This window comes from Solanum dulcamara, chromosome 12 (genome assembly GCF_947179165.1).
Source record: "Solanum dulcamara chromosome 12, daSolDulc1.2, whole genome shotgun sequence".
NCBI lineage: Eukaryota > Viridiplantae > Streptophyta > Magnoliopsida > Solanales > Solanaceae > Solanum > Solanum dulcamara.
Genome location: NC_077248.1, coordinates 14,124,598 through 14,196,686, shown reverse-complemented (window position 1 = coordinate 14,196,686; position 72,089 = coordinate 14,124,598). Strand labels below are relative to the sequence as shown.

Genomic DNA, 72,089 nt, shown 5'->3' with positions numbered 1-72,089 from the left:
TGACCTTTAAGTTCTTGGATTTTGAAATCACTTCAACACTAGAGGAATTTAGTGATTTTCTTGAATTACCGATAAGAGGAAAAATATCGATATGTCCATCAACCATAAGTACAGAAGGTTTCCTTGGCTGTTAGGGCTGCATATTTTGCCATCACTAAGGAATGCAGAAAATGGGAAGGTAAAGTTGGATTATCTTTTCCAAAGATTTGGTCGTCTCGAGAGCTTCGATAAACACCGAGATGAATTTGCCTGCACTCGTAGGCAATGGATACATATGCGACCAAGGGTATTTGTGATGGCCTTCTTGGGGGATATGGTCTTCCCAATGAGGTTCCATTCAATAAATATCAATATTTTGCCAATTGTAATGGAACTTTTTACGGTGCCGCACAACTATTCCTTAGTACATATGATTCTCGCCGAAGTATTTCGATCATTGTCAGCATGCACGAGGGGGCATAACTTCTTTGGAGGCTGTAATTTGTTATTACAGATTTGGGCAATAGAGCACTTCTATTGCCGAGAACCACAAAGGGACTACACTATAGACGCTCGTAATATGATCCAAAGCCACAATGATCGTCTTAGGTATTGGGACGCACCTATGGGAGAGGAAGAGTGGCGTTTGTTTTTGACCAACCTCACAGGGGATTCCATCCATTGGAAGTATTATTGGACGGGAGGATCGGTTTTTGTCAGGACGCAACACCTCTATTTCATTGATCTGATCAGGTTAGGAGTTATCCAGCCATATGCTCCTCTCCGAGTTTTACGACAATTCGGAGTTGTCCAAGACATACTATTATGGACAAATATGGCATTACATGAGGATGATCTCATTTTGGTCCCAACAGCACGTATAAGGAATTTACAATTAGAATGGGATCACATGATTACGATGAAGGCAGGAAATGAAAAATGGTGCACGCCAGAATATTATGTGTGGCGTACCACCGTGAGCCATTTGGCTCGGCCAAGTACAAAGGGGATTGTAGGTGTTGCAGACAACCAATGGGTTAATTGGGTTAAGCAGGGGGTACTCCCTCACATCGAATTCACAACACCAATGTACAATCAAATAATTCCAGGATCAGTAGATCATTTAATACCAATGATCGAAGAAGATCCAGAGGAATACCCTGAAGAGGATCCACGTGAATATCTTGAGGAGCCGGAAGAGGAAGATCCGGAAGAAGATCCGAAAGAGGACCCAGAGAAAGAAGCTCAGTCTGAGTATGGATCGATAGGGTTCGACGAAGAGGTAGGATCGAACCAGATTGACGAATTCTCGGAGTACTATCCAGGGCCCTATTATGATTATGATGATGATAACGACGCTCCAACATGGCCTTAGATTTTCATTCTTATCATGTGCCTTGTCATCCTTTTGTTCGCCTTATGACCTCCATGTACTTTTCTTTTTTTAGGTTTCTGCCCGTGTACTTCATTGCAAAGATCCAAGGCATCTTTGATTAATAAAATTATGTTATTCCAAATCCAAAATGTGTTTAATGGATCATTTATCATCAAATTGATTGCAACATAGGTCGTCCTCTAGCAAAAAGAGGCTCCGTATAGGACACATTTGAATGTCGTTAACTTGGCATGTATGTGTATTATATACTTGTTGTACTTTTAAATCTTTCCTAAACTAACATACTTTCCTTTTTCTTTCTTTTTATTTTGTTTTATTAATCCCTAAAAGAACGTTGATTTGTGTCGACTTATGAACTGGCTGACTCACGATATAACCTTCGATCAAGGGGAAAGATGACAGGTGAAGAAGAATTTAACATTGCTGCAAACATAATGATACCAGTAGAATATCCTGAAAGTTCTCAAAATATGGCCAACATCCAAAATGATGAGAAGATGGCTCACATGGCACAAGAGCTTGAGATTTTGATAGAGGAACTACGTCAAGTGCGAGACTTGGCCAAGCTTTAGGCTACTACCTTTCCAAGTTTCAAGATGCCCAGCTACTTCCCTAGAGCTGACCTGCCTCCTGCAGATTCTCTAAACATGCCTAAACGTGCTCCTGTTCATGGTCAAGCGTCATTAGCTCATCCATTTGCATTCAGGACTGCTCCTGACCTTCCCACTCAAGACCCCGTCACACTTACATACCCAGTGACAAACCAGATATTTAGAGCACACACCGTCGCTCCTTATGATTCACAGATCCCGCCTGTATATGCTGTTGAGGCCCCTACTTTCACGACACCGGCTAGGGTCAAAGTCCCGTATGAGGTTGACCAATATGCAGAAATGGAGAAGGATGCTCGATTGAAAGAAGATAAGTCAATAGACGCTCAACTTCGAGGTCTAAGAAAGGCATTAAAAAACCTACAAGTCACTAGGAGAACAGAGAGCCTAGATTATGATGACTTATGCATCCACCCAGATATTGACATGCCGGTAGGATACAAGCCCCCAAAGTTTGACGTATTTGATGGAAAGAGCGATCCTCATGCATATCTGAGGGCATACTGTGACAAGTTAGTCGGTGTAGGGAGAAATAAGAAGCTAAGAATGAAGTTGTTCATTCGAAGTCTATCTGGAGAAGCGTTGACTTGGTATACACGCCAGGATCCTCGCAAATGGTATAACTGGCAGGAAATGGCTGAGGATTTCATGAATCGTTTCAGATTTAATACCGAAATCACTGCGGACAGGTTCTCATTAGCCAACATACAAAAGAAACCATCGGAGGACTTCCAGGAGTATGCACGACATAGGAGAACTGAGGCTGCAAGGGTTCAACCACCGCTCGATGAGAGTGAGCTCTCAAAATACTTTATTCGAGCCCAAGAAGGTATCTACTTTGACAAGATGATGTCAATGATGGGCCAAAAGTTTGCAGAATTGGTCAAGATGGGAGATTTTATAGAGGAAGGCATCAAATCGGGTCAAGATGGCTGCATTGCAAGCTGCAAGTAAGGCCATACAATCAGGATCCATTGGTGGCATCAAGAAGAAAAAGGAGGATGTTTCAGTCGTCAATTACCAACATGTAGGACAATCCCACCAATACCCCAATAATCCCCAAATTATTGCACATACTTCATACACCTCGTACCCGGTATATAATACCCAACCACACTATAATCCACCCTGAGCACCAACATACCAAAGTCCAACAAGACCACATGTCCTACTCCAAGCACCAACCCACCAAAACAGACCAGCATATATGCCAAGACCACGTCCAAATCTCGAAGCCAGAAATACTCGCACCTACACACCCATTGCCGAACCTTATGCTCAATTGTTTAAAAGGTTGAGGATAGCAGGAGTACTACAGCCAGTTGAGGGAAAACTCCCCGACCCAATCCCTTACAATTTTGATGGAAACAAGCGATGCGCTTACCACTCGGGAATCCAAGGGCATGACTCAGAAGATTGTTATGGCTTAAAAACCCAGGTTGAGACGTTGATCAAAAGAGGAATAATAAAATGCACTCCAACACCTCCGAATGTGAACAACAACCCTTTGCCAAATCATGAGAATCGAGAAGTCAACATGATTTCTCTAGAAGAAGAGTACAACTTGGGAGAAACCATCGCGCCTGTCTGGAACGCCGAAGAAGCTGCCACTGCATCTCCAGTGCAACCTATTATCACTGTTCAGCTAAGGGAACCTCTTACTGTCCAAACATATCTCCCGAGAGTTGTAGTAACCACTACAGTTGCTAGAAAGGCTGAGTTTGACACCAAAGGAGTCCCATGGGATTATAAAACAGAAGCCAAGGGCAAGATGATTGACGCCGCTGTGGCTCATGGAATGACTAGGTTGGGAAGGTGCTATGCTCCAGAGGATCTGAATCGAGGAGTTCTTGGGAAGGAACCGAATCCCAAGAAGAATGTTACCGATGCTGAAGTCACGGAATTTTGGAGAAGATGCAGCCAAAAGACTATTCAGTCGAAGAGCAACTGAAGAAGACATCGGCTCATATATCCATAATGTCTTTACTAATGAGTTCTGAGGTACATAGGAATGCTTTGATGGAGGTGTTAAATGGGGTTTGCATTCCAAAAGAGACCACAAGTGAAACCTTAGCTGCAACAATTGGATGAGTAGTGGAATCTAACAAAATCTCTTTCCATGATAATGAGCTACCAACAGAAGGGATTGGACACAACCAAGCACTTCATATTGCGGTCAAATGTCGTGATAAGATTGTGACCCGAGTTCTGATTGATGGCGGTTCTGGATGTAATATCTACCCTTTCACAACTCTGAGAGTTTTAGGTTTAAATATGGGAGATATAGAGGAAAGTCGTGTAAAGGTTAGAGCTTTTGATGGAGCATAGAGAAGCGTCATTGGAGAAATCCATCTCACATTGCAAGTGGGACCAGCAGCATTCCCTGTCTTATTTCAAGTGATGGATGTGTCATCAAACTATAACCTGCTGTTGGGAAGACCATGGGTCCATATGGCAAAAGCAGTTCCTTCAACTCTTCATCAATGTTTAAAGTTTGAGTGGGGTCATGCAGAAGTTACTGTTCATGGGGAGCTTAATCACCCCATTTATTCTGTCAATTCTGTTGCAGTAACTGAGGAATTAGATGGAGCCATTTTTTACACTTTAGAAATCATGCAAGCTGTGAAGGTTGACTAGAAGTTAGAGTCGGTTGGTGTGAAATTGTCAGGGGCAGCGAAGATGGTCGCAGCAGAGATGTTGAAATACGGGTATCAGCCTAAGACAGGACTTGGACCCAGGGCCAATGGCATAGTTGAACCCATCCAGCTAAAGCATCAGAAAGGTACCACTGGACTCGGATATGGATCTACATCGGGATGAGTCCACAATAGGGGATCCATCAAGACAACGTTTGTACCAGAGCAAGTTCCGATTCTAGATCACGCATCTGACAATGACATAGTAGAAGGAATAGGAAATTTGTTCGTGGCCATGATTGGAGAAGAGGAAGAGATCGATCTCCGCAAATTGAGCATCCGTGATTCCAAGCCTGGAGAAAGCTTGCAGAATTGGACCATCAGTCCGTCCCTATTTCGACAAGAGTCCTGGTAGTGTGGAACGTAGTTTTGTATTTTTAAATTTGAATGATCAAAGTTGAGGCTTGTATCATGCTTGATCTTTGTTTTTGGTTGCTTTTTCTAAAAAATCTAGAACGTTTTTAAATAAAAGTCTTTGATTTCTTTAAAACTGTCTCATTATTTTACCTACTTATTTATTTTACTTGCCTTTTTATACTTTTCAGCATTCGTATTAAAAAACCTAATTCAACGGTTATGACATGTAATGAATCCATCGAGCAAAGTGAAAATAATGAACCCGATCACGAAGAATATGATGAAAGCATTATGCCTGAAAACCTACCACAAGAGGTCGAGCAGTTCGAGAGACAGGAGAAGCCTAATATGGATGAAACAGAGGTTGTCAACTTAGGAGATAAGGAAACTGTGAAGGAAACACGAATTAGCATACATTTGGAGGCCGAAAGAAAGAAGGAGTTAATAGAATTACTTAGGCAACATATCGACATATTTGCTTGGTCTTATGACGATATGCCGGGGTTATGCACCAATATCGTCTCACACAGACTACCAATTGATCCCAACTTCCTACATGTTAAACAAAAGACAAGAAAGTTCAAACTAGACTTGAGTCTAAGGATTAAAGAGGAGGTAACCAAGCAAATTGAGGCAAACGTTGTGAGGGTCACAAATTACCCCACTTGGCTGGCCAATATAGTACCAGTGCCAAAAAAGGATGGGAAGATCAGAATATGTGTAGACTATCGAGATCTCAATAGAGCTAGTCCTAAGGATGATTTCCCTCTCCCAAATATTCATATACTCATCGATAATTGTGCAAAACATGAATTGTAATCATTTGTCGATTGTTTTGCGGGATATCACCAGATACTGATGAATGAAAATGATGCAGAAAAGACAGTATTTATCACTCCATGGGGGGTGTATTGCTATAGAGTAATGCCATTTAGCCTAAAAAATGCTGGTGCAACCTATATGAGGGCCATGACCACCCTCTTTCATGATATGATCCACAAAGAGATTGAAGTATATGTGGACGATATCATTATTAAATCCAAAAGGAGTTTGGACCACCTATATGATTTGCGAAAATTCTTTGAGAGGTTGCGAAAGTATAATCTAAAATTGAATCCAGCAAAGTGTGCATTTGGAGTACCTGCAGGAAAACTGTTAGGGTTCATTATTAGCAGGAGAGGCATAGAGTGGGATCCTTCTAAGATTAAGGCAATTCAAGAATTACCTCCCCCGAAGATCAGGAAGGATGTGATGAGTTTCTTGGGAAGGCTTAACTACATCAGTCGATTCATAGCACAATCCACCATAATTTGTGAACCCATTTTTAAATTACTAAAGAAGGATGCTGCCACAAAATGGACGTAGGAATGTCAAAGGGCTTTTGATAAAATCAAAGAATATTTATCCAACCCGCCAGTATTGGTCCCACCTGAGCCTGGGAGGCCGTTGCTATTATAATTATTTGTCATGGACAATACATTTGGATGAGTATTGGGACAACATGATGAGACAGGTAGAAGAGAGCAAGCCATTTACTACTTGAGTAAGAAGTTCACACCGTATGAGGCAAGATATACCTTATTGGAACGAACATGTTGCGCTTTGACTTGGATCACGCAAAAATTTAGGCATTACTTGTCTGCATACACCACGTACTTGATCTCAAGAATGGATCCACTAAAGTACATATTTCAGAAGCCAATGCCTACAGGTAAATTGGCAAAATGGCAAATTTTGTTGAGCGAGTTCGACATTGTGTACGTGACACAGAAGGCCATCAAAGGACAAGCCTTGGCTGACCACCTCGCAGAAAATCCAGTGGATCAAGATTATGAGCCACTCAAAACTTACTTCCCTGATGAAGAAGTATTGTTTATAGGAGAAGACGTATCAAAACGATACGATAGTTGGAGGATGTTTTTCGATGGAGCATCAAATTCCAAAGGAGTTGGAATATGAGCGGTTTTAATTTCAGAAAAGGGTCAATATTACCCAATTTCAGCCAAGATTAGGTTTGATTGCACTAATAACATGGCAGAGTATGAAGCTTGTATTCTCGGACTTAGAATGGCCATAGACATGAATGTCAAAGAGCTTTTGGTCATAGGTGATTCTGATTTATTGGTTCATCAGGTGCTAGGAGAATGGGCTACTAAGAATGTGAAAATCCTTCCTTATTTGCATTGCATAAAGGAGTTGAGTAGGAAATTCACAAGTATTGAATTCAAACATGTCCCTCGAGCTCAAAATGAATTTGCCGATGCTTTAGCGACAATATCCTCTATGATTCAACATCCGGACAAGAATTACATCGACCCTATCGAAGTAAAATTACATGATAGACATGCGTATTATTTTCATGTTGTTGAGGAAATGGATGGAAGACCATGGTACTATGACATCAAGAGAATGATAGAGGCAATGAATACCCTGAAGATGCCACGAGCAAGTTGAAACGGACTTTAAAAAGAATGTCCAATCATTTTTTTCTTAATGGAGAAATCTTGTATAGGAGGACTCCGGATTTAGGGTTGCTGAGATGTGTTGACGCCAAAGAAGCGACGAGGCTTTTAGAAGAAATACATGCAAGAACATGTGGACCTTATATGAATGGATTCACTCTGGCTAAGAAGATCTTAAGAACTGGATATTCTTGGATGACCATGGAGAAGATAGCATTCGATACGTGCAGAAGTGTCATCAATGCCAAGTGCATGGAGATTTTATACGAGTTCCACCAAATGAGCTCAATGTTATGGGTTCCCCATGGCCATTTTCCGCTTGGGGCATGGATGTAATTGGACCCATAGAGCCTCCTACATCAAATGGACATCGTTTCATCCTTGTGGCTATCGATTATTTTACAAAATGGGTCGAAGCTTCGACATATAAGGCAGTAACTAAGAAAGTCGTGGCAAATTTTGTTCGTAACAATATCATTTGTCGATTCGGGATTCCAGAATCAATTATAACAGATAATGCGGAAAATCTCAACAGCGATCTTATGAAGGAAATTTGTGAGCGATTCAAGATTACTCATCGAAATTCCACAACTTATCGGCCACAGATGAATGGAGCAGTTGAAGCAGCAAACAAGAACATCAAGAAGATTTTGAGGAAAATAGTGGATGGTCACAGACAATGGCATGAGAAGTTACCATATGCTCTGCTCGGTTATCGTACCACAATCAGAACTTCCACTAGGGCAACTCCTTATATGTTGGTTTATGGTTCAGAAGCAGTAATACCTGCTGAAGTGGAAATACCATCTTTAAGGATTATTCAAGAGGTCGGTTTAGATGATGCAGAATGGATTCGTAGCAGGATTGAACAGTTGATGCTCATTGATGAAAAAAGAATGGATGCAGTTTGTCATGGTCAACTTTACCAAAACAGGATGGCCAAAGCATTTAACAAGAAAGTCAAGCCTCGACAGTTCACACCAGGACAATTAGTATTGAAGAAGATATTTCCTCACCAAGGAGAAGCTAAGGGGAAATTTGCACCAAACTGGCAAGGTCCTTACATGGTTCATAGAGTATTATCCGGAGGAGCAGTAATCTTAGAAGAAATGGATGGCACAGTGAGCACGAAGCCAATCAACTCAGACTCCATCAAGAAGTACTACATCTGAAGACATCAAGACTAGCTTTCATTTTTTATTTTATTTTTACTCTTAAATTCCATGTAAACAAAACTACGTATCGACCTGACTTCCCACGGTGGGGTACATAGGCAGCCCACGTCGGGTTCGGTTCTTTTTTAGAAAATCCAAAAACATCATTTCCATGTATTTAGAACTACGCTCGACCTGACTTCCCTCGGCGGGATACGTAGGCAATCCTTGCCGGATTCGGTCCCTTTATAGTTTCACTTTTCAATTGTAATTGAACTACGTCCTAACCCGATTCCACTTGGATACGTAGACAGCCTGAGTCAGGCTCGGTCATTGTATTGCATAATATTCATTTCTTATCCTCGAACTACGTGCAGACCTGATTCCCATTTGGGGATACGTAGGCAACCTTAAGGGTTCGGTCATACCTTAGAAAACTCTCCTTTAGTTAGGTATCATTAGAACGTGAAGGATCTCGTGAATAAGTCAAGAGAAGCATCATCAAAGAACAAGACTACAAGAAAGATTACATTTGGATACGGAGAAGCACGATGGATTCCAAATCATGTCATAACCTTAAGATGATCAAGGATTACTCTCTCTCTCTCTCTCTCTATATATATATATATATATATATATATATGATATACTCTTTTGTCAAAAAACAAACTATTATTTTTATTTATTTATTTTTATTCATTTATTTACTTATTTTTTAAAATAAATGCTTCTCTACTATTCCACCTACTAAGTCTCTATGTTAAGATACTACGGACGGACTATAGAGGTATTGGATGTTTCCGGTGACGAGGCCTGAATCAGCGAGTCGATACAAGTCAACACCCCCTCCCAAACTAAAATTTTCTTTGAGCGCAGGAAAACAGAAGATCGAGGAAGACAACCTCAAGTCTAGAGGATGACTACAGATGCCATTCGACTTCTCAAAATCATAAGCCAAAATATTCTTCCCTTACCTTATTTATCGGAAATATTGTATACTTTGATGTGCTGTCTAAAGAATTTCCCTTTAAATCTTTGCATGTACGATCGAGATCCGGATCAAAACACTGAAGACAAGGGGGGCCCCCATAGGATAAATAGGATAGTTTACTTTCGTCAAATATAACTCCATCAATTAGAGCTTGTCATCTAACCTCGTCAACAACTCCTCCGTCGAAGAATATTGTCTAACTGCGTCAAATAAGCTCCCTCGATTGGAGAACGCCATCTAACACCATTCAAAACTCCACTGACCGGAGGCTGTATATAGCCATCACCGTTCGATTGTATATATCCACCAAAGATTGTATATAGCGAACATCATTCAAACTCCGTCGATCGGAGGCTGTATATAGCAAACACCATTCAAACTCCACCGTCTGGAGGCTGTATATAGAAAATATCATTCAAACTCCGTTGTCTGAAGACTGTATATAACAAATATCATCCAAACTTCGACGTCTGGAGGTTGTATATACCAAATAGTCCAAACTCCACCATCTAGAGGTTGTACATAGCAAACCTCGTCAAACTCCTTCGATCAGGAGCATGTATACTACAATGTCGTACATCTACAGTTAAATTTACATTACCAATTTTACACCGTCGGATACAGGCGTTACTTTACAATCTCTACACCGCCGGATACAGGCATTACTTTACAAGTTTTACATCGTCGGATACAGACGTTACATTTATAAGTTTCACACCGCCGGATACAGGCGTTACTTTACAAGTTTTACATCGTCAGATACAGGCGTTACATTACAGTTTCACACCGCTAGATACAGGCGTTACTTTACAAGTTTTACATCGCCGGATACAGGCATTACATTACAAATTTTACACCGCCGGATACAGGCATTACTTTACAAGCTTTACATCAGCGGATACAGGCGTTACATTTACAATTTCTACACCGTCGAATACAGGTGTTACATTACAAGCTTTACACCGCCGGATACATGCTTTACATTACTTTTACACCGCCGGATACAGGCGTTACATTACAAGTTTTACACCGCCGGATACAGGCGTTACATTACCAATTTTACACTGTCGGATACAGGCGTTACATTTACAAGCTCTACATTGCCGGATACAGGCATTACATTACAAGCTTTACACAGCTGGATGCAGGCATTACATTACAATCACTCTGCCAGATGGAGGTTTTACATTATCAGTTACTTTGCTTACATCATATTCATCCTACAAGACAAAGACATCAATAATCGTTTGGATATCTACACTTTACTCTTTACATTAATATTTTAATTTATTATTTTGGAACTGCGACAGGTACTTTTCACTCTTTTACCTATTTGCAGGGCACCGCATTACAACGTGGAACTCCCTCTAAGCAGCAAACTAGGGCAAGCTAGTGGAATGTCAAGCATCCCTAGCTACGTCAAGGATTCTCTTTTAGAACTCAAACTCGACTTGATTTTCAAAGTTTGGATTTGAATTTTATGCATAACTTTTTCATGTCTCAACATTACCATAACTCGATATTGGGGCAATTTGCTTTGAAAATTCATATTTCTTTCTCTACCATAGGTCTTCAGTAGAAATTACTATGGAGAATTTCTCATTCCGAGATTGTTTCTTAGAATTGCCTCCAACCTGATTTCCCACATCCTAGAATATGCTAATAACCTCGGTTCGAGCGTGATGATATTCGTTCTATTCGCGCTAACATCTCCGTACGCCATCACCCGCGAGAACTCGGTATTACCATAATTCAACACTGGGGCAAATTTTGAATTCGATCGAAATTTATTGTGATTCTACCATCCAGAACTACACACAGCCTGATTCTCGTATAACCAGAGATATGTAGGCAACTTGAAACTAAAGTCTCGGCCACAATACTTTTTTGCAAACTCTCACTCATTTCATTGGGTCCCTCCGAGGTTATTCTATCGGTCGGACAAAATCGGCTACTCCGTCAAATTTCTTTGCTCGTCAATTCATCCCTCATTCCCAAGCAAAGAAGGGGCAAGCTGTTAACACCCAATTTTGACCGACCTATAATTACTTTTCGAATCACTATCTTAATAGACAGGCATTTTTAAAATTATTTCCTTATAAATATATATATAAATTTATATTTAGTTTTACCCAATAAATCGTATATTTTGGCGTTCATAGCTTATAATATTTTATTTTATTTTTCTATTTATTAATATTATTACCATTATTTATTTTTTATCATTATTAAAATAACAAACCTCATACGCTCAAATATTATTATTTTTTTTACATGTCTATTTTAGTATAGAGTAGGTTCCCTATAATTAGAACTTTCAACCTAAATAATACGTTATTTGAAGCAACTTTCAATAGTGATACAATTTTTTTAAAAGATTTTATATATTAGTTACTTATCAATGTTAGCTATGCCATGTAGTTTTTCCAATTTTTATGTTGAGTGAATTAGAACCATCATAAATTATGTAAATAAATTATTTATTTAGCTTTATAATGGGGACCCACTGCATCATTTTTAAACAATACATGTTTCGGTCACAATTTCTCAATATATATATATATATATATATATATATATATATATATATATCTTAATACTTCTTATGTACATATGTATATGTAAGATTATTACTTAACTAAGTTTATTATGTAGTTTTGCTTGTTCATATTAATATATACATATTACATATCTATTTTAATATGTCTTGTATACATATGCATTTAAAAGGTCATTACTTAGTTAAGTTTATTATATATTTTTTACTTAATTATACTAGTAAATGTTATACAGCTATTTCGATATGTATAATTCTGATCGTCCTTGCGAATGTACGAGTTCGAATCTTGAATATTTTTTATTTTTATTATTATTATTATTATTTATAACGTTTCACTCATTCTTTAAGGTAATAATATCTTCTTCATGTTCAGTCATGAGCCGCGACATAAGTATGTGTAGTACTCTTTTTTTTTGCTCAAAATATTCCTATGAGGGGGTGTTTTGTTTTGACTTAAAGTAATTTAATACTACAATGAATGGGAGGCATAATAATGAAATCACAGGAATTAGGTAAGTGTCACCGATGCCTTTCAAATCAACAACAGGAAAAGCATCAATATGATATATTCTACTATATACTTTTGAAAGTGCACTCTACTGTATCTCATTAACAATTGGATATATTTTAATATATATTTTTGAAATGCTCCACTACTGCATCACTTATGATTAAATTTGACATTCTTTAATCATTTCAACATCTTGATACATATAATTATATTCATACATACGTTATACATACATATATATATATATAAATAGTTACTTTATGCATAAATATTACTACTTGATAAAGTTTATGATTTTACTTATCCAATATACATATATTATGGTTATTAATTAGATGACAATCTATTTAATTTATTTCTTCCAATTGATTTAAAGCATAATTTATTATTTTTTTAAATCCATTTTATTTAGGCATTTTTTCTTGACAATTAATTTATTAGATCAATTTCTGGCCTAATCCTAAATTCCCTAATTTTAATTTCATCTTTCTACCAATACCCCAAAAAAATAAAAAAAAATAAAAACTACTTATTTGACACTTCATTCTCTCTCTAAACTCTGACCCTAACTCTCTCTCTCTAGACTATCTACTTCATCTTCTTCTCTTGAGAAGAAGAAGATAGCCGCCTCACCTCTCTCTCTAGGAAGATCTCTCCCATAAGATCTTCCTCTTCTCTACTTCCTTCTTCTTCTTTCAATTTCCAGAAAATCCGCCTTCCATTACTGCGAAATTTTCGCAACTTTCAATTTGAATGAAGAAAAATTAAAGATTTGTGAAATCTATTCCCACATCCTATTTTTTTTTTTTTCCTCCAAAAGGCTTTGATTTTTTGTTCAAATCCAGATTTTTAAATCGGAATTTGCCTATAAATAACAAGATTTTCACAAAAAAAGAAAAAAAGAAAAAAAGAAAAAAAAAAGAAGAAAAAAAAAGACAGACAGAAAAGGGAATCTACATCCGAAGACACACATAGAGATTCACGAGTCTACTAGTTTTACTACTTTCTTTTGGTCTTCTCGGATTTTCGAGTTTCAAGTTTCTGGCCGGAATTCTTGGACGTCAAAACCTTAGTTTGCTGCCCAACACAAGATTTATAACAGGTTCAAAATGCAAGGTATATACATATATATGTCATACATACAAGGTATTATTTTATTTTATTTTACACTAATCTTTACTATACTTGATGTATTACTTTGTTACACATAACATATTTTTATATATATATACTATCCCTTTTATCGATGCTATTTTTATTTTTTTTTGTAAATTCTTACACTTTAATACACACATTATTTCATTACATATATATTTATTATCATTTTGTCCCTATACATAAATAAAATAATAAGATCTTATAAGCTTCAAACAACATATATATGCATATTTTATAGTAAATCTATATGAGACCATAAACTTTACATAATGTTTTAACACTTATATACTATTTTTATTTATGAAAACTCCATTTTATCGATTATTTACTCAAATTATATTTACTATACAATACATATATGGCTATATTTTACACCCATCTATTGTCTTTTATTTATTTATTTATTTTACATCTAAATTCTAGATAATAAAGTAACAAATTCACATACCTTTTAAACTCAACTTCTACATATATAGACAGATTATAAATTTTCACATATTTCAAAAACATTTTTTTTACTCATTTTTTACAATAAATATTCCTATTTAATTTTTCGTGGATATTGTAAACATATATATAACATGCCTTGTATTTTGTCCTTATTTGCAAATTAATAAAAAAAAAATATCAAATATTTCTAAAGTAAATAAATGATTAAAATATCCCTAATTATTTTTCTAAAACTAATTTTAAGGACTATCTTCGGATAGGCTCTGAGGGATGCTTAACACCTTTCCCTCGAGTAACCAAAACTCTTACCTAGAATCTCACCGGTTTCGTAGATCAAAACAGAGTTTACATTTACATAAAAAAATGGTTTTTCCTAATATTTTCCTTAAAATTAGGTGGCGACTCTAAACATTTTCAAAATCCGAGGCATAGCCATTTTTATGTTGTGAACTATTTCGATTCCGTTCGAAAATAGGGTGCGACACCATTCAGGAGGTACGACATGTAAAAGACTTGAAGAAGAATCTATTGTCTTTAGGAAAACTAGATGATAATGGATGTTCATATAAGACTCATGGTGGAGTCATGAGAATATCCAAAGGAGCGCTTGTAGTAATGAAAGCGGAAAAACTTGCGGCAAATCTATATGTGCTTAAAGGTGAAACACACCAAGAAGGAGAAGCATCAACCGCGTCAGCAAGTTCATTTGAAGAATCAACGATGATGTGGCATCGTAAACTTGGCTATATGTCGGAACGAGGTTTGAAGATTCTTGCTGAGCAAAAACTTCTTCTAGGGCTCAAAAAGATTTCACTACCCTTTTGTGAGCATTGTGTTACCAGCAAGCAAAATAGACTGAAGTTTAGCAGTTCCTCTACTAAAAGCAAGGAAATACTAGATCTGGTTCACTCTGATGTCTGACAAGCACCGGTGGAGTCTCTAGGAGGAGCGAAATATTTCGTGTCATTCATCGATAATTACTCCAGGAGAAGTTGGGTGTATCCAATCAAGAGAAAGGCAGATGTTTTTCCAGTTTTCAAAGAATTCACAGCGCGGGTGGAACTTGAATCTGAGAAAAAGATCAAGTGTTTGAGGACAGATAATGGAGGAGAATACACTGGTGATGAAATTAATAACTTTTGTAAACAAGAAGGTATTAAATGGCAGTTCACGGTGGCATATACTTCACAACAAAATAGAGTAGCAGAGCGGATGACAAGAACTTTGTTGGAACGGACAAGAGCTATGTTGGCAACTACAGGGTTGGAAAAACCATTCTGGGCAGAAGCAGTCAAAACCGCCTGTTATGTGATCAATCGGTCATCATCAACCGCAATTGATCTGAAAACGCCAATAGAGATGTGGACAGGAAAACCAGCTGATTATTCTCGCTTACATATATTCGGAAGTCCTGCTTATGTTATGTACAACACCCAAGAAAAATCAAAATTGGATTCAAAATCCAGGAAATGCATTTTCTTAGGGTATGCTGATGGAGTCAAGGGGTATCGCTTGTGGGATCCCACAGCCCGCAAGGTGGTAATCAGCAGGGATGTTGTATTTGTTGAAAACAAGATACATGCAAAAGAAGGTAGCACTTCAAAAGAAAAATCAGAGACTACTACAGTTGAAGTTGAAGAAATAGAAGAAGTTCCAGTTTCTTATGAAGCAGCACCAGAACACGAAGAACAAGAGCAAGCTGAGATCGAAACTCCAGAAGTTCGACGGTCAACTAGGGAGAGAAGAGAACCAGCTTGGCACTCAGATTATTCTATGGAGAGTAATATTGCATACTGTCTACTAACAGAAGATGGAGAGCCTTCAACTTTTCACGAGGCTATGAAAGGCCAAGAATCATCTCTGTGGGTGGCAACAATGCAAGAAGAAATTGAAGCTCTTCATAAAAATAAAACATGGGATCTTGTTTAATTACCACAAGGAAGGAAGGCTATTGGAAACAAATGGGTCTACAAGATCAAACGCAATGGTAATGATCAAGTGGAGAAGTATCGTGCAAGATTGGTGGTGAAAGGATTTGCTCAGAAAGAAGGTATAGACTTCAATGAGATATTTTCTCCGGCGATTTGACTCACAACAATTCGAGTGGTCCTGATGATGTGTGCTACATTTGACTTGTACTTGGAGCAGTTAGATGTCAAAACTGCATTTCTTCATGGAGAGCTTGAAGAAGAAATTTACATGCTCCAACCAGAAAGTTTTGAAGAACAAGGAAAAGAGAACTTGGTTTGCAGGTTGAACAACTCTATATGGTCTCAAACAGGCGCTGAGGTGTTGGTATAAGAGATTTGATTCCTTCATTATAAGCCTTGGATACAACAGACATAGTTCAGATCCTTGTGTTTATTACAAGAGATTTGGTGATGAAGATTTTGTTATTTTGCTGTTGTATGTTGACGACATATTGGTAGCAGGCCCCAACAAAGATCGTCTCACAAATTTAAAGGCACAGTTGGCTAGGGAGTTTGAAATGAAGTACTTGGGACCAGCAAACAAGATTCTAGGGATGCAAATTCACCGAGACAGAAATAGTAGGAAGATTTGGCTTTCTCAAAAGAACTACTTGAAGAAAATATTGAGACGCTTCAAGATGCAAGACTGTAAGTCAATTTCTACCCCACTTCCTATTAATTTCAAGTTATCCTCAAGTATGAGTCCTAGCAATGAAGCAGAGAGGATGAAGATGTCTCAAGTACCGTATGCATCAGCAGTGGGAAGTTTAATGTTCGCCATGGTATGTACAAGACCTGACATTGCACAAGCAGTGGGAGTGATTAGTCGATACATGGCTAATCCTGGTAGAGAGCATTGAAATACTGTTTAGAGGATCCTGAGATACATCAAGGGTACCTCAGATGTTGCAATGTGTTATGGAGGATCAGACTTTAATGTTAAAGGTTATGTTGATTCAGATTATGCAGGTGATCTTGATAAGAGCAAGTCCACCACAGGTTATGTGTTTACTCTTGCTGGAGGAGCTGTAAGCTGGGTTTCAAAACTGCAATCTATCGTGGCTACATCTACGACGGAAGCAGAATATGTAGTAGCTACACAAGCTAGCAAAGAGGCAATATGGATGCAGATGTTACTGGAGGAGCTCGGGAACAAACAAGAGAAGGTTACTCTATTTTGTGACAGTCAGAGCGCTTTGCATCTTGCAAAGAATCCGGCATTTCATTCAAGGACAAAGCACATACGAGTTCAGTATCACTTTGTTCGTGAGAAGGTGGAAGAAGGCAGTGTGGATATTCAGAAAATTCACACTAATGACAACCTGGCAGACATGTTTACAAAGCTGATCAACAGTAACAAGTTCATATGGTGTCGATCTTCTATTGGCCTAGCAGAAACATAACATTGCAGTAATTGGGTAGAAAGGATGGTGTGAAGACTTAATTGATTCTCAATTAAATCTTCAAGTGGGAGAATGAAATGAAAGTCAGAAAAAGTTGCTAAAGAAAAGTAAAAAAAAAACAGTGGAAGACAAAGTAAAAGTTTGGCAGCAACTTTTTGAACAGTTGTTGCCAACTTTTCCTTACACGTTTTTGACTGAAATACAAAAACGCATTTTCTTATTTTACATGTTTTCTCCGCTTATAAATAGAGGGCATCTTGCCCTCATTCAGATCATCCCAGAAAGAGAGAGTAAGAATACAAAGAGAGTTATACACCAAGATAAATATTGTAGTCTTGAGTGTCCTCTTTAGTAGTTGTTCATTTTACAAGAGAGAAGTATTAATTGTTGTTTTCTCCTTGTATTTGAGAGTTGTGTACTCTATATTAAAATAGTGAGATTCTTCTACCCCGTGGTTTTTCCCCTCTATCTTTTAGAGGGGTTTCCACGTAAAATTCTCGTGTCTAATTTATTTTCATTATTTTCGTCATATCAAACTTTAGTTGTGGTACTTCCTCCCCCAACATAAACTTCTTCTTGTAAGTCTCCATTGAGGAATGCAGACTTGATATCAAATTGGTAAACTGGCCATTGCAGTTGTGCAGCCAATGCCAGAACCATCCTTACCATCTCAAATCGAGCTACTGCGGAAAATGTTTCTTCAAAATCAACACCATACTGTTGTGCATAGCCTTTTGCCACAAGAAGAGCTTTGTGCTTTTGTAGACAACCATTTACAGCAAATTTTTTCTTAAACAACCACTTCAAACCAATTGCATTTTCTTTTTGGTAACTCCATCATTTCCCATGTTCCATTCTTTTCGATAGACTGCATTTCATCGACCATTTCTTTCCTCCACTCTTTTTTTTCTGTGGCTTTTTCATAATTTAAGGGATTTGAAACAAAGAGAGCAAATTGACAAGTCGCATAAAGGTTATTAGCATACTTGAGATTTAGTTTTTTCGGTCTTGTTGATTTTCTTAATGGAATTATCTCATCTGAAGACTCTTCATGAGTTGCTGAAATTAGTGAACTTGGTAACTCCATGGAAGAACCTGAAGGTGGACTTGCAAGGGTTGACTCTTTTCCTTCATCTTCAGTGATTCCAAGAGGCATAGAAATCTCTTGTCGAACCAACTTTTTACTCCATTCCCAACGTGCATTTTCATCAAATATTACATCTCTTATGACTAAGATCTTGCCATTAAAAGAGTTATACAATCTATATGCTTTAGATTGAGTACAACAGCCAATAAAAATGCATTTTTCAGATTTTTCGTCAAGCTTTTGACGAGCGTGTAAGTTTACCAAAGCATAAGCAACACTCCCAAAAATCCGTAAATGACTTACATTTGGTCTCCTACAACGCCAAGCTTTATAGGGGGTTTTATTCATAACAACTTTTGTTGGTGAAAGATTCAGTAAGTAAGCAGATACTGCCACAACTTCTACCTAGAACTGATTTGAGAGTTCCTTTGCTTGCAACATGCTTCTCGCCATCTCCACAATGGTCCGGTTCTTCCGTTCACCGACCCCATTCTGCTCCGGAGTATAAGGAGTTGTTAAATCCCTATAGATACTATAAATTTCAAAAAATGAATTGAATTCATTGGACACGAACTCTCCTCCTCTATCTGTGCGAAGAACTTTGATACTGCAGCTTCTTTGGTCTTCCACTAAGGCTTTAAATTTCTGAAACTTTTCAAATGTTTCTGATTTATTCTCCAAAAAATACACCCAACTCATGCGACTATAACCATTAGTAAACAACAAAAAATAACGACTCCCACCTAAGGATTTAGTCTGCATAGGACCATAAGTCAGTATGTATTAATTCTAAATAATTAGAAGCTCTCCATGCTTTTCAAACGAGAAAAGGTTTCCTGGTTTGTTTTCCATAAATGCATCCTTCACATAAATCAAGAGAACTAATTGTTGGTAGACCAAAAACCATACCTTTATCACCTAGCAATTTTAGGCCCTTTATATTGAGATGATCGTTCCTTAAATGCCATAACTTCGAGTCATCCTGTGCACTTGCAGCGAGAGCAAAATTTTCCATATTGGAAACGTCCAGCAGAAATATATTATTTGGCGCCATGGTAATGCGAACCTTTTTGCCTGACTTCTTGTTTGTAATGACCCACGCATCGTCATCAAACCAAAGAGAATATCTATCAGTCATCAGTTGTCCAACACTTAACAAATTATATCGTAGATCAGGTACAAACTGAACATTATTCAACACTTCTACTTTGTAGGGGCTAGTGTCGACAATCACCTTGCCTTTTCCTTCAACCTGCATCTCTTTTGTGTTGTCAAGTTGCACCTTCTTCCTTTGATTCTCATCAAGCTCTCGGAACATAGATTTGGCGCCTGTCATATGATTTGAACAACCACTATCTACAAACCATAAATCACTTGACTTATGATCTGTATTACTACAAGCCATAAGAAGATATTTTCTTCCTCATTTTCTTCTGCTGCAAAATTCATTTTCTTGTCTTTATACTAGCAATCAGCCTTTATATGCCCATACCGATGGCAATGATGACATTGAATGCCATTCTTTGTGTTGCCTTGCTCATTGGACTGCTTGTGCCCATTATTCCTTCCTCTGCCTCTTCCATAACCACGACCTCGACCACCGTGGAATCCTCCTCTTCCTCGACCTCTACTTGCAGGGCCATTATTATCTCCAGATTTAGTGGCTGCATTTTTTACTTGGAATGCTTTATCTTCAAGCTTCTCTACAGATCGATTGATTCTCGTCTCGTGAGCTTGAAGAGATCCCATTAGTTCATCAAAGGAAAATACTAATAAATCTTTAGATTCTTCTATAGAAACAACTACGTGATCAAATTTTGGATTCAGACTTCTCAATATCTTTTCCACAATGGTCTGATCAGTAACCTTCTCTCCGTAGGAACGCATTTGACTGACAATTATCATTGCTCTTGACAGAAATTCAGCAATGGATTCTTCACTTTTCATCATCAAGGTTTCAAAGTTACGCCGAAGTGATTGTAGTCTCACCACAATGACGTTTGAATCACCTTGAAATTCTTTCTGCAGAGTGGACCATGCTTGCTTTAATGTGGTTGTTGTTGCTATTCGTGAAAAGACGCTGTCATGGACAGCCAGCTGGATAAACATCAGCGCTTTAGCATCCTTTTTCTTATTGTCTCGCAGTCTATTTTCTTCATCAGGATCTGCATATCCAAGTTCTACGAAATTCCAAAGATCTTGAGATTTGAGTGTAGTCTTCATACATATATTCCAGAATTTGTAGCTTTCTCTTTTGAAGATGGGAATAAGTGGTTGTGCCACATTCAATGAACTATTGCTACTTGCCATTGCTCTGATACCAAAGATTGTTGGACAGAGAACAGAGGAAAAACTCAAAAATCAGAGGAACAAGGTAAGCTACAGAGAAAGAAAAAACTGTGTGATCTTTTCTTGTGTTTTAAACTTTTCTGCAACAATAACAAAACACAAGATGCCCAAATATATAGGCTAACAAAGAAAACAACTATCCCTAAAATATAGGTCCTATAACCCACTAAGACTCTATTTCGGAGACACTAATTAAACTTGAGTAAATATAGAAACCTACTTAACAGAATCCAAAAGACTAGTTCTACCAAACTACCTATGTCCTACGTTACTTGTTCCTACTCTATTTTGAATCATTATTCAACAAAAAAAAATGACACGTTTCTATGTTTAATATACTTTAATTTTAAAATTTTCATTGTATCTGAAATGATTTATAACCAAACAAACATCTATGACTTATTTTAGACCATCTTTCTTAAACTCCGTAACAAAATCAACGGAAAAACGTCAAATATATCTCTGTACTATTAAAAATAGTTTAAATATACATCTCGTTATGCTTTTGATCTATATATACCCTTTCAACTATATTTTCAATCCAAATATACATTTTTCATTATACTCTAGCATAAATATGCTCTTTATTTTAACAGAAGGACATATGGCAAGCTCAAAATCAAATAATTCACCCTCAATTTTAACGATTCCTTAAAAATGCCACCAATTTAACCAATCTTCAACCCATTTCCTCCCGTGGCTTTGAATTCTTTTCACCATCTTCTCATTTATAAATTTATTTTGCCTTCAAATCATCACTTGTTATAATTTGTTGGCTTACAATTTTTCATTTGACTTTTCTATAAGAAAAATACGTACGTACTTCTATTTTCGTTTGGTTTACTAATTATTACAATCTATAAATATCACTTAAATAAGTTGGCCACGTTGAAGTCGAAAATTATTATCCCACTAAATAAAAAATGTTTTGTGGCTTGGAGTAAAACATAAAACAACTCATTTAAATCAAAAAAGTATCATCTTACGAACTGGAAATTTTTATAATGAAAAAAGAATCTTAAACAAGTAACATTTGCTGTTAACATTTAACTATGAAAACATGTTCGTTAGATTGAGGGTGAATCATTTAATTTTGATCTTGTTATATGTCCTTCCGTTAAAATGAACGGCATATTCATGTCAAAGTATAATGAGAAGGGTATATATGGATAGAAAGTGTAACTGAAGGGGTATGTTTAGATCAAAAGTATAATAAGGGTATATTTAAACTATTTCCAATAGTACAGTAGTATATTTGACCTTTTTCCGCAAAATCAAATTACATTACATAAATTGAACGAAGAGAGTAATACATAAACCAAATAAAAATGAAAAAGAGCAGTGGCCAATAAGTGCAACAGACAACCTTGGTCGTTTGGTTTGGATACACGTTATGATGAAATTCGTTATGCTGGGATAAGTTATGCTGAGAGTAATTTTTATTGTTTGTTTGGTTTGTCATATTCAAAATTATGTTCATTGCATAATTCCTAACAATAAGTTATTTGTTTACAAAAATACACTCCACCTTATTTAGTTTGTTTTTTTTGTATATTTTCTTTGCAAACTTTAGTTATTCATTCTTAAAAATAAAATTTTCATCTTATTTAACTTCAGTATTTTTGTGTATGTATTTTCATGATTGTGCCGTGTGTTTTTTAAAATAAAAACTTTCATCTTATTTAACTTAAAATAAAATTTTCATCTTATCTAGCTTAAAAATAAAACTTCTATCTTATTTAGCTTAAAAATAAAATTTTCATTTTAAGTTTATTAAAGTAAAAAAATATCATTAAAATTATCTACATTTTAAAGTTATCTGCCTTCTAATTGATATATAAAATATAATTTTTAAGTGAATAATAAATTATTTAATTAAAAATATAATTTAGTAGTGGAGTAAACTTTTTAAGAGAAATCAAAATATAAATAAATATAAGAATAAGACAAATAAATTCAACTTATAATATATTCATAAATAGAAATCGTATTTATAAAATATAATTTTTAATAGAAAAATATATTATCATAAAAACAATGATTAATTAAGGTTGTGAATGTTATTATAAATGTTGTTAAAAATTACGTTAATATACATGAATGTAAAAGTGGTGTATAAAAGAGAGTTTAAGGGGTATTTTTGTTATTTTTACATACTTTAATTCCACCCTCGGGATTACTTATCCCAGTACTAATTGTTAATCATGGAATAATTTATCACATCCTTTGCAACCAAACAAAAGATTAAAAAGCACTCAAAAATTATTCCAGGATTAACTCATCTTATCCATCACACCAAGTGACCAAACGACCCCTTATAGTTGGACATGTTCAAGATGGAAGATTTTTCTCTCCTAACACATGTTAGCTTAACGTGTGCTCACCATGGGTAATGTTATATCTCGGGTCAACTTTTTTTGGTTCGACTCCATACGACGGTCATGTATTTATAACTCAGCCCTCTTTTTTTCCCTCAATACTTAACCTTACAAAAATCCAGTGAACTCTGACTCGTGACAAGTCTGTTAGTGCCTACATATAAGCTACATAATCTTATCACATGTCAGGCATGCCTATCGAAAAACAGTTAGACATCCTCAATTGCTAGGCAAATTCGAAATTCAAAATTACAAGTTCAACTATTGTTGTTGACTAAGCCACAAATGGTTGGAAATTAAGATTCTGCCCAACTATCGACGCATGTGTGTAACACACGCTTGCATACTTCAAATCTGATGCCAAATGCTCACATTGGCACCCAACTAACCTTGTCCGCAGGTTTTACCCCACACTACCTGAAATTGGCGCCTATTCTCCTTAGCCTCTGCCTTGTCTTGCTTATAGCCCTCGAATTTGTCTTAGCCACGACCATGCCACAATTATAACTTACTTTGTCTTAGTCTGTCCAATCCTTGTCATGCCTTAGCCATACATTGTCTTGCATACTTTAGCTACGCCACTGACAAGGCCTTATCATGCCCTGCCGACACGTTCTCATGTCGATGATCTTGCTTCAAGTAAACTTGATCTTAACTAATGTTATTGGGTCATGGCTAGGTTCATCACGTAAATTCTTAACTTACTTTAAATGATTATGTGAAAGACTTTCTTACTTTTTCACAATATATAGTCCATTTAGAGTGAGATTATAAGCATCAACAGGTAAAAATTAAGTAGCAATCATCACCAGTGAAAAAAGGATTACGTGAAAGTTTTTTCCAGATTAAAAAGTTGAACTTAGAGCACTAAAAGCCACCTTGGCAGAACACATCATTTTTCATCGTTGTTTCTATAATTGTTTTAAGTACATTCTTCTCCTCTCTTTGTACATGAGATCAAAATCCAAAAATTCTACATACCTAAAACAGAACAATTCAACATATCTAATATGAAAAAAATCTAACTTCACAATCACCCAAATAACCTAGAAACAGAGGAAACACTTCTCCTTCATAATTATGAAAAATTAAGCAAAAAAAGAAAACACAATTTACCTCAAATTTGGCGTAGCTCTGGAGTGTAATTAAAACAATTGAAATTGTTGGAGTGTTTCAAACCCTTTTAAGAAAAGAATATTAAGACATCAATTAGATATTGCTTCCCAGTTTTATCTTTATAATTATTATCAAATTACTCTTTAGAATGACTGTACATTAATTAAAGTTTCTTGAATTCATCACGTAGAAAATCCAAATAAAAGGTAAAAATGAAAAAAGATTCTAAAGTTATTCTTGAAAACTGAACAATTAAGTTAATTTAAAATATAAAAATAGAAAAATGGTTTGAAATATACTTAAACTTTGACAAAAATTGTAGTAACAATCTCAAACTTTGGGTGAGTCCTATTATAAACCTGTTAAGTGGGCCAGGCCGGGTCAGACCGGCCCACTTATTTTTTGGCCCATGGAATACCGGGTTGGCCGACCTGGACGACACCCTTACTGGACCGGACCGGGCCCAACAATGGAAAAATAGTAAACAGTCCAATCCATGAGCTATTAAGGGTATAGTGTCTGGGCCTAATGGGCCGGTCCAGATTGGACCCTTGGGCTTGAATTTTTTTTCCCGGTGTTTATGTATTCGAAAATTTGAGTCAGTTATCAATATAGTGTATCATTATCTATTTAATTTATAAGTAATTATAACAATTTATATACTCACAATATACTATTTATTACGGTGATATACTTAATTATATATTTTATATATACTTACAATCTATATCTAATATACTCACAATATACTATTTATTATAGTGATATACTTAATTATATATTTTATATATACTTACAATCTATATCTAATATACTCACAATATACTATTATTATAGTGCTATACTTACATTATATATAATTACAATATATATCTAATATACTCACAATATACTATCTATTATAATAATATGTTTATATTATATATTATATATATTTACAATGGATAACAAATATACTCACAATATGCTAGTTATTATAGTGATATACTCACTATATACTCACAATCTACTATCTATTATAATTATATACTTACATTATACTATATATACATACTATGTATATCAAATATACTAACATTATACTATATATTATAGTGATATAATTAATTATATATTATATATATACTAACAAAGTATACCAAATATACTCATAATATACTATCTATCATAATAAATACTTATGTTATATATTATATATACTTACAATGTATATCTAATATACTCGCAATATATTATCTATTAGTATGTATATACTTATATTATAATATATATACTTACAATGTATATCTAATATACTCATAATATACTATCTATTATAGTGAAATGCTTAAATTATATATACTTACAATGTATATCTAATATACTCACAATATACTATCTATTATAATAATATACTTATATTATATATTATATACACTTACAATATATATCTAATATACTCACAATACACTATTATTATAATAATATACTCACAATCTACTATCTATTATAATTATATACTTACATTATAGCATATGTACGTACTATGTATATCAAATATACTAACATTATATTGTATATTATAGTGATATAATTAATTATATATTATATATATACTAACAAAGTATACCAAATATACTCACAATATACTATTTATTATAATAAATACTTATGTTATATATTATATATACTTACAATGTATATCTAATATACTCGTAATATACTGTCTACTATAATAATATACTCACTGTATACTCACAATTTACTATCTATTATAATTATATACTTACATTATACTATATATACGTACTATGTATATCAAGTATACTAACATTATACTATATATTATAGTGATATAATTAATTATATATTATATATATACATACTTATAAAGTATACCAAATATACTCACAATATACTATCTATTATAATAATACACTTACATTATATTATATATAATTACAATGTATATCTAATATACTATCTATTACTTACATTATATATATTATATATACCTTAATTGACTCATAATTTTCAAAATCAACTAATCTGTAATTTAGACTAGCTTGTGCCGAAGGATCTCCAATTGACATTATTTCTTCAAGTTCTTAGTCTTCTTTCGTATCTTCTGTTCTTCTTTTATTCCTACGTTCTGATCTAATTCAATCTCTGAGGCAAACTAAAACATTCATGACATTGCTCCTCAAAGAGTGTTGATTGTCTCCGATCTGCTGTATTTCTTGACTAAATGCGCTCTCTAATGCAATAGTTGACATTGAAACATTTAGCACATCCCTAGTCATGGTTGACAATACTGAATATTATTTTTGATTGTTTTTCAACCATTCCATTGTAGTGACACTATTTTCATTATAGGTCTCTAGAGTCTGTCTCAGATAATAATTAAGCTCGTTTCGATTTATGATCCGTTGTGATGTACACTATATTCAATTCCAAATAGATAAATTAAAAAAATCATGGGCAGGCATACCACGTGCTTGTCTTTTAGAAGATGATGGCTCGTCAGAAGGACGAGATAGAGGAACAGTATGACTAAGATCTTCATTCTTTTTTATTTCTATAGAAGTATATATAAGGCGAACACATTCAGATGTAGTATTAAATTTCATATACAGATTTAACATAACACCAATTAAATAAATACGAGGAATAAGAAAAAAATATTTTAAATTTTTTTCTATCATTTCAACAATAGCTTCTTTGTAATCATCTTTCTTTTTCTCTTCCATAAGCAATACAGAAATTTTGGCTAAATAAACTAAAATATTAGAAACAGTAGGATAATAAACACCGAAAAATTCAAGAGTAGCCAAATAATTTTTTTCTAAAAATATAAAAACATCATTAATTTTAGTTCAATCAGATTCTTCCAACATGACTTTGGAAAATTTATGTGCATATTGATTAAAAGTTGTAGTTATAGGGACTTTATAAATATTACAAAGTCTTTAAAAAAATATAAGTCAAATTCCACCTAGTCTCAATTTCTTCGGGCATTAATCTAGGTCTAAGATTATTTTCCTCGCATTTTCTTTTAAATTCTTTAAGTCTAACTTTTTTATTATTTCTTTGAATAAAATCAACTGCATGCCTAATTTTTTCAATTGTTGGCTCAAAAAAATAAAATTTATCTTTTACAATTAAATTATACATATGAAAAAATACATCTAATATGAAAAATATCTTTTAGGGGGGAGGGGAGGGGAGCTCAATTTCCAAAGAATTAATAGTAGCGGTGTTGTTAGATGCATTATCAAAAGAAATACATAAAACTTTGTATTGAAGATCATAATATTTTGCAACCATTGATATAGAATCAGAAATAAATTATGCATTATGTCTTCGGTTTTCATCATATTGAAATGTTAAAATACGTTTTTGCATAATAAAATCACTATATATCCAATGACAAATAATAGTTAAATAATTATTTTTAATTATAGCACGACCAAGATCAGAAGTAAGTGAAACTCTACATGGAAGATTTATTAATAACCAACGTAAATAATATGCATATTGTCCATGAAGTCTAAAAATATCTGATCTACAAGTACTTCTAGGAATACCGTTAAACATGAGATTATAAATTGATTGTATGTAATGAATAAAAACATTAGGAGAAGCAAATGAGAAAGGTAGACAACCACAACTATCATTTTTACTATTTCTTTAGGTCCCTTATTTTATTATACGTCCCCGTTAATTTTTTGGTTTGTAAGTTTATTTTACTTTGAACTGGCCCAGTAGCACTCCTATTCATTCTTTTCAATTAGGATGCTCATTGTCTAGATGTCTAGTCAATTGACCCATTCCATCTTTATTACCCCCGATTTTATTCTCAGATTTTTTTTGACATTCTTTACATTGAACTTTAGTTGTTCCGGCTATGCGTTCAAAAAAAGGTCATACTAAACTAGTTTTTTTTTCTTTCTTTTACAAGTCGAGGAGGAAGATTAACAGTTCTAGATTGAGCATTACCTATATCTACATCAGGACTAGTTGGTGTAACATCCATATCATTATTATTATCTTGTTTATTTCTACTTCAAATTCATTTGGTTCGTCTATATCGTAAGTTTTTTGATATTCATTTTCATTTATATCATGTGCACCTACACCTATTTCTTCAAATTCACTAGGTGGTACTTCAGGCATACGAGAATAATTTTTATTTGTACTACCTCTACCGAAAACACTTTTTTTCTTACTACCACTACCTCCGCCGAAACACAAATTTTTAACAATTTTACCTATATTTTAAAATCTATTCGTTATGCAAATTAAACTAATAAAAATTATAAACACAAAAATTAATTATTTAAATATGCTATAATTAATTTACTAAATAAAAGCAAGAGAAGGAACGATTATACCAAATTGCTGGAATCAAACATAGAATCGTAAAATTGATGAAATGTTAAACATTTGAAAGTTGAAAACTTCCATTTGATGTTGTTAATTGCAAAAACTAAGAAAAGATTGATATCACTTTAAGAAAGAATTGAGAAATTGAGAGAATTAGATGATTGTTGGTGGGAAAAATGATTAAATGTTGTAGGTATTTATAGAAAAAAAATTTATTAATAATTTTTTTTTTTAAAAAGGCCGTTTTTGGCCAATTTTGAGAAATGGCCGTTGGGCCAACGACTATTTCTGAAAAGTGACCCAAATGGCTATATCTGAAAAAAAAAATGAAAATTTTTAAAATGGGGCCGGTCCGATCCGGTGGACTGATGGGCCAGCTATCGGTCCCTTACTGAGCCGATCTTACCAGTCCAGGCCAAAAAATAGATCGAATCGGCCCAATTTTTTTTAGAGTGGGCCGGTACCCGGTCTGATTCAGTCTGGTCCCTCTCATACCGGCCCCTTAATGGGCCGATCTTAAGAGGTCGAAACCGGGTCACCTGATTCAGTTGACACCCTTATCCTATTGCCCCTTATATTATTTTGAAGTGGAATTATTACCTATTTTAAAGGTCAAAATCACGTTTCTATCAGAAGTGTGGCATACACGCATCTGACAATGTATTTAACATTTAAATCTTTTTTTTTCCTTCAAAAAATTCTCTATTTTTTAATTTTTCTATTATTTCTATACTTTGTTCCACCATTACACCCAACCCCTCAATTTAGACCTTTACTACCTGAAGACTTTTAAATTAAAATGCAAAACAACATCCCAAAAAACTTTCTTTTAAACTAAGAGTCCGTTTGAATGGTATAAGTTGGTCAAACTAACTTATAAGCCTTTTTAGTTTATTACGGTGTTTGCCTAATGTTAATTTTAAGCCATAAAGTTTTTAAAGCCAAAAATAAAAAATTAAGATTCCTATTTTTTTTTTCTAAGTGCTTAAAGCCATTTTCTTTTACCATGAAAATTACTTTTATATACTTTATATTTTAACTAAATTCTCAAACTACCCTTTTTATTCTTTTAACCCTAAAATTGACATCATTTTCCACATCATAAGCACTTTTATTCAAATATTCAACTGCTTATTTATAAAAATAATTTCAACACTTCAAAATTCTTAAAACACTTAATACATAAAAAATACTTTTTTTAAGCTCCATCCAAACGGCTCTTAAATTAACAAAAAATCTTTCGAGAAGTTTAACTATATTGGGTCTTTCTTTCGGCGAGTAGTGAATATTTTTCAGCACAAATAATTTTCTCATCTTTCTAACAAAACTGGAAATTTGTGGTCCTCTTTTTCATCTTGATGGTGATGGAGGATTTTTTGTGATGGTGGTGACGTGATAATGATTCGGTGGTGTTAAAATTTGGAGGTTATGAAATTTACAGTTTCAGTTCTTTGCAATTTCGAATATAGAGGTACTTGTTTCAACTGAGGGAGGTACGTGGTATTGTGCTGGTGGTTGTATTGTTGATAGTTGTTGCGATTGAGTTTTCCGATGCCGGCGTCGACACTAGTTAAATGACTGGATTTTCGACGAAGAAGAAAGCAAAAAAACTAAAAGAAAAGAGGAAATATTGGGATATTAAGTTTTAATGATAATTAATAATTAACTGTATTTTATTAAAAAATATCCAATTAAAAATTGATGTGTGTATATATTCTCTAATTAAAAAATAAAATTAACTTAACATCTAAAATGAGGGGTATTTAATGAAAAAATGAAGAAGAAAGAGGAATGATTGAATTGCCACGTGGCAAATAAAGATGGGTTCATTTTAATTTAGTTCCATCATGACGCGCTAAATGTGAGTGACATCACTTGCTCATCCAACTAAGATGATAATATCCTCAATAATACCCTTCAAAATAATGGAGGGGTAATAAAACTGGTCCAAAGTTTGAGTTGTTATAATAATTTTTATCAAAGTTTAAGTATATTTCATCCCGTTATCCTTATAAAAAATATTTTAATAATTCAATTATTTTAAAATAGAGGATGTACTTTATTTTTTCAAAATAATTATGTAGTTCTTTTATTATTGGAGCATTGTCCTGAAACAGTTTAAAATTGTCATGAGGCAGACTCTTTGTAAGCCACTTGGCTTTATTTGGTGCATTTGTCTCTACTTAATAGATACTTCCTCTATTTCATATTAATTGAAATTTTGGTTTTTTTTTATAATTTAGAATAAGTGAATTATTCAAAATTCAAAATAAATGTTTGAATTTTTTTTTATTCTTATCCTTCATTTACATTTTCTAGATTATAAGTTTAACACAGTTAATTATTCATATTTATGATTTTATTTTAAATTATTTTTATTTTCAATAATAGTTTAACAATTATTAAAATGATAAAAGTGGAAAAAGTGATGTTCAAGAATAGTTTGACAGTTACTAAATGGATAGAAGTAGTTCTTCTCACTCATGTTCAACAATTTAGTCAACACAAGAACCCAAAAAACTTTTTGATTTTTTTTTAAAATTTATTCACTGTTTAAACAGCTTGTTTCGGGAGTCTAAGATCTTCGTGTGATCTCCTCCAAGATGGCCAAATTTGAAATTCAAACAAATAATCTCGCTCAAAACCACCAATCGCTAATACTCTTCTCCTATAAATACATCTAAAACTCTCATCCAAAGGCACCTTTGGAATGTTAGAAATTTTTCATCGTTTCACTATCAAAACTACTTTCTCACAATCTTTTTACACCCACAAGAACACCACTCTTTTACATTTGGATATCATCTTACAACAATATCTCTACTCTACTTGATTTTACCGAAAGGAGAATTCGTAGATCCTTGATCGACAACCCAGTTTCACTGCCCCACAAAAGGTAATATTTGAACCATTATATTTTAATTCATAAAAATAGGAAATAGTGTTTTATTAACCTGTTTGAAGATTCCCTATGTTTTTTAGGAGATGTCTTTTTTTTAGGTGTTGTATAACTCTTTTCTTCGTTTTTGGAAAGTTGCTTATGTTGAAAAATCATGTTCAAGTTCTTTTAAAAAATTTAAAAAGTGAATCAGTATTATTTTGAGTATTATCATTAGATATTAAAAGATTTGAATGAGTTGTAAATTTTCTTTCTCTATTCTATAAAATCTGTACCATCATTTAGAAATTGATTGAGACTTGAGATCTCTGTATCCATTTTGGCGAAACTAATTTTATGATTTTAGGCCAGATTATGTGAGAATATGTTGTTTACTTGATGTAATGATGCTCATAGTATTGTTGTTCGTTCACTTTTGTTGCTCATTTCTTTAGAAAATATGCTTTGCCAGCCATGTTTTGAAATTGCTTTTCTATTCATGTAATGTTCAATATACCTAATACTTTAATACATAAGACTAATACTCTGTTATGTATGTGTTATTCTTATTATGAATCAAGTGTTTACATAACTTGCTCTACTTTGCACTATATTAATTATTAAAAAAAAACCAGATTTCTCCTCTAATTCTTCCTCTCCTTTCTTTCTTCGCATGTACACTACTGGAGTCGTGGATGGCATCCTCTTCCTTATCACTCATTTATTCTTTTTGTTCACTTATAACGCTTCCGAACGAAAACGGAAGTGAGAACAAAAAAAAAAGAAAGATGTGGAGTCTTATACCAGTTTTTATTTCACCCTTCTCCCCTCCAAGATATCCAAAAAAAAGCAAGAAAGGAAAGGGAGAAGAAGTGACTGATTATTGTATTCTTAAAATACCTTACGCTTTTTCAGTTATTTTGCACCTTATGTATGGCTATTTGTATGAGATTTTATTTTAACTGCCTTAAAATGCCTTATCACTTAGAGGGGGACTATTAAATATTTTATTTGAGGAAATTCCAACGAACGAATTAACCTAGTTCATTGTATATGCCCTTCCAACTTAAATTTTCATGATTTCCAAAAATTTCTAAAATCAGCAGTGATTTTATTTCATTTTACTAAAATCGAGATTATTTGACATTTTTAACAAGTCTTCAAAAATATGAGCAATTAGATTTTCCCTTAGTTTTCAAATAAAATGTTATCAACATCTTAAAATTTTCAGCTTTCTTTTAATTTGATCCATCTTTTCAATTTGGCAAGTCATCTATTGTTTCGCTTTGAAATTTTACATTTTTTTTTATTAATGTTAATTTGGTTAATCATGTCACTTTCTTTGTCGGATGTTTCACTTACCTTTTTTTAAAAATATGCATGTATCATACTCAAGGTTATATCCGCCAGTAATTTAGAGCTAGTAATAAAAATATTAGTTGATCATAGAACATCCCGTTTAGCTAAATATATGAATTAATAACTTAAATTTGATTTTTCATATATTTCCTTAATCTTGAGAATATATATATTTTGTTTTAAAAAAAGGGGACTTATTGTTTACTCCTATATTTAAATAATCATATTTTAGGAAAATTTAATTTATTTTTGATCTAATCAAGGAGGTACTTGTTTAAAGTATGTTATTATATTTAATTTAAATATATTGTATTTAGTTAGGATGCGCAAACGATCCACCTTTTAAATCTATATTTTGGTACTTCAAAAGAAATGGCTTGAATTGGTTTTAGTTCAATGCTAAAAAGAAGTTTAACTTATAACTTTATATTTTCTGAACTTATCAGAAACCATTTTATTGTACAACTGAAGGTCCAAATTTCTGCTTTTATTAATTTACATTACAAGTATTATTATATATACTATTTACCTAATAGTTTGAAGCTTAAATCTCTTCATTATATTGTATTTCTCTTAAGTATTTAATATACGGCTTTCCACTTATATTTATACTTCTATCATATTCTTAAATCAAGTCTAACTTTAGCTACAACAAAAAAATATATATATATTTTTTTTAAGTTTTAAGTGTACCATCAATTAAATGTTTTTCCTACTTATCTCTCTGACTCTTTTGATTTCTTTAACATTTTTATCTTTAATTAATTAACCTAAGTTTGGTCGGTAATCGTTTTTAACAAATCTTAAAGAATGCTTAAACTCTTCTCTTTAGGATAACTAAAATTCTTACCTAGAATTATATAAGTTAGTAGACATTTATATTTGGAGTTAATTTTAACATTACAGTCGTTAAATATTTTGGTGTTCCTAATTTACCTTAAAAATAATTAGGTGGCAACTTCTTAAGTTAAATAATTTAGGAATCACCAATATATTGTACACTATTTGACGCAAGTTAAAATGGGGTATAATAGCTTGGCTACTCTACTGGGGACGTTAGGTTCTAAACCATAACAGACTTAGGTTAATGATCAGAGTTTTCTTTATATTTGTATATTATACCTTAATTGTTTGATATTTTATTTATGTAATTATTTATTTTCGATTGCTTCATATTAATTATATGTTTGTTCTTGCTTTATGCAATAACATATTTGTTATTGTTTTATTTAATTATATATCTGTTACGATTTTATAAATTGTCATTCTGTTCATACTTCGTCCAATTTTAAAAAATTGACACTATGACACGTACACGTGAGTGTGTTTTGCGCACTCACAATATTTTTTTAAATCCCAAAATTTAGGAGAGTTGGCATCTGCGCGGGGTGTACAGATCGTTTTCCGTGTGACCGTGTAGTCTTCTCACTCGAGTTGTCCGCTTGGGAACATTTTGTATAGTAAGCCAAATATTAGAAAAAGATAAGATAGAGTTGTGTCTCCCCTTCAATCTATATCATGCATGCATACACCATAGGTGGGTTGACCCTTGGTGTCAACTCCACATTTAGGAAAATCACCGATATGTCGATGAGTTTCACGATTCGACAACCAACAAGCATATTTTTTGCAACATGATAATGATAGACGGATCCAAGCCTAATTTTGACAAATCACCCAATTTATAATTTAATTAATTTACATTACAAGTATTATTATATATACTATTTACCTAAAGATATTTATATTTCTAAGAATGATAAAATTGAGGTCTATTTCAATGAAAAAAGAAAGTTTAATTAAAAAGATATCAACTTAAGTTTTAATGTTAACTACTTATGTGTATTAATTAATAATAAAAATATCCAATTAAAAATGGATATGTGTCCAAATTAGTCAAATTTTATACTTCTTTTTCGTCTCTCACTTGCCTCAAAGAGAGTGAACACACTCTTTGTGCCACCTCAGCACTGAGTGATGTGTTTATTACACTTTAAAATAATTCAAGGAGGTAATAGGACTTTAGCTTAGTTTAGATGTGTCCTAGCGATTTCGGTTATAGTTGGAGGGGGGGGGGGGTACTTGTGTAGTATCCCAAGTTTGATCGGTAATCGTTTTTAACGAATCTTAAAGGATGCTTAAATCCTTCCATTTAGGATAACTAGAACCATTATCTTGAATTATATAAGTTAGTAGATATTTATATTTGGAGTTAATTTTAACATTACATTAGTTAAATATTTAGGTGTTCCTAATTTACCTTAAAAATAATTAGGTGACGACTCCTTAAGTTAAATAATTTATGAATCACCAATATATTGTACACTATTTGACGCAAGTTAAAATAGGGTATAACATGTTAGATAGAATTCTATCTAATCTTTCAAAGATGCAATCATTACCAGTTCTGCCATTCCACCAAGTGGAAGGAATTCGTTTGAATTGAACCTCATCAAGGTCACAGCTATGTATACATGTTTTGAAATCTTCATGATCTACATCTTAAACCTATAATCCACCAATCTTTTCTTCAAAGTTCAAAACCACATTGAATTCTTCACCAATTAACTAAGGATTCTCAATATTTGCAGCTAGTTGATATATATATATATCTTCCCAAAGTAGTAGCCTATCCTCAGCGTTACATTTAGCATACACTATGGTAACATGAAAAGATTGTGCCTGTTGATGGTGTTGTAGCAACACTATCAACTATAGTTTTGTATTCTTCACTATTAATACATCAAACTCTTCATTAATGAAAAGTCATTTTTTTTATTGCAATTGGCTTTTGCAATAGGCATCTTTAATTTTTTTTGTATTTTTTTATGTGTCTGACATGTTGAAATGGTTCCACCAAGCCAATAAATGAGAATTTATGATAATTATGCAATGTGTGCACTCTTTGGAAAGCTTGTTAGGATTTTACAGTCCTTAAGTTCCAAATAAGAGCTTTCATTATTTTAAAACTTGATTTATTTCTCTTTGGTTGCTTTCTGATGAATTGATTCCTCTTTTCTATATAATTTTTTCCCTTTCTTGGCACATTTAAACAATCTTGGTGACACATCTGCTTCTATATGAAGATTATCCAGAACTGCATCTGAGACATCTCTCACTGGGACCTGTAACTTGATTCACCTCATTGGAGGCTAGCTTCTCTGAATTAATATTATGTGATACAATATCATGCAATACCCTGATTGGTGATACTATTGAATAACATCTATTTGTTCAAAAATTATCATTATTGTTTTCTCTATATTCTCCTTTCTTAGCTCCAGACCATTTTCATTATTAGTAACAATAATAGTTTTACTATCATCAACAATGAGATCTGGTTTGCCATCCTTCACCTCTTCTGGAGTAGTTTCCATTTCACTTAAAACACTCAATTCACCCTTGCTTCCATTATCATCATTTGTACTGGTATTCTTTGTATCTGCATTTGTGATTGTAACTCCATCTACCTTACTGCCATTAGTAGCATTTATGCTTGTATCACTCTTAGTATATGTTAAATTTGTATCTTTATCAGATTCTATAACATGCTCTTTCCTGTTATCTGATGACTGATTCTCATTCTTTTGTTTTTGCAGCTTTATCTCCTGTAGTGTTTTCCTGTATAAGTTGATCATCTTTGGATTCTCCAAACTCTTGCAAGACCCTTTCTTTGGTGGATTCAACTTCCCCCAATCCCTTTTGCCTATTATTTTTTTGGTAATAAGGGGGACTTTTTAACAATTGCTTTTTATTGGCTGAGTTGTCTGTTTGAATTTCCTCTTCCTCAAGTGCTGCAAATCTGTTATGTTTCACTACACTTCATGTCTCTGGCTCTCCAACCACTTTACCACTAGATAGAACTCTAGCTTTCCCCTTCTAAAAATAAAGAACCCTTGATCGAGTAGGTTTGTCTGCTTTCACCTCTTTTCTTGAATGCCCTTTATCTAGTTGTAGATCTTTTACAGACCTATTACTATTCAAATCTCCCTTATTTCTAGCTTGCTTACTTCCCTCCCTTTTTAATTTGATTGTTGTTCTGCATTTCTATTTGCCATAACCTTGCATCTTACATTTATAAGAATATTTTGGGACATAGTCATAATGAATTTGTAGTTTTTCTAATCTGGTCTCCCCAATAGCTTCATCTTCAATATCCATCATCACAACATTAGGAAAATCTCCCTTTAGATCTACTTATACTTTAATCCTTGAACAACTTGGTCTAGTCCTATTAATAGTCACTAGATCCAATTGTACAGATTTACCTACTACTGATGCCAGAGAAAATAAACATTCTTTGACGAAATATGTAGGTAAAAGGTTGGGGAAAGATATCCAAGCAAGTGCCTTAGTAGTCTGTGTATTCATCTGAAATCTAGCATCATAGATTAATGTACGCATAAGATAAGAGTACCCATCCTTACACGTAATGTAGTAAGCCCCTCTAGAAATAAAATTGATAAAGTATACTTGTATGGTGAGTCTAATGAGATTATGTCTATTACGAAGAAGTCCAATTTAACATTCACCCTTAATGTCACATTGTTTCGGTATAATCAGTCTCAATTCCTCTATATTAGCATTATCATAGGTGAATTTGCCAATGATAACATACTGCAAGTTCTCGATTCTATTCATTGTATATACCTCTACCCCAGACCATTTAATTTGTGGGATTTCATCTACTATCACCACTTCCTTCTATTGGATATATTTTGAAGATTGGATTTTTGATGTTATCATATTCAAACACGATTTCTCTAAGAATTTTGGTATGGGTACAATACTATTAAGATTTAGAGGGGAAAATTATGTTATTGAGAGCGATCAGTCTGAGACATAGGCTGAGCAGCGGATATGGTGGTTATGTTTAGGGTTTCCGATGGTGTCACGCCCCGAGAGGGTACCCTAGATGTGACCGGCACTTGAAAGCCATTTCTGACCTTCAAGCGAACCACCTGATTCAGTCACCTTATCATTCAATCACACTCACCCAAAAGAGGGGTCAATCATAGCATACTATTCACATTTCAGGGCCGAAGGCCAAACATATTCAACCCAACAAAACAATAAAAAAATAGAACTCCTCAAAATAACAGTCCAACCTTCCCACACTCTAGTCTATGAAGCCTCTATCCAAGTCTAGAAGGTGCCAATGACAAGTCCATGGCTACCAACAATTAAAATAAAAGAAATGACATCAAAACTGTACAAGAAGGCTCAATATCCTCCGAGAATTAGGAGGACTCACCAACTAGCTGGGAGTGTAAGTGGATCTTCAACGGAGCGCCGGTTGATGATCTATGGTACCTATCGCTGCATCATGAAACGATGCAGGCCAAATGACGTCAGTACATGGAATGTACGAGTATGTAAAATGGCCCGAGGAAACAATATCAAGAAAGAATCAATATTAACTCATATATATATATATACATAACAACTCACTCAAATGTCCTAAGTCAAACAAGAATAGTTTAGACAGGACTAACTCATAAGCCACTTAACTCAACTGACTCGGAGCGCTATCAAGGCCTAAATGGGAGTTTCTCTTAACCGACAACCATCACCTATGAGCCGGTGATAGTACAACAATTAGACGTTGTTGCCACGTCCGTCCATACCTTGCCAGGGCATGAACGCCTCCCTAATCATGGATACCATCGATTAGTCGAGTCCTATCATTTCAGGACAGTAAAATGGGAAACATCCGACTTTAATAGTTCGATCGCATGGAAAGCATCCGACTTTAACGGTTCCATCCCTACCTACATTGGCGGCGTAGTTTCTGGGGTTCGAGTATGGACTATACTCTTGCCTGCTTCGGTGTTCGATACTCCTCCCATGACTCTATGCTCATAAGACTCCCTCCAATCATCTCAAACAAGCCCTCACGGCTAGTCTCATGTGGAACATTTCCCACCCATCAACTCTATCCTCATTCTTAACTCAATTTGAGTCATAATGGCAAGCCTCATTTAGGACCTTGTCCACTCGTCAATTCCATCCTCAAATCAATTCAATCAAGCCTCATTTAGATAAACATTTATGACATCTCCTCAAGATTCAGCACAATTCTATGACTTTAGCTCAACAATTTAAGTAGGGTAGCACATTTAAGGAAATTGACTTAAGCAACATAATCACATGGCTAAAGAGATCAACAAGGCGTAATCAACAAGTCATCTCCATCAACTCATACTAACATGAAGGATTTTAGGGACTTCTTAGCTCAACAACATCAACACCTATAGCATCAAATAAATAGGAGACAAAGTTCATACAAACATAAACCATACCAAGAAACTCTATTTTCATGAACATCTAACCTCAAGGCAAGAGTAGGGCACATGGGTGAACTCAACCCATGTTTTAGATAGCCTTACATACCTTAGTGAAGACTTGAAGAAAACCTTGTGGTTGGGTCTTCAATGGAGGACTCAAATCTAGAAGCTCTTGGGATAATTCATTGTTGAGAATGGAGAAGAAGAAGAAGATGAAGAAGAGAGAGGGAGAGAGAACTTGTAGGGCTTTTAGAGAGAGAGAGAGTTGGAAATTTTGATCCCAAAATGACCAAGGGTAATACATATATAACTTGGGTAAGTTCCCAAATTACCCCTCCTCAAAGTTCTGAAAATAGGCTAAAAACGCACCTGGCGCGATAGTGGCGCGTCGCGCCATTGCAGCGCCAGGCTGAATACGCCTAAAACCTGCACACATCGTAGTGGAGCGCTGCGCCAGAGGCCAAACTACTGAGGCATGTTTCTGGCGTGATAGTGGCGCGTCGCGCCCTTACAGCGCCAAGACCATATTTTCTGGGTTCTAGAAATTTGGCTTGAAAAACCCTGCACAACTTTTAGTGGCGCATCGCGCCAAGGACCAAACTACTGAGGCATGTTTCTGGCGCGATAGTGGCGCATCGCGCCCTTACAGCGCCAAGGCCATTTCCCCAGCAGTTGCAACCCAGGCCAAAAATGAAATTCCTGCCATGCTAGTTCATCGTAGGATCGTCATATCTTTTGAGTTCGAACTCCAAAATTTACGTTCTTTGTGGCGTTGGAAAGAAGACTCGACGACCTTTAATTTGATAGGTCGTGGGCCACCCAGATTGATGTCCTTAAAAAGATAGGGTCATTACAAGTTGACCCTTTTACGAACTCATCCTAAACTTAGCCACGACGAATCTTTTGGATTTAATTTGATCCTAGGGGTCCTTCATGACCCCACCTCACCTCTAATACTGCTCAAATTCTCAAAGACTCATCTCAACTCATGTATACGCTCCTCAATACTCGAGTTCGACCCTACCCGTATACAAGAATGGTTTGAATTCTAGGGGAAAATTTTGAGGGGTGTTACATTATCTCCCCCTTGGGATCATTCATCCTCGAATGACGAGAAATCAAGAATAGACTCGGGGTGCAAATCACAATTAAAACTCAGTCATTCAAGTAGTCAAATTCTCAATCAATTATCAATCAAGACTCAAGAAGGCACAAATGAATTCAAGTCAAGGAAATGGTCATTACCTTTAACATTCTCCTCGGTAGGCACGAATAGATGGGGATATTTAGGTTTCATGGATTCCTCCGCTTCCCATGTGGCTTCCTCAACAAATTGGTTCCTCCGTAGGACTTTGACTGAGGCGACTTCTTTGTTCCTGAGTTTGCAAACTTGGCGATCAAGAATTTGGACCGGAACCTCTTCATAGGATAAGTTATCCTTAATTCCAATGCTATCAATGGGGACTACCAACGAGGGATCGCCCAAGCACTTTTTCAACATCGAAACGTGGAATACCGGATGAATAAAGGCTAGCTCTTAAGGCAACTCCAACTCATAAGCAACACTCCCAATCCGCCTCAAGATCTGGTAAGGACCAATATATCGAGGACTAAGCTTCCCCTTCTTTCCAAACCTCATGACACCCTTCATGGGTGACACTTTCAAATACACCCAATCATCCACCTCAAACTCTAAGTCTCTCCTTCTCACGTCGAGGTAAGATTTTTGGCGGCTTTGGGCTGTCTTTAGCCTCTCTCGAATAACTCGCACCTTCTCCATGGCTTGATGAACAAGGTCAGGCCCAATCAACTCGGCTTCACCAACTTCAAACCACCCAATGGGAGATCTACACCTCCTCCCATACAAAGCTTCATAAGGAGCCATTTGAATGCTTGCATGATAGCTATTGTTGTATGCAAACTCTATGAGAGGTAAGTGATCATCCCAATTTCCCTTGAAGTCAAGCACACATACCCTCAACATATCTTCCAATGTCTGGATGGTGCGCTCTGCTTGGCCATCTGTCTGGGGATGGAAGGCTGTACTCAAGTTCACCCTCGAACCTAATCCCTTCTGAAAGGATTTCCAAAATTGGGAAGTGAATTGAGCTCCTCTGTCTGAGATGATAGACAAAGGGACCCCATGCAATCTGACGACCTCCTGTATATACAACTTTGCATAATCTTCTGTGGTATTAGTAGTCTTAATCGCCAGGAAGTGAGCTGATTTCGTCATTCTATCCACAATCACCCAAATGGAATCATGTTGCTTTCGGGACTTCGGCAAGCCTGTAATAAAGTCCATGTTGATCATCTCCCACTTCCATTCTGGAATTTCTATGTTTTGGGCTAAACCACATGGCCTTTGATGCTCAACCTTCACCTGTTGGCAATTCGGGCACTTGGAAATAAATTCCGCAATATCCCTCTTCATCCCACTCCATTAATAGATTTCCCTCAAGTCATGATACATTTTCGTGGAGCCTGGATGAATAGAGTACCTAAAACTATGCACTTCGACCATAATCCTCTCTCGAACATCATTGACATCCGGCACACACAATCTATTTTGGTACCTCAACACACCATCTCCCCCTTTGGTGAAAACCATTACCTCTTATTTGTGAACAACTCCCTTCAATTGGAGAAGGATGGGATCTTGGTCTTGCTTCTCCTTTACCTCTGCCACAAGTGAGGACGTAGACCCATCTTGAACAGTAACTCCGCCTTCATTGTTCTCTTCCAGATGAACTCCCAATCGGGCTAATCTGTGTACCTCCTTCGCCAATTCTCTCCTTCCTTCCTCCATGTGGGCAGTGCTATCCATAGACAACCTGCTAAGAGCATCAGCAACAACATTAGCTTTACCTGGATGGTAGAGGATGTTCATGTCATAGTCCTTGAGTAGCTCAAGCCATCTCCTTTGCCTCAGGTTGAGTTCCCTCTGGCTGAAGACATATTGCAAGCTCTTGTGATCGGTGAATACGTCGACATGCACTCCATACAAGTAGTGGCGCCAGATTTTAAGCGTGAATACCACAGCTGCCAGCTCAAGGTCATGAGTTGGGTAATTCTTCTCATGAACCTTAAGCTATCTCGAAGCATAGGCTATCACCTTTCCCCTCTACATCAGCACACAACCCAACCCGATTCTAGATGCATCACAATAGACCACAAAGCCCTCTGTCCCATCAGGCAGAGTCAAGACAGGAGCAGTGGTTAGCTTGGTCTTCAATTTCTGAAAACTCTCCTCATAAACATCGGACAATTGGAACTTAGCCTTCTTTTGAGTCAGCTTAGTCAATGGTGATGATATGGATGACAATCCCTCTACAAACCTTCGATAATAGCCAGCCAAACCCAAGAAGCTCCTTATCTCTATCGGGGATATGGGTCTGGGCCAATTTTTTACTGCCTCAATCTTCTGAGCATCAACCTGAATACTATCTCCAGATATAATATGTCCTAAGAAGGCTACTGATGCAAGCCAAAATTCACATTTAGAGAACTTTGCATACAATACCTGGTCCCTCAAAGTTTGCAAGACGACTCTAAGATGATGGGCATGCTCTTCCTCATTCTTGGAGTAAACCAGAATATCATCTATGAAAATAATCACAAACATATCGAGATATGGTTTAAACATTCGGTTCATGAGATCCATAAAAGCTGCGGGGGCATTAGTCAACCCGAAGGACATGACCAAAAATTCAAAGTGGCCGTAACGAGTCCAAAAAGCAGTCTTTGGGATATCACATTCCCTCACCTTGAACTGATGGTAACCGGATCTCAAGTCTATCTTTGAGAAACATGTGGCACCCTGAAGTTGATCGAATAAGTCATCTATTCTGGGGAGAGGGTATTTTTTCTTTATGGTGACCTTATTGAGCTATCTGTAGTCAATACACATCCTAAGGGACCCATCTTTCTTTCGAACAAATAGGACCGGAGCTCCCCATGGTGAGACACTCGGCCTAATAAATCCCTTATCTAATAAGTCTTTCAACTGCTTCTTCAACTCTCTCAACTCAGCTGGGGCCATTCTATATGGAGGAATTGAGATAGGGTGGGTTTCAGGAAGAATATCAATCCCAAAGTCAATCTCCCTATCAGGAGGGACTCCAGGCAAATCTTCAGGAAAGACATCCGGAAACTCGTTGACAATCGGAACTGACTCGAGGGATGGAGACTCAATGCTGTCATCCTTCACTCGGACAAGGTGGTAAATGCACCCTTTTGAGATTAGCTTCCTGGCCCTAAGGTATGAAATAAACTTACCCTTAGGCGCAACTGGACTACCCTTCCACTCTATAACAGCCTCATTCGGGAATTTGAACGTGACCATCTGAGTTCTACAATCAATAGAGGCATAACAAACATAGAGCCAGTCCATGCCAATGATCACATCAAAATCAACCATGTCCAACTCAACTAGGTCGGCCAAGGTATCCCTGTGATAAATGGACACAGTGCAATCTCTATAGACTCTCCGAGCTAAGACAGAATCACCGATAGGAGTGGCCACACTAAAAGGCTCAAGAAGACATTCAGGAATTTTATTGAATTTACTAGCCACATAAAGAGTCACAAAAGATAGGGTGGCACCCGGATCCATCAAAATATAGCAATCAAGAGAAGAGACTCGAATCATACCCGTCACGACGTTTGGAGAGTCCTCTTGATCTTGGAGGCTACCCATGGCATATAAACGATTTATACCTCCGTTGGTGCCTGAAGTAGTGCCCCTCTGATTACCTCTAGCCGGCGGTGCGGTGGCAGAATGCTGGATGCTATTTCCCCCTGTTGGACACTCCCTCTGAAAATGGCCCATTTGGCCGCATTTATAACAACCAACCCTTCCCGCTCTGCATTCTCCTAAGTAGCGCCTACCACACTTACTGCATGATGGCTTCCCCCTCGCACCTTGACTTACACTGGCCTAGGATTGAGAACCCTGGGGTCTGGAAGTCTGGCGACTCTGACCCGGCCGATCATACCTGTCCTGCGGCATAGGTGCGCTGGCGGTAGATGAGGCATAATTGGGAGTCCTCTTCTGGAAGAAGGACCTGTTGCCCTTGTTTTGCCTTTGTTCATTCTCATGGCCCGCTGATTTTGCCTTCTTGCTCAGGTGCTCTTCCCTTTCTTTTCTTTTCTCCTCCTCTACCTGCTGAGCATACACCATTAATCTGGAAAGATCCATATCCGAGATCAACAATGCCGCTTTGCATTCCTTCTTCACGTGCCTCCCTAATCCGGAGACGAACTTCCTCATCTTTGACCTCACATCAGGAATCATTTCTGGAGCATACCTGGATAGCTGGATGAACTTCAAGCCGTACTCTTTAACTGTCATTCCCTCCTGTTTCAGATTAACAAATTCCTCCACCTTCGCTTCCCTCAATTCTCGGGGAAAGAAGTGGTCAAGAAAAGCTCCCTCAAATTCATTCCACCTAGCAGGTTCAGCATCTTCACCTTTACCTTGTTCCTATTGGTTATACCAAATGTTTACCACATCTTTGAGTTGATAAGACACCAACTCAACCCCCTCAATTTCTGTAGCATGCATAGCTTTCAGAATCTTCCACATCTCATCAATAAAGTTTTGGGGATCTTCATCGACCTTAGAACCCGTGAACGCCGGCGGATTCATCCTCAGAAAGTCTCTAATTCTAGTGGCAGCAGATGGCTCCTGGGAACTAGAGCTGAGAGTCGGCGAACTCTGATTACCACTCCGGGCAGCCATTAGTTGCGTGAGCATTACAATTGCCCCTCGAAATTCTGCCTCTGATGTGGGTGCAGGTGGAGTAGATGGCACTTGGGGTGCCTCTGAGTATCTCGCAGGTCGGCCTCTAGCCCTTGCCGGGCGTGCCTCAGACTGGGGCATCTCGGCGTTATCAACATTTCTCTGGCTAGCAGTACGTTTTGGAGGCATTATCTGTAACGTATAAATGCACGAATTAGAAGGGAAGTTTCATAGAGTTTAACTCTATCGCACGAATTCAGAGTATGAAAGAAGTGAAATAATTCCTAATGTCCTATAGCCTCTTGCTTATAAGTGTGGTGCATAACACACTCATAAGCAAGACTCTACTAGACACGGCTTCATAGACTCCCTAGTATACTTGAACTCTGTGCTCTGATACCATATTTGTCACGCCCCGAGAGGGTACCCTATACGTGACCGGCACTTGAAAGCCATTTCTGACCTTCAAGCAAACCACCTGATTCAGTCACCTCATCATTTAATCACATTCACCCAAAAGAGGGGTCAATCATAGCATACTATTCACATTTTAGGGCCGAATTCCAAACATATTCAACCCAACAAAACAAGAAAAAAATAGAACTCCTCAAAATAACAGTCCAACCTTCCCACACTCTAGTCTATGAAGCCTCTATCCAAGTCTAGAAGGTGCCAATGACAAGTCCATGGCTACCAACAATTAAAATAAAAGAAATGACATCAAAACTGTACAAGAAGGCTCAATATCCTCCGAGAACTAGGAGGACTCACCAACTAGCTGGGAGTGTAAGTGGATCTTCAACGGAGCGCCGGTTGATGATCTCTGGTACCTATCGCTGCATCATGAAACGATGCAGGCCAAATGACGTCAGTACATGGAATGTACGAGTATGTAAAATGGCCCGAGGAAACAACATCAAGAAAGAATCAATATTAACTCATATATATATATATATACATAACAACTCACTCAAATGTCCTAAGTCAAACAAGAATAGTTTAGACAGGACTAACTCATAAGCCACTTAACTCAACTGACTCGGAGCGCTATCAAGGCCTAAATGGGAGTTTCTCTTAACCGACAACCATCACCTATGAGCCGGTGATAGTACAACAATTAGACGTTGTTGCCACGTCCGTCCATACCTTGCCAGGGCATGAACGCCTCCCTAATCATGGATACCATCGATTAGTCGAGTCCTATCATTTCAGGACAGTAAAATGGGAAACATCCGACTTTAACAGTTCGATCCCATGGAAAGCATCCGACTTTAACGGTTCCATCCCTATCTACATTGGCGGCGTAGTTTCTGGGGTTCGAGTATGGACTATACTCTTGCCTGCTTCGGTGTTCGATACTCCTCCCATGACTCTATGCTCATAAGACTCCCTCCAATCATCTCAAACAAGCCCTCACGGCTAGTCTCATGTGGAACATTTCCCACCTATCAACTCTATCCTCATTCTTAACTCAATTTGAGTCATAATGGCAAGCCTCATTTAGGACCTTGTCCACTCGTCAATTCCATCCTCAAATCAATTCAATCAAGCCTCATTTAGATAAACATTTATGACATCTCCTCAAGATTCAGCACAACTCTATGACTTTAGCTCAACAATTTAAGTAGGGTAGCACATTTAAGGAAATTGACTTAAGCAACATAATCACATGGCTAAAGAGATCAACAAGGCGTAATCAACAAGTCATCTCCATCAACTCATACTAACATGAAGGATTTTAGGGACTTCTTAGCTCAACAACATCAACACCTATAGCATCAAATAAATAGGAGACAAAGTTCATACAAACACAAACCATACCAAGAAACTCTATTTTCATGAACATCTAACCTCAAGGCAAGAGTAGGGCACATGGGTGAACTCAACCCATGTTTTAGATAGCCTTACATACCTTAGTGAAGACTTGAAGAAAACCTTGTGGTTGGGTCTTCAATGGAGGACTCAAATCTAGAAGCTCTTGGGACAATTCATTGTTGAGAATGGAAAAGAAGAAGAAGATGAAGAAGAGAGAGGGAGAGAGGAACTTGTAGGGCTTTTAGAGAGAGAGAGAGTTGGAAATTTTGATCCCAAAATGACCAAGGGTAATACATATATAACTTGGGTAAGTTCCCAAATTACCCCTCCTCAAAGTTCTGAAAATAGGCTAAAAACGCACCTGGCGCGATAGTGGCGCGTCGCGCCATTGCAGCGCCAGGCTGAATACGCCTAAAACCTGCACACCTCGTAGTGGCGCTCCGCGCCAGAGGCCAAACTACTGAGGCATGTTTCTGGCGCGATAGTGGCGCGTCGCGCCCTTACAGCGCCAAGGCCATATTTTCTGGGTTCTGGAAATTTGGCCTGAAAAACCCTGCACAACTTTTAGTGGCGCGTCGCGCCAAGGACCAAACTACTGAGGCATGTTTCTGGCGCGATAGTGGCGCGTCGCGCCCTTACAGCGCCAAGGCCATTTCCCCAGCAGTTGCAACCCAGGCCAAAAATGAAATTTCTGCCGTGCTAGTTCATCGTAGGATCGTCATATCTTTTGACTCCGAACTCTAAAATTTACGTTCTTGGTGGCATTGGAAAGAAGACTCGACGACCTTTAATTTGATAGGTTGTGGGCCACCCAGATTGACGTCCTTCAAAAGATAGGGTCGTTACAAGTCGACCCTTTTACGAACTCATCCTAAACTTAGCCACGACGAATCTTTTGGATTTAATTTGATCTTAGGGGTCCTTCATGACCCCACCTCACCTCTAATACTGCTCAAATTCTCAAAGACTCATCTCAACTCATGCATACGCTCCTCAATACTCGAGTTCGACCCTACCCGTATACAAGAAGGGTTTGAAATCTAGGGAAATATTTTGAGGGGTGTTACAGACGGCTTCACAAATTCAACTAATATTCAATAGAGGAACTAATATGTAACAAAGGGAGTATATAGAAGTATAAACAAAAAGATAATAAATATAGATATAAAAGTTGAGGATCCTAAAAGAAAGTCTTCTTCGCAAATATTTTTTTGATTTTAAAATTTCAATTTCGAGACCTTATTAAGGATGGAGAAATCCTAATTATATTGATCTTTCACAATGTAAAGTTTGTTGGATATAAAAATTTATTGCTTTCATTTCAATTTATGTGGCATCTTTTAAATTTTAAGATTTAAATAAGTTTTTCTTTGACTATTTTTTATATATTTTAAAAATATTTTTAATTATCAATTATTATGATTTATAATACTTTTTAAGTAATTTTTAAATATATAATTTTCATGCACAAAATCATGATCAAAGTTAAACTTTTGATTCTCAAAATTTTAATTGTCACATCAACAGACACAAAGGGAATATAACAAGATCACTTCATGAATCAATTTTTTTTCTGTAAAAATATAACATTATGCAGAGGTATCTGCTGTGTGTAAATGCAGTAGCAAAAGTTGTCACCAAAGCAACTGCAATACATTTAAAATTGTGATAGGAAGATAGCTAATTGGTTGATTAATTCCTAATCTCTTGAGATGATTGGAAGTCTCCTACTTCCTGCGCCGGCGCCGCCGTTAAGTCACCGACTAAGCCTCTGGAACTGCCATCCACGGCCAGGTCCTCGGTGCTCACTGAGCAAACAAGGCGACCGCTTTCTCTCCACCCTTATCGCCACCAACTCCGACGATCTCTCCGCTACCCGCCGCTTACTTCGCAAATTCGTTGGCTCATCTTCCAAGCACGTCGCTCTCAGTACTCTATCTCACCTTCTATCTCCTACTACCACCTCTCATCATCGCCTCTGTTCTCTTGCCCTCCCCGTACGTCTCTCTGTTATCATGTATTTCAGTTTGTCCTTTTCATTGATTCATTGCGAAGCAGAATGTTTATTGGCAGTTATGTGTTTCAATTTTTCCTACTAACTGATCACCGCCAAGTGTGACTCATTGCGAAGCAAATTGTTTGTTTCCAGCTGTATTATTATGTGTTTCAATTTGTCATACTACTGTATTATTATTATTATTTTTGCGATAAGTCTGATTAAATGCAAGGTTAACTGTTATTTCCAGTTGTATTTGGAAATCAGTGAAGCGTCATGGTTTGATTGGAACTCGAAACTAGTGGCGGACTTGGTTGCATTGCTTTACAAGCTAAAGAGATTTGACGAAGCTGAAACCCTAGTTGCTGAAACGGTATCTAAATTGGGAAGCCGAGAACGAGATTTGTGCAGTTTCTACTCTCAATTAATCCTTTCACAATCTAAGCACAAATCGGAGAGAGGCGTTTTGGATTTTTGTACAAAATTGAAGCTGGTTCTCTTGTGTTCCTCGTCTGTTTATTTGAAGCAACGAGGGTATACCTCAATGGTTGAAGGATTTTGTCTTATTGGATTGCCGCGTCAAGCTGAGGAATTAATGGAAGAGATGAAGGAATTAGGACTGAAATTGTCAAAGTTTGAATTTAGGGCTCTAGTTTATTCATATGGGAAATCAGGATACTTAAGAGATATGAAAAGGATTGTAGTTGAAATGGAGAGTATGGGATTACAATTAGATACGGTTAGCTCAAATATGGTGCTTAATTCATTTGGATCTCACAATGAGCTGTCAGAAGTGGTTTCGTCGCTCCAAAAAATTGAAGCTTCAGGTGTTCCGTTTTCTATTAGGACTTACAATTCAGTTTTGAATTCTTGCCCAACAATTAGTCTATTACTGCAAGATCCGAAGAGCGTCCCTGTTTCTCTGGAAGAGTTAATGGGCAATCTGGATGAGAATGAAGCGGTTTTGGTGAAGATATTGGTTGGATCCTCGGTTTTGGTGGAGAGAATGCAGTGGAAGCCTTCAGAGTTGAAGCTGGACTTGCATGGGATGCATTTGACCTCTGCTTATGTGATCATATTACAATGGTTTCATCAGCTTCAATGCAAGTTTCTTGCTGAAAATCGTGTTCTTCCATGTGAAATCATAGTGGTGTGTGGAGCAGGAAAACACAGTGTTGTTAGAGGAGATTCCCCTGTGAAACGGTTGATCAAGGAAATACTGCTGCGGATTGGATGTCCACTCAGGGTTGATAGGAAGAACATTGGATGTTTCATTTCTAAGGGAAAAAGTTTCATGGAGTGGTTATCAAATTATAATGCCACTATACATGAAAGGATGTCCTGACAGCCACAAGTCTAGATGATTAATAAATAAAGATGATATCGCAAAAGACTACAAGAAGAAGCAGAAGAGGTTGAATTGGATTGATCCTTATCAAACCAGTTGGTTATGATTGAGTAGAAGCACGATCATCTGATATGCTCAAACATACATTTTTCTGTTACACTAGTGAGACAGCTGATAAGAAAGGTAAATCATCATTAATTGTTGAAGCATGTCGCTTTTGGCTGAACAATTATCCTCAGCTATTGAAGCATCTAAAATTTTGCTGAATATTGTGAGCTGTTCTGGCATTTAATATTTGGTTATTGGCCTAAATTACCTGTGTTTCACAATTGCAAAACTCCTGCATAGAAGTCCAACAAACAAATCGAGCTGCATAAGCAGTTCAACGCAGCTCAGAAGTAAGCAATCATAGTGTTTATCACCCAAAATAGAGAAACAAATTGTTGCAAGATATCCTGTGTAAGCAATATATGAAGTCCTTACTGTCGCAGGCTTTATGAGCAAATTCTTAAAGATCAAGGTCCTTGTTTGGTAATTATTCATAATAGTGGAAGACAAACATGAAGGCAAAACCTATTTGCAGCATAGATTGCTCTACCTAACCAATCACATTACAATTTCTACAGCTCCGTTGGGAAACGTTAGGTAGCAAAAATGTAGTCATTCTGTCTCATGAGGGTATCCAAATACCTGTCAGCAATAATTCAACATCAACCATTCTGCAAGATTTGCGAGACCATCGGTGGACCAAGGAGTATTTACAAGTTCTTTGGGTCAAGAAGTAGGAACCTCTCCAACAAGTATCAGACAACAAGCTTGCCCTTCCACAGCATGAGGCAATAATGATGTAGCTCCAACACGAACAATAATTCTGTGAGTGCTTCAGTATTTCTGTTGTCCAGCCGCAGATTTTAAGCAAGGTCAGCAGGAAGTTATGTCCCTTTATTTTATTTGTGGTATGATAATAAATATAAGATCAATGATCAGTAGGTGGAAAGAATCCATGTACTCAAAGAATTCAGGCAACTGAATGCAATTCACTCAACTAACCACTTCTTTCTTGCAAAGGTGATAGTCATTTAAGGGGACTTGCTAGCTTACTATTAATTAAAAGAATCTCACTTCAAAGTAATTTAGCTAAAGCCTGTTCCTATTAAATTTATCATTACAAGAAATGTTGCACTTTATGGACTCGTCTATAGGTGAATCCTCCAATATTACAATCCTACTTGATCTCAATCCATCCCGAATTGTGCGTTGTTGTAATCCATTTTCATTCCACATTACAAAAATATCCTTGTTTTCTCCTCTTGATCAATATATTCATCTTTTGTAGGCAGGGATAGATGTGTATCTTCGTAGCAGGTATAATAGGCATGGATAGATGTGCATCCTCGATAGCATATAGAGACACACTCACTACTTTCGGTTCAAACTCTTTTATATAATTGCATGATTTTTATATAAAAAAAACAGTATGGGTATTTATATACTGATTTTACTTCCATTATCGCTATGTGGATGAAGTGGTACTTTGTACCGCAAATCCTGAATCTGCCTATGTTAGAAGGGAAAAACTGCTTTATGGGCTCATCTGTAGGTGAATCCTCCAATATTACAATCCTACTTGATCCCAATCCACCACGAACTGTACGTTGTTGTAATCCATTTTCATTCCACATTATAAAAATATCCTTGTTATCTCCCTTTGATTGATATATTCATCTTTTGTAGGCAGGGATAGATGTGTAACTTAGTAGCAGGTATAATAGGCATGGATAGATGTGTAACTTCATTGCAGGTATAATAGGCATGGATAGCTGTGTAACTTCGTAGCAGGTATAATAGGCGTGGATAGATGTGCATCCTCGATAGCATATAGAGACACACTCACTACTTTCGGTTCAAGCTCTTTATATAATTGCATGCTATTTTATAGTATATGTATTTATACTGATTTTACTTCCATTTCACTATGCAGATGAAGTGGTACTTTGTATCGCAAATCCTGATTCTGCCTATGTTAGAAGGGAAAAACTGCTAATTATAGAAACCTTGTGTACTTCAAAAGTGGAAAACAACTTCTGCCTAGACCATCAAGGGTAGGACACCAAAAACCCCGTGGCTTAAATGTCCTATTCTAATAAAAGAACATCAAAAATAAAACTCTTGCCTCAAGAAATTGGAGCATCTGCGAGCCAATTCCTATTAGATTTTCTTGCTTAATTCCCGGAAGTAGGCCAAGTTGAGGGAACCCTGTTGGAGGTAATGGGAGGCATACCACGAACATTGATGTCAATGGGATACAGTCGGTACTCAATGTCGAACTCTTTGAAAATTTTAACCATCTCCTCAACCAATTGAGCTCGTCTGTTCCATCTCTCTCCCATGTCCTGATGATTAATTCTATGTCTGATCCATACAGACAATTTCACCCTGTTTAGATCTTCTAGGTTCATCAATACAACCGAAGGAGAGGGATACCAGTGGTCCTTCCTGCTCTCAATATAACTGCAATAGAAAGCCACAAATGTTATGTCCAATCATAACTTATACTTGTTTAAATCTTCCTGGTTCTACATACTAGCCGCAAAGTACTCATAGTGGTGATAAAAGATTATATTGGATGACAAGAACAAACATATACCTGATCATTCTTTGTTTCATAGCAGCAATTTTCTCTGCTGGTGTAGAAATGTGGACCGTAAAATCAACCGAGTCTCCCATATCAGGACTACGGTAGTAATTGCCAACAGGTCGTGTTAAAAGAGTACTATTTGGATATATTATCTTTTGGTTGTCAAATCTCAGAAATACGGTAGTTAAAATATTCATCTCTTCGACAATCATCTGAAAATCGAAAATATATAAGTCAGGCCTTACTAAACACATAAATACACTAAGGGGTCGTTTGGTAGAGTGTATTAGCAAAATTAATGCATGCATTAATTAGGTGTATTAATAGGACTTTGTTTGGTACACTTTTTCATGTTATGCATTAGTTATACATTCTATTGTGAATTGCTAATACCATGAATTTCTAGGTATTAGTAATGCAAGGGGATTTAATGCATGCATTAGCATGATTAAAGACCCAATTACCCCTCAAAATTCTTTTTACATCTTTTCCACCATAATTGTTGATATTTTTGTAAATAAATATTTTTATGCAATGCATGCTATTTTTAATACATTAAACCAATCAATGCATAAGAAATATTTTATCTATAATTAATGCAAGCATAACTTATACAAACATTACTAATGCAAGCAATTCCTAATACACTCTATCTAGCATTATTTTTATACACTCTACCAAACGACCCCTAAGTGCTTGTTTGACTTAACTTATTTTAAGCAGCTTATAAGCTGAAAACAACTTATAAGCTAAAAAAAATAAGTTGGGGCAGCCCAACTAATTTTTTTTTGGCTTATAAGCTGAAATTAGTAAAGTTAAGCCAAACAAACCTAATTATTTTTTTGGGCTTATTTTAAGCACAAGATGAGAGAAGCAAAACTGAGATGGTTTGACCAACGTTGTTATATGGAGTGGAGTGCTTGACAGTAAAAAACTCTCATGTTCAGAAGATGCATGTTGCGGAGATGAGGATGTTGAGATGGATGTGTGGACATACTAGGAGTGATAAGATTAGGAATGAGGTTATTCGGGAGAAGGTGGAATGGCACCTGTGGCAGACAAGATGAGAGAAGCGAGACTGAGATGGTTTGGGCATGTGCAGAGGAGGGGTGTCAACGCCCCAGTTAGGAGGTTTGAGCGGTTGGAGTTGGGGGTTATGCGGAGGGGTAGGGGCAGATCGAAAAAGTATTGGAGAGAGGTGATTAGACAAGATATGACGCTACTCCATATCACCGAGGACATGACCTTAGATAGAAATGAGTGGAGGTTGCGGATTAGGGTGGAAGGCTAGTTGGGATAGAATGATGTGTTGCCGTATGTCGGTTTAGGGGGGTCGTAAGTCTAGGCATGCCTTTATAGTTGTGTTGTTGTTTCCTTTGATAATCACATTACTTTGCTATCGTTATTGTTCTTGTCTTGTAAAATTTGGATCGCTTTTTTTGCCATTATGCTATATATATTGTATGTTTTTCTCTCTTAATTGGGACTGTGACTTTTGAGCCAAGGATCTTTCAGAAACAACCTCTCTATCTGCATTAGGTAGTGGTAAGGTCTGCGTACATCTTACCCTCCCTAGATCCCACTTGTGGGATTTCACTGGGTATGTTGTTGTTGTTGTTGTTATTGTTTAAGCACAAAATGGCTTTAAATTGGCCAGCCAAACACTCAAAAAGTTGAAAACAGCTTATAAGCAACTTATAAGCTAATCCAAAATGGCTTAACAATAATATTCCCACTCTCTTCCATTTTATATGATACATAAGTATGATCTAAAAAGAATGACACTTTTTTATATTTGGAAAGTTTTTAACGTTAAACTTCCCCTTTTATCCTTAATGGCATGCTCATATAACCATAGAATTGTTATGACACGTTTAAGAACACAGGCTCTAATGGTGCTAATGGTATGTCAAAAGTCTTTCTTTCTTAAGTTATATGACCTATCGAACACTGTCATATTATTATGGTTGAATAGACATAACAAATTAGAAAAAAGATCAAAGAAAGTATGCTATATACCTGAACTCCATCAATCTCACATCGGTCACCCACATCAAATGGATGCATCACAAATAAGAAAATGATAGATTCAAATATGGTTTTGCATGTGTTTCCAAATACAAATGCCACAACAACGACTTGAGAGCTGACGAAGAGCAAGAACTTGCTGGTTGCGATCCCTAAAATCACAAGGCAGATGACTAAAATGATGATGCTGACTAAAACATTCACCATCTGATGAAGTTTGTTCACTGCTGTTTTTGTATCATTTAGCGTCAAAGCTAGAGCTCTTCGTTCTCTAAATGCATTCACCTACAAAAATTAAGGATAGTTATTTGATACTCCTATTTGTGTCTGCAATTTGATAAGATCACAAGGGTATGTGCTCAACTTCATCAAGAATTAATGATAGAAAAGGTACAGTTAAACTCCTTGCGGATATATCTTGTATCCACTGGCATACAATCAGTGCAATTTAACATCTTGTTGAAGGGTCCTTGTCTTATTTCCAGGTTATATTAGTTCCACTGATTGGGGGTAATTTCCTTTAAAGTGATTTGGAAGTTAAATCCATTGCTTCTATGATCATTTCTTACCACCCAGTTCTTGAGTGATGCTTTACTGATCTTTTCTCTGTCCGGTGATCCTTCCACAAGATTCATAGTCTTCAGAGCTTCATCATCTCGCAAGAAGCTACTTAAGTCCTTCAGATAGATGAACCTGTTAGAAGAACAAAGTTTGGGATTAAATTTACTGAAGTGATATGACCAGCTGACTGCTTTTCAAGTATATGATCCTTTTGTCTGACATAGCAAGTAGGTCTATCAAAAGATATGGAAAGGTGTAATTAATCAAACCATTAAGAATTAAGATTATGGAAGTCTCACTACACCAGGTGGCTGGCTAAGCCAAAGCTGTATATTGGTATGCACTACAGCAGTAGTAATCCCAAAATTGGAAATGATTCAGGACTATGAAATGGTTATCCATAAATTAGGTACTATTATTTAACAAGAAAGAAACGTAAAAGGATAACAAGCTGAGGAAAATTACTGACTGAGGAAAATTACTGATATGTATCTTTCTATACTGTCTTCTTTTCTGTTGTCTGTGTTAGCACAAGATGAGGGGAAGAAGTAGGACAAGCTAGGAAACTTGATGAATATGGCGATGCTGCGAATGATCTGGTTGGTTTTTCCCTTTTCTCCTCTTTTTTGTTTTTTTCTTTGTTTGTGAGGCCATATTCCTTTCTCTTTTCAGCCAAAAAAAAAGATCTACTTATCACATCCTCACAGCAAAATAAGAGAAGGTTTTGCTCTTTAAAGTCTTCAAAAACTAGTAAAATAAAGTGATCTGTTACCTCAAGTTTAACCTCTACGAAGTTCGATGTCTTCTGGTTCTAGAAAAATGATTTGGATTAATTAGATGTAACTGGGAAATTATGAAATTACTTACTTGGACCTAGGCTTAGCAACATTTCTGAATATTTTCCTGGCAGCAACTTTGGCCTCATATTCACTTCTTATCTGTGTAGTAGAGTCATCTTCTCTTTTGGTATCGAGTATTTGCTCATCTAACGTAGATATTACCCCATATCTTACTATTTTAATCAATCTCTTCATATTCCAAGCTGAAATATTCTTGGGATTCAACTTATGCAGATGATCAATGGATATTCCTTGATTTGGTTCATCTGGATTTTTTGACAAGGGACCAGAAATACCAGAAATGGCGATACTTACTGTTCTTGATGGTTTTGGTGTTGGTGTTTGCCCACCATTAACACTTGCACCCTTACTACTGTATCGAGGAGCAAGTGGAGGCCTAAGTTCTGGTGGCAACTGTGCCCCTGCAATATTCTGTAGCTTCCAAACTTCAGCCAGTGTTCTGTCCTCTTCTTCTTGAGATCGGTGGATTTCAAGCATAGGAGGACCTGATAATGTCTCAATCACATACTGATTGAACAATGACTCTTGAATTCGATCGAAGAAAGTACTAACATGAAATGAAGATGCTAGGACTTTAACCATGAGAGTTTTCACCAACCATAACATTGTCCCAATTAGCATACATATCATCAGTTTGTTGATGTACCCCAAGAACTTATTAGTCGTATCAACTTTCTGATCAAACATGGAATGCCAAGCAATTAAAACCAACCCTAACCAAAGACAATTCTGAACAGGCTTTCTAACACCATAAACGAAATATAGTACCCTTTTCCGCAATAGAAAATTCCTCTCAATAAAGAACACAACTAACCGAATTACCCATCCTGATAACAATCTCCCACATATTAAAACAAGAACCAAAACTAACCATTTCCACAAATGAAGTCCTCTTAATATTCTTCTCTTCAATATAGGGATAATAAGTGTGCAGATTAAAGCTGTAACAATTACAATAAGACTTATCCATTGTAACAGCGTCCAGCAATCAAGTTTGTCCTTTTTAAATTCATCTGGAAGATCTTCATCGAATAATGGATCATCGTCTTCCTCCTCTGGTGGCTTTAGCATCCCAGAAGTTCTTCCTAATAGTCCAGATTTTAATTGACCTGATTTTCCAATTTTTCCTGATTTCCTCTCAGGTATGTCAGGCTGCGGGTCAATTAGCCTTGATTTTGTCTTTGCTCTCCCTAATATGTTCGCTCTCTTTTGAAACGAAGTGCACCTTAGCACCTGATCAGTATCACCAACACCATTTTTAGGAGTGTAATATGTATTGTTGCTGTTATTAGTATCATCTGGAGAATTATTCATGTTTATGGTCCTCCTTCGATTAAGATACTTTTGCTCATTGGGTGTTGCATCACTAGTTTCACCACCCTCTTCATCGCTCGATGAATCATTATTATAAGGTTGGTCAGGCTCGATGTCAACCACGTTACTAGATGGTGACGGAGCCTGAAATGAAACTCTAAGTTCTCTTGACGTTGTATGATTATGATTGTGTTTGTAATCAGGGGGGAAATTTATTAGGGGACTGGATCCAGCAGCGCTGTGATCATTTTCAGGTTTTGGATGATTCCTCAGCTCGTCCATCTCCATATCCATGTCCAATGTCATTTCACATCCAACAGCTCTTTGTTTATTCAAGAACTGTCCAATTAATCTGGAGGGTGGATCCTCAGGCATGTCCTTGCCACGCTGGAATGTATTCGGGCCGTTGTTTTGGGGCCCGTTATTCATTTCTTCTCTCCAAAATTCGTAACTTGGCTCGTGCCATAACATATTATGTTCGTTTCCATTGTTTTTTTCTCCACCGTCGATCTTGACAATGACCTCTCGTCGGTCATTCAGATCAAAGGAGGATCTTGTCGTCAACGAGGAGTTGATGGAGGAGGAAGCAGACGGGGCTTCCGGGCTTCTGTGAGCGAGTATGGGTTGATTTTCGATATTGTGGGCAGTGGAAACCTTCTTATAAGAACCATGAGGTGTTAATGATTTCTTGAGAGATGAAGAAAGTTGATCCATGATTTCTAATTCCTATGTATTCTTGAGGTTTAATTTCCTCTAATCCTTCAACTTGAAAAGAACATGTTTGTGGATGAATCCTTCAGTCATGGGATGTGCTGCAATTGGTAAACGTTATATTCCTATATTGGAGGAAGGGGTATATAAGTTTGTGTATGTGTTGAAAGATGTAAAAAATAATGGTTTTCTTTGTATTGATTAATTATGGTATTGGCATGGAACAAAAATAAAGAGAATCACGGTAAATACTCCCAGGACAGATGGGATATGTAACGATAAATAAGGAGATTAATTAGCCAAGTTTTTTTTTCTTTCTTTTCTTTACCATGCAACAAGTTTGCTTTTTGGCTTGCAGCACATGAGCTAGGTTTTCTAGTTCACGTTCAAATCTTAACCTAAAAGTTATCATGTCACATCAACGCATAGAAAAGAATGCTACTCTATTTTAATTTACATGACACATTTTTCTTTTAAGTCAATTTAAAAAAGAAAGACACATTTTTATATTTAGTAATAATTCAATTTCAACATATAATGCTTGAAGTTATAAACTTATAATATGTAATATTTTCAAAACTAAGCACTTATATAGCCTACACAAATATGATTTTAATCTTATGGGTGATTCTTTTTAAGTGCTTGGTTTTGAAGTACGTGTTGTTTTATTTCAACTAGTAAATTAAAATAAATTGAAGAGAAATAATCAATTTATTCCCCGTAACTGTATTTTTTACCATTATAAAAGTATGTTTATTTCTTTTTTTCAGGATTATAAAAGCATGAAGTCTCTAAGTGAAATGTTAACTTTTTTATCCCCCGTAAGTGTATTCCATATTATATAAACTTTGTAATTATATTTATTTAGTTTTTAATTAATAAATACTTGGATTCTGAAAAGATATAGAGAATAAAAAATAAAGGTAAAGATTTAGAATGGAAGAACTAAAAAAATAAGGAGAGGTTTTGAAAAGTTTTGGAGTTAAAAATAAGGAAATATTTTAAATATTGAATAGATAAAAGTAAGAAAAATAATTGCTAGTTGAACGAAGCAATTGTTTGCTTTCTCTTAAATTTGTGGATTTTCGAACAAAAGCAATTGAAGCCCAAAGAGTCAGGTGTTTAAAATTGAACCATAACCGATAATTCAATTACAAAATTAGCTTATTGGCTTATTGATATTGGGTTATCGAATAAATCGTTGGGAAATGGATTAAAATTTTATAATTAACGACTTATTGGTGTGGGGGTGGATTATTCAATTTTCTTATCGGATAAACCGTCAACCCATTAAGAATTACCATACTTACACTTTTATTTTAGGTATATTAGCTCATTTAATATTTTACCATAATATATTAGAGTAATTATATATTTTCCTTTCTTAGTCCTAACTTCGAAAGGCTAAAGCCGTAAAGCCAGAAAAACTTATTTACTTTTCTATAATTATACATTTTACCTTCAAGAATAAAGAGCAAGTCAGCAAACTCAAAAAAACATTAAAAGAGGTAAAGGCGAAAAGAAGCCCTTGTCTCACTACATTTAAAATAGTAAAAAGAAGTCATCTATTTTGTAAGGTGCGTTCATCGAAAAAAAATGTACCATAAAAATTAATTAGAGGTTCAGATAATTGCTAATCCGTTACTGAACCAACCGATATCTTGTAGGTTGGCTAGCAAATTAGGAAATTTAAAAAATTAATATTTGATAGGCCAAATCGTTAAGTAAAATTATCCGCCCAATCTGCTTGATAAGCAGTCCTACAAAGAGTTATCAAGTATTTTGACAATCCTTTTATAAGTTATAACTAAATTACTTGTGAGTAGGGATGTGCATTCGATTTTTCGATTTGGTTTTGTGTTATTTGATTTCGGTTTTTTGATTTTCGATTTTGGAAAAGTGTAATTCAATTTAAACAAAAAAAATTGCTTTGGTTCGGTTTTTTTCGGTTCGATTATTCGGTTATGTCAATAATTAATAGCATAATCAAATTTATATTTGCATGCTAAATATAATAAAAATTACATACAAGGAGAAGTAACAATATTAAATCTCTTAAATATACTTTCTAATATAAGTCACAAGTAAAACTTTAAAATAAAATAACTTAAATTATACCAATAGATTTCCAAACATAAAATCTAAACTAAATCATAATGAAACTTTCAATGAAATTAACTCTAGTTTAAAAATATTATAACCTAATATCTATAATTTAGGGATATAAGAATGGCCGGTGAATTATGCTTAGTCCTAGTACGATAAATTACTAACCCTAATAAAAATCATCAAACTAAGAAAAGGAGGATGAAATTGATTGATTATAACTTTAATTTTTAACCTAAATATTATATATGTAATTAGTAATATAATATATATATATATATAATAATAATTTGGTTTTTTTGGTTTTTATTTTTCTACATCCGAAGCCAAACCAAAAAACCAAAAAAGTACATTTTAATTCGAAATCAAACCAAAAAATCAAAAAAACAATCCAAATTAAAATTTAATTTAATTTGATTTGATTTTTCGATTTAATCCAAATAATGCACAACCCTACTTGTGAGTACATGTGTTAAATGAAGAAAAGTGAATTTGAACGAGTTAAAATGAGTTGAGTTAGTAAATAAAATAAAATTTGTTTAAAAATTACTTAGGCTAAAATGAACTAAAATTGAAATGAGATAAGCTAAAATGCGAGCTATAACTCAATTCATTTAACACTTCTACACACAAGTAATTTATTAGTAATAGAAATAATTAAGTGCTCAACATTTTCTTTCATGCAAGTCCTTTCAAAATTTCCTTTACAAATAAGTTACACTTTTTTAAGCCACAAAATATTTTAAATGTGCCAGTAAATTGCATTTACGGATTTTTCCCAAATGTCTAACACCTTCATCGGAAAAATGCCGGACCCTTTACCTATTCTTTGATTTTTAAAATAAGGGTATCATAAATACCTTTTCAAAAAAAATGATTTTCTAATTCCGTAAAAATTAGGTGACGACTCTATTTATTTACAAATAGCCAAGTTTTTGGTAACTCCATCACAAATGAGAATGGTTTAAAGTCCCTACCTAATGTCTTTATTCAAGTCTTGGCTCTGTACATGTCCTTATTCACCCTAATGTTCGCCGTAGAAAAACCTCTAAAAAGATGAATTGTGAAAATAGAATAGAGAGATAGTAAAGGCAGAAATCATAAAAGGTTCATCAAACACAAAATACTTATAAGCTAAAAAACCACAAGTTGGGTATAATCAACTTACGACTTTTGACTTATAGGTATTTTGATGTTTACCAAACACATAAATAAGCCAAAAATATTTATAAGCTAATTTGACCAACTTATAAGTTTAGCTAAACACACTCTACAATTCCAATTACAAATTTAATACAAAAGACTCATAATGTCATTATTATATAAGTTATTGTTCTAATTATAGTGAAATTCAAGAAGAGGGTGAATTAATCTATTTTTCTAAGATAATATACCAATCGACTGTCGCTTTATGCAAGCGACTTTCCTGCAGATTAGAAGAGTAAACAAATATAATAATTAATAAAAGTGGAAGAGAGCAACTGACATTGTTGTTTTCATTATGGTTCGGATCACCAATGTAGTGCTTAGTTCAGTCCACTTGAGTTACAAAGAATTTCTTTTAAAGCCTTGAATGAGTTTTGATTACACGGAGTGTTTCATAATGAACTTTGAGAGTTGCTCCAATCTGGATGAACCCAGTTGTCCTAGTGGTCACAACCTTTGCTTGTGTAGTCTTTTTTTTTCCTCATCACTTAAACTATAATGAGTACAGTGATTTTGGTAATGGTAAACCACTAGTGCTTGTGGTTGTGCGTAGGTAAAATAGGCCCACTAGTGGTATACCATTGGTGCTTGTGCTTAGGTAAAACACTCTTCAACCATGCCCGCAACTCGCCTGTAGCAAAGCTCATTGCTAGGTAACACCAGCAGAGTACATGGAAAAAGAATATATAGTCCTACAACTAATGGACCAGACTCTTTCCTTTTGATGATGTAATAACACATTGAGAGAGAAGAAAACAAAAGACCTATGACTGAATGAAAAGATTTGCTTGTTAAGATATAAAAAGCAGAAGTGTGTTATACCAAGGAAAATCAGGAGTGAAGGGAACCATTCCCTTGAAAACATTGCTCGGGGTCTACAAGCTCCACATACAACCCAAAAGCTTCTATCTAGGATAGCTTCTTGAACACAAAGAAGAAAATGCTGAAAGAAAAAATGACCACCTAAAGAAGGTGTTATTTCAAAGTTTTGAAGATTAACAAACTATGAGATCTGATACACAGACCTAGTCCCATGAGTAAGTAAAATTTCAAACAGACTGGCTAGCTATAAGGCTTCCACCCTGTGTTGTGGTTGGTAGAAACAGTAGAGGCAGCACACCTAACAACCAATCATAAGAAACCTAGGATGAGTATCTCCAACATTAATACTCAAACCTTGGACAACAAAGTTTGCTTGACATTTTGATTCTCTAAGAACTAACAATCAAAAGATGGCTCTGTGTGTTTTCTCAAGAAAAAGACAACCTCACCAAAGCAGCACGGGACCTAATAAAGTCGTTCAAGAGATATCTTTTCTTGTTTCTTTGTTGTTTGAGTCTTATCTGTAATATTGTAAAATTAGTTTCTGTGATATAAAGGAATATTGATTATTTCTCCTCGTATTGTGTCACTTTAACTTCATTGCTAGATTTAGCTTTGAAGTAGCTAGAAAAGTCTACATTAACTAAGAAGTGGTTGTGTAGTGTGCAATAGAGATATTGCTTAGGCTCAAGTCTTGTAATAGAGGTGTTGGAAGTAAAGGGGTGAAGAGGGTTAGTATCTGTAAAATCCCGTAAGTTGAAAAGTCGGAACCAAGGAGAAAATTCACAAATCTTGCACTGAACCCAAGTTTACGACTGTCTCTACAAGTCGTAGGAGTTTACATGACCCGTAGAAACGAGTTGTAGAGGGAGTCATTATTGGTAGTCATGAACAACCTAAAAGGGAGGTCTTACAACTCATGTTGATGATCCTTTCTCACTTAGACAATCCATAGACATAACTCGTAAGAAGAGTTCTGAGGCTAAGTTCCAAAAGTCCCTCAAGGTCAAGTCTTCGACTTGACATGATGGCTCGTAGAAGCTATGACGGGTCGTAAGAATCACCCGTCACAAAACTTTAGAGATTTGTAATTTATAGGTTTTTTGGACTTGGAGGACGAGCCAACAGAACGAACCATAGACAAGATGACGGGCCGTAAACCTTTCCCGTTCTCAAACTTTAGAGACTTGATTTTTAATACTTTTCTTAGACCTACAGGATGAGTCGTTTATACAACTTGTCAATACATAGACGACCCGTAAAAGAGGATCTGTAGGGTCAACTTTTATATTTTAATAAAGGACAATTGTGTCTTTTCCCAAGTTTAGTTCAATGAACGTAGACCTTTTATGGCCAAGTTCAAAGTCTATAAATATTCAATCCTTCAAATTCCCCTGCTATTCAATTCATTCTCCTAAAAACTTCTAAGGAAAGAATAAAGTCTCTCAAGGTTTCCTCTTCAAGCTAAAGCTAGGATTTTCAGATTTCTACAAGAATTCTTCTTCAATTCTTAGTGAATTCAACCAAGGTATGTGGGGATTGATTCATGGGCTTTTTCACCCATGAAGTCTCAAAGATTGCTCAAGTTTTCATTCAATTTTTAATTGATTATGAACCCTAGTTTTGATGAATTACATTGGGTTGGTTTGATTTTATTTTTAAATGTTATCAATGATCTTTATATGCACCTTCTCATATGAATTGCATGGTTTCAAGTTGAATTATAGATGCTCATGCATAAAGCTATATTTTCAAGCTATGATTCTGAAGTTAAGATGAGTTTATTAGTTGATCATGAGTTAAATGATTTTCAATGAAAGTTTTATATGAGTTAAAGTTGAGATTTATGATTCTATAGTTAAAGTTATGATGATTAGAGTTAAGATCAAAAGATGTTTAAAGATGGTGATAATGACAATTCTCACAAAAATTATTGATTCTTATGAATCACCAAGTAAATGAGTTATTCCTAATATGTTTTAAAAATAGATTGATAGGCAATTACTATCTTTCCCTACTATGTTATGACTATGTTTATGAGTTTTCGTTGGGATGTTGACTAAGCACCGAGAGGGCTTATAGGTGGAGTTCGGTCCAGTAACACAATTCGCTACCTTAAGGAATCCTAGTAGCAATCTAAAGTCCCAAAATACGTTGTCCATGTAGGTTGCCTTCATGTCCTAGCTAGTGGATCCACATATAGCATAGTTGAGTTACTTTTGGAGTATGCCCTGGCAAGGTAGCCTCCCCTGTTTTGATGCAGGAGTCATCGACCTGTCTCGATATAGAAGTCATCAGATTTTATGTAATAGCTCGCTTGTTCTTAGTTATCAGTGAAAGGTCCTATCCCACACAAGTTGGAGTTAAAGTTATGAGATGTCAAGTTATGAGTTTATATAAAGTTTTATGATATGCATTGACCAAGAGTTTCTTATGATTTAAATTGCTTTTAAGCTTTACTCATGTTTATTATGATTGGTCATGTATATTTTGGAATATTGGTTACGTTATTTTACTTGTTCATGCATACCTCACATACTTAGTACATTCAAACATACTAGCGTATATTTTGCCTATATTGTCTCATAATGTAGGGTCGGATGATGCTCGCGATCATCCTACTCGTGACTAGAGATTTTTTTAGATTTTAAAGAAGTTGGTGAGTCCTCATTCTATCGAGGACAAGACTTTTATTCATGTTTACTATTGTCTTCACTTTCTTCTATTGTTAGAGTGAGCTAGGGGCTTGTCCTAAGCCCTCGTCAAGGGTTTAAACTAGAGGCATGTTTAGATGATAATGTGGTGTAGTCCATACGGGCGTTGATTGGTTGATTTTATCCCTTAGTCTCATACCCTTTGAGATTATTACTTCCACTTTTCCTTATCGTATTCTTTACCTTATGTATGCAATGTATGCTAATATGGATTATGGATGGGGTCCCTCGCATTCCCATCGCTGTGTCGGGGCTTGGCTCTTCTCAATTACTTTCAGCATAAAGACAATCAGAAAAAGGCACATGGTCCCAACATAAAAATGAGAAAGCTGATGCCCCCTTACTTGACTAGAAAAGCTTTAATTACACCACTATCTGCATATTAGGAGCTCAAACTTAGATGGGTCCCAAACCTAATCAGTAACTTTCGTGCAGGGAAAGTCCGGAGGAAGCAGTCAGTGCTGGTTTATGGTTAGTAGTTGCTCAAAGCATATGACTAGAAGGACTGAAAATTTCCTCTCTCTCAAGGCGTGGAAGTGTGTCATTTGGAAATGGAAAAAAGGGTTATATTCTTGGCATTGGAAGAATTAGAAAATCACTGGAGCATTCAATCGAAGATGTGTACTATGTGAATGGGTTAAAGTATAGCTTGCTCAGCGTGTCTCAACTCTGTGATAAAGAAAATGAAGTTAGATTTTTGTCTAAAAAATGTATTGTCACAAATTTTTCATTGCAGGAAGTAATCTTAACTGCAAAACGATGCAAGAACATGTATGTGGTTGATTTGAACTCTACTCAAAGAGACAATTTAATATGTATGTCTTAGAGTTCAAGATGAAAGTACAGAGTTGTGGCACAAGAGGCTGGGGCACGTTAGTTCATCCTTATTGAATAAATTTGTAATAAGGGACCTGGTTCGCGGGCTTCCAAAGGTAAACTTTGTAGACAACGGAGTATGTGATACATGCATCAAAGGGAAGCAAACCAGGACCTCCTTTAAACAAAAAAAGAGGTAAGCACCACTAGACCTCTTAAACTCATACACACGAATATATGTGGACCATTCAAGATATAAAGTCGAGGAGGGAAGGAGTACATATTTGTCATTGTTGATGATTTCTCAAGGTTCACCTGGACAATGTTCCTACAAGCCAAGAATGAGACTGCTGATGTATTGATAACATTTGCAAAAATGATCCAAACTAAAATAAATAACAAGATATCAATGATCAGGTCAGATCATGAAGCAGAGTTTGAAAATGCAAGGGTCAAAAGCTTCTATGCAAAATAGGGTATACATCACAACTTCTCAGCACCTAGGGCTCCATAACAAAATGGAGTCGTTGAAAGAAAGAATAGGACCCTGGTTGATATTACAAGAACTATGCTGATAGATTCTGAACTTCTAGAGAATTTCTGGGCTGAAGCAGTGAACACTGCTTGATATGTAATCAATCGATACATGATCAGGTCAATACTCAATAAAACTCCATATGAATTGCTGAACAATCGAAAGCCTAAGCTAAGTTATCTTAGGGCTTTTGGGTGCAAGTTCTTTGTGCTAAACAATGGGAAGGATGATCTGGGTGAATTTGATCCCAAAAGTAATAAAGGGATATTTGTTGGTTACTCTTCTTCCAGCAAAGCCTACAGAGTGTACAACAAGAGGACATTGTGCATTGAAGAAAATGTCCATATTATTTTTGACGAAGCTGGAAAAATAGAGAATCTTAGAGATAAAGATGATTCTAGATTGGAGAGCTTTTTTAGATTCAGAGAGACAATGTTGTTGCAAATGATGAAGCCCAAGCTCATGATACTGAAAATAATTATAAGACCAATGAAGTCAAGGAACCAGATGAGGGATCTAGTTCAACTCAAGGAGAAAAGGAACCAGTTCAGCCCACAAACACTGGGGAGAATAGTCAAGCCCAACTTGAAGGGACTTTGTCTGATGACGAAGGGACAAATGCTGCTACTGATCAACAGCCACAAAATCATCCAGGGTGGAAGCATCGGTCCTCTCATCCCTTGGATAATCTTGTCTCATCATTGGATTCTGGAATACATATCAGATCTAAGACTAGAAATCTAGTGGCTTTTTCAGCAATTCTATCTACCATAGAGCCCAAAAATGTGAATGAAGCACTGAAGGATGCAAATTAGGTAAACTACATGCAAGAAGAACTTCATCAATTTAAAAGAAGCAAAGTATGGCACCTGGTCCCTCATCCCTCTGACAGAACCATTATAGAAACCAGATGGGTGTACAAAAATAAGACGGATGAAAATTGAGTGATAACTAGGAACAAATTAAGGTTAGTAGTTTAGAGATACAATCAAGAAGAAGGGATCGACTATGATAAAATATTTGCTGCTGTTGCCCGAATGGAGGCAATTAGAATTTTGATTGCATTTGCTACTTTTATAGAATTCATGTTGTTTCAGATGGATGTCAAGAGTGCATTATTGAATGGGCTCTTGAAAGAAGAAGTATATGTCATACAACCTCCTGGATTTGAAGATGTTGATCAGGCAAATCATGTGCTCAAGCTTGATAAAACACTTTATGGACTAAAATAGGCCCAGGGCCTGGTATAAAACGTTGTCAAAATTTCTACTTGACAATAGATTCAAAAGAGGGAAGATTGATAACACACTCTTCTTGAAGGCAAGAGAAAGAGATCCGTGGATAGTTCAAATCTATATGGATGATATCATATTCGGAGCTACCTCAAGTTCTTTGTGCAAGGACTTTGCTACCCTCATGTCGAGTGAATTTGAAATGAGCATGATGGGGGAATTAACTTTCTTTTTGGGGTTGAAAATAAAGCAATCACCACATAGTACTTTTATATGCCAAGAGAAGTACATCAAAGATCTCGTGAAGAGTTTCCACATGACAGAATCAAAGCTAATTGATACTCCTATGGGAACCAACTCAAAACTCGATGCTAATGAAACTGGTCTTGCAATTAATAAAACCATGTACAGAGGAATTATTGGGTCTTTATTATATCTGACAACTAGTAGGCCAGATATTATACTTAGTGTGGCAATGTGTGCAAGGTTTCAGGCCTGTCCGAAAGAATCCCATCTGAAGTCTGCAAAGAGGATACTAAGGTACTTAAAAGTAACTAAGGACTTAGTCATGTACTATCCGTCTAGAGATTCTTTCAACTTGGTAGGATATGCTGATGCAGATTACGTAGGGTACCTAGTTGATAAGAAAAGTACATCAGAAATGACTCACTTTCTAGGATCCTCCTTGAACTCTTAGGGAACTAAGAAACAAAACTCAGTTGCTCTATCCACAGCAGAAGCTGAGAATGTTGCAGCGGTCTCTTGCTGTGCTTAATTATTATGGATCAAACAACAGTTAGAGGACTTTAGAGTATTAACTGATACCATTCCATTGATGTGTGAAAATACAAGTTCTCTTAACATAGCCAAGAATCCATTCCAACATAAGAGAACAAATCATATCGATATGAGACATCATTTTCTAAGAGATAATGTCGAGAAAGGGAATATATGTGTGGAGTTTTGCAAAATGAAAGATCAGATTACTAATATCTTCACAAAGGCTTTGAGCAGAGATCAGTTTGAAAAGAATCGCTTAAATCTTGGAATGATCAAACCAAACTGACCAACTAAGTGATCTAATCACTCCCTTTATTGGCTAGATTCAGGGCACATGTATCCATACTTTTATTATACACAAGGGGTCAAAATTTAGTTTTATACCTGTGTATGTATACACCCATGATTTATCAAATGAAGGGAAGTAAATGACAAATGGCAGGACAGATCTAAACAATCGACATTCAAAACTTGAGAAGGACCAGGTCCGTACTCACAAGTTAGCATTCTCTATACTAATTTTGAATTACTTTCTAGAATTAGTAAAACTGCCATGTGTCACTAACCCTTTTTCTAATCCACTGTCTTTTCAAACTGGTCACCCAAGAGACGCTACCCATAGGGACCAGACACCTCTCTTCATTCTTATTATAACCCCCACCTTGTTCAAATTCTTGTTCATTCTACTCTAGTTTTCTCTCTCTCTTTCTCTCTCTCTTTCTTCTTCAAATCAAAATCTTCAAGTCCAAACCCTAGAAAAACAAAACAATTTTCCTTTTTCTCTTTTCTCATTCCAAGTATGTCTGTTGATACATCCTCCTCAGGGAAACCTCACATGTCTGAACCTAATACTTATTCTTAAATTCCGATGAATAACCCTACACCAGAAACTGAAATTGCTCACTCTTCTAGCCAAATTTTGATCAACTCATGCATATAAACATCTCCTTCATCCTCTCCTCCAAATGACATGTCACGATGCAAGCCTATGGCCTAGACGTGAATGGTGAATGCGAAATCCAAAAGTACCTCAAACAAGACTCTTAAAATTCTTTTAGTCTTTCATAGGTAATGACAATAAATAAACAAGAAGAAGTCATAATAGTAGATCTTCAACTTACTTATGTCCAACAATACCTCTAACTTTTAGATTTAACAGGGTTAAGACAAGTCCCTAGCTCACCCTCAATCACAATAGAAAGAAATGCCATAGTAAGTGTCTAAAGATCTCAACATATCATAAGCTAGAAAGATAAAGGAGTATTGTTCCCAGAACATGGGAACTCACCAAAAGTAGTCTTCAAATAAAACCTCAATTAGCCACGTGGAGGAGCACCGGTCCCTACATGGTGATATCATGTAGGAAAAAGAGTATGCGTTAGTACTTTGAATGTACTAAGTATGTAAGCATGCATGAACATTAAGGAAACATTAAAACATTTATGTAATATGAAACATAATGCAATGCATGCATAATCAATCATATAGATATCCTTTAAAATATTCATTTTGTGGGAAAATGACCATAACCGACATTTAAGAACATGCGAGCTATTACATGGAATCCAACATAACCCCCTATGTTGGCCGGTGAGACTACTTGCTGGGTAGAACTCCGTCAACTCCATTCATTTCTTTAACTTTAACTTTAAGGGATTTCATGGATCCATTAGCCTAAGCCTACAAGGGCTCCTATGTTGGCACATAGTTAATGAGACAAATGGTTGCTACTAGGATTCCCTTATCGAATCCCACCTCAATAACCCATTCGGTGCTAAGTCAATCCCACGGAATAGTTTAATACTTCAAAATAGTCATAACATATAGCTTGAGAATTCAAAACATCATATTCGATAGAATAGCTCATTAAAACCTTTGGTAATTCAAATATGCAAGAATTATCCTTTTTGCATAAAGAATTTATCATTTATATCATTTCATCATTCTTTCATTTCATAAGACTCCCTTTTTATAATAGATATTGCTTTCATAAACATTTATTTGAAGTCAAAGTTTTCAAGTCAAACTTCATTGAAAACATAGTAAAACTAGGTGGGTTCAAAATCACTTCAACTTTCAAGCATGTATGAAAATGAAATTATGTATAAATACTTTGAAATTTATCAATAAAAAAATCATGATTTAAACAACCCACCATGAATTTCAAGAATCTTTAAAGAGATAAATAGAGAAAATAATTTCAAACCATCAATTCATACATATGAAATTATTTTGCATCAAAATAGATTAATAATCATTAGTTTAACCATGATTCATGCTATTAAGTAGAAATAAGAATTACCCATAAGAAAATCTTACTTGAAATCAAGAGATTTAGTTGAAAAGATCGAAGAAGATGAATGCAGGTTTATACCTACCCCTAACAGGCGGGGAAAACGTTTAAAGCGGAGGAAAAATAGTTTTGAACTACATGGGTAGAAAAACCCATGGATAAACATCCACATAATTTAGAGTAAAGCTTAAAGAAAATAAACATAATTTATCATATAATCAAAATACTTTAGACATGAGAGTGGAATGAATACTCTCATTGAAACCTTACATACCTGGAATTCGAAGAGTTACTCAGAATCGAAGGACTTAATGAATACTCTTGAATCCTAGCCTTTTTTCCTTGTTGGAGCATTTTGTGTACTACCCGGAGTATATGAATCACCAGAATAGTATTTATAAACTACTAAGAACTAAAATTATATTTTGAGAATGAGTAAATGAATGTATAAAGAGAAGAGTTTCTTGAGAAAGCTTAATGAACAAAATGATGAAATAAGGTGGGTATTTATAGGTGTGAAGGAGAAACCTAATAATAATTAAAATAATTATAAAGAAAAATTTAAAAATTTAATGGAAGATTATGATGTCATGGGTGATGTCAAATGGAGGACTATTGATGTCATGAGTGATGTCAAATGGATCTAGATCTTTCCATGGTTGGTGAAATGAACCTTCTTTTAACAGAATACCCTTTTTTGGAGCTACACTTAACAAGATAACTTCCTCATTATGATCTGGTGTTTTCATATGAATTGTTTCTCTAGAAGTCTACTTTCCATGTCGTTGAATAATCAACCAATTTGAAGCATCGTACAGTGAGATATGATATTTCTTCTACAAACACTCCATTTCATCACAACACCATGTCTTGCAACAATTAATTTATTTGACCTACTTAACCTCCGAAACTTAAAGTATGGTTTCACAAAAGTTGTAGGTAATGATGTTGGGGTTATGCAAAAATTTGAGTTACCTAATTTGTACCATCCTGTGAAAAGTTATTCCCAAAATATAAAAATTATATCATTTTCATCGAGAATTGAAACATCATA

General features: G+C 35.7%; 3 protein-coding genes across 5 annotated transcripts; 2 read left to right on the top strand and 1 right to left on the bottom strand.

Annotated features, from left to right (window-relative positions):
• Window positions 1-1,971: 1,971 nt before the first annotated feature.
• Window positions 1,972-2,940, top strand: LOC129875616 (uncharacterized). The gene has a single exon (XM_055950908.1). It carries the CDS (start codon window positions 1,972-1,974, stop codon window positions 2,938-2,940), a length of 969 nt encoding a protein of 322 aa, XP_055806883.1.
• Window positions 2,941-48,673: 45,733 nt separating this feature from the next.
• LOC129876825 (pentatricopeptide repeat-containing protein At2g17033) lies at window positions 48,674-53,124 on the top strand. 3 transcript variants are annotated; one of them, XR_008763419.1, is made up of 4 exons: window positions 48,674-49,072; window positions 49,322-50,602; window positions 51,046-51,339; window positions 52,401-53,124. XR_008763419.1 is itself a non-coding variant. In XM_055952313.1 (2 exons), the coding sequence occupies exons 1-2, from the start codon at window positions 48,788-48,790 to the stop codon at window positions 50,414-50,416; spliced, it is 1,380 nt and encodes a 459-aa protein (XP_055808288.1). In that variant the 5' UTR covers window positions 48,674-48,787; the 3' UTR covers window positions 50,417-50,686. The 3 variants fall into 3 exon arrangements, 1 of the variants encoding a protein (XP_055808288.1); XR_008763420.1 differs by lacking the exon at window positions 51,046-51,339; XM_055952313.1 differs by lacking the exons at window positions 51,046-51,339; window positions 52,401-53,124 and having other exon boundaries at window positions 49,322-50,686.
• On the bottom strand, window positions 52,642-58,733 carry LOC129876824 (mechanosensitive ion channel protein 6-like). Its single transcript, XM_055952311.1, has 5 exons — window positions 56,514-58,733; window positions 55,655-55,778; window positions 55,077-55,370; window positions 53,067-53,269; window positions 52,642-52,930 (listed from the first exon to the last, which is right to left on the bottom strand). Exons 1-5 carry the CDS (start codon window positions 58,532-58,534, stop codon window positions 52,642-52,644), a joined length of 2,931 nt encoding a protein of 976 aa, XP_055808286.1. The 5' UTR covers window positions 58,535-58,733.
• Window positions 58,734-72,089: the final 13,356 nt, after the last annotated feature.

Excerpts from the sequence above, each read along its gene's own strand:
- LOC129875616 (XM_055950908.1), top strand. The coding sequence starts at position 1,972 with ATGCCCAGCTACTTCCCTAGAGCTGACCTGCCTCCTGCAGATTCTCTA.
- LOC129876825 (XM_055952313.1), top strand. The coding sequence starts at position 48,788 with ATGATTGGAAGTCTCCTACTTCCTGCGCCGGCGCCGCCGTTAAGTCAC. Across the intron at positions 49,073-49,321 it reads TCTGTTCTCTTGCCCTCCCC|TTGTATTTGGAAATCAGTGA; the intron begins GTACGTCTCTCT and ends TGTTATTTCCAG.
- LOC129876824 (XM_055952311.1), bottom strand. The coding sequence starts at position 58,534 with ATGGATCAACTTTCTTCATCTCTCAAGAAATCATTAACACCTCATGGT. Across the intron at positions 53,270-55,076 it reads GTGAGATTGATGGAGTTCAG|ATGATTGTCGAAGAGATGAA; the intron begins GTATATAGCATA and ends TTCGATTTTCAG. Across the intron at positions 52,931-53,066 it reads ATGAAACAAAGAATGATCAG|TTATATTGAGAGCAGGAAGG; the intron begins GTATATGTTTGT and ends TTTCTATTGCAG.